Source organism: Heterodontus francisci, chromosome 26 (assembly GCF_036365525.1).
Source record: "Heterodontus francisci isolate sHetFra1 chromosome 26, sHetFra1.hap1, whole genome shotgun sequence".
NCBI classification, from domain to species: domain Eukaryota; kingdom Metazoa; phylum Chordata; class Chondrichthyes; order Heterodontiformes; family Heterodontidae; genus Heterodontus; species Heterodontus francisci.
The window spans coordinates 27,878,386-27,944,948 of record NC_090396.1 but is presented as its reverse complement, the minus strand read 5'-3'; the positions used below and the strand labels follow the sequence as shown (position 1 = coordinate 27,944,948).

Sequence of the window (66,563 nt, the reverse complement as noted above, 5' to 3'; positions counted from 1 at the left end):
CTTTCTTAAGTTTAAAAAAGAAAAGTTGAAATTTATTAAACTTAAACTCTAAATCGGTTGATGCCTCCGGATACACAATGTGCCCACGCTAGCATGCATACGCGATACAATACATGCAAATACAGACAGAAAAGAGCAGAAGAAAAATAAAGTGGAAATGTTTGAGACAATATCTGAAGAGTTATTGTTACAGTTCTTTGAGCTCACTGTAGAGTCCTTGATTGTAGGTAGATCTTGCTTTTCATTGGGGCCCAGTATTCTTCTTAAACTTTTTTCGCTGTAGGAGACTTTTCTCTCTTGGGGTTCATGTGTCTTCAGTGGATTCGGAGGCTTGTGAGAAAGAGATGGGAGCAAACAGACTTTCTCAGTTCAAACTGTTTGTACCATTCAGAAAAACCCAGGTTGCCAAGCAAGTTAGTCATGTGACTGACAGGTCTGACCACGTCTTGGATTGTATCACCTTAGCAGTCTCTGGAATGCTCCTGATACACAGAATACCTGGTGATCAAGGTCCATTGTGGGTTGAATGTGTCTGGGAATGGTCCTTTGTCTTTCCAATCACTGTCTGTTAATATGCAAATGTCTTTTCCAGCCAAGGCTGATCTGTTTAACAAGTCCTTTCTTCACTCCAGTAACAGTTTAAAATCAATGTTCATGCCCAAATTAATGTGCCTCACTCTTGACAGGTGGGGGCCTAGCATGACACTATGGCTTATCAAATTCATCATCAAATTTTACAAATTTCACGATCACAGCACTTTAAAAATCATGAATTTCATGATTTAACATTTTTAAATCGTAGATTTCACAGGTTCGCAACAAACCATGAAAATGATCTCTTTAAAATAAAAGACAAGGGACATTTCTGGTTTCAAATGGCACTTATTGTATACTCAAAAACTATTGCAAAAAGCTGACTATAAATAGGTCACATTCTGTACTCACTGAAGTCGGTGGTTGAATGTGAGCATGGAACAAGCTGAAATGGTCCCTTTCTTCATTCTCTTTCACTGCACTGTGAACATCTTTCCATGTTTAGACACAGCTTGCTCCACGTTCACCGAGTTTGTTGGAATTGTCAGACAGCGCCATGCTAGTCTTGCAAGGTGAGAGATTTTTCATTCCACAAGTTCCAAAACTGCAGCACAGGAAAAGTACAATCTGCTTCTTTTGCAATTTTTTTATTAAGCAGGCACCTCCAGCCTACAGTTCTTGTCAAAGCCAAGAATCGCATCAAACTAGTTTAAATCTGTCATCAACACGTGCATTTTTGCAGGGTCAAAGATACGCACAGTTTTCAGCAACTCCGCAGAAGGTTGTTGAAACCTCTGAGCTGCTTTGTCTTCACCGCTTGACTCTTCCCTGTCGCAGTAATATTGATTGATCTTCTTTGCCATGCAAAAAAACACCGATTGTGCACAGGCATTTAATTCAGTGTCATTAGAGTGTTGTTCATTTGACTGTGCTTCAGCACAGTACAATACATGCATTACTTTATTGTAAGCTTTGTGGAATTTGACGTGTCAAGATTTAAACCAAGTGATTAAGTCCATCAGTCGTGTAGCATTCTTGGTAACAAACTGAACCTCCTCATTAAGCTGAGCATCATTTAGAAGGGTTACAACATCTGTTGAAACCTGTGTTTTTGGTGTTAGTGTGAGCTCTTCTGGACAACATCTGAGTAGTATTTCAAGTGAGCTGCATGATACTGCACTGCCCGAAACCAAGAATTCCAAAGTATAATTACTGGCTCTGGCGGAAGGGCAGTGTTTTATTCTGCAACTTCAGCCATTTCAACCACATTTGCAATGTCTTGCCTGCATTGAAGCTTGTGGAAAGTGCAGTGTTTGAAGATCTTTTTAATGTAGCTGCCCTGTTGTCAAATTCAGCAAACTTGCTTTTCCACAGCTTACTGACAAGAGAAATTGGGCAGTATTTTAAGAGATCGCCACCGAAGTAAGCGGCAGACATAAAAAAATTTGGCCCGCCTGCACAGGCGCTGCGTTATGGAGCCGCTGCGATTTCAAACACAGCGGCTCATTTGCATGGTCGCGGCACTCGCCCCCCGCGATGACATGGAGGGGGCAGGCGAGCCACCACAGGCAACAGCATCCAGCGCCGATGCGCAGGCACCATTTTTAAAGGGCTTACAGCCCTCAATGCACATTTAAAATTTAAAGGGACAGGTAAGTTTAAGTTTCCGAAAACTAAATAAAATAAACATACCATGCACTCGCCCACCCCCCAAATGGTAAATCACAACATTCCTGCCTTTTTCCCTCCTGGAATACAGATATTTCAAATTTGGCCTTCCCCTCCCCACTAAATCTTTGCCCTTTACCCCTTCCCATCACCCTCCCCCCCAACCAATCGGCAGTGTTTTAACCCCACTCCCCTTCCCTCACAGAGAAAAAAATAACTCCTGCCCCCTCCCCACAGGTATTGCGCCATGTTTCTCCTAAACGGGGATTTGAAGGCGTGGAATTGTCAGCCTCCCGAATGAAGATCAGTATGGCGATTAAGGAAGCGACGGGACCCTCATTAAATCAGGTGTGTAAATTAGTTTACATATTTAGATGGGCGTCCTGTTGCTGAGTGGCGGGATGGCCGCCACGAGGCCTTGCTGCAGTGGCCTAGGTCGGCACGGGGCCTGTCCCTGTTAGGGTCGGTGGGGGGGCCTCCGCCGCACTAATCTTCATTGCCCCTCCCCGCCAACGTTTCTGATGGCGGAGGGGCTTTAAAATCCAGCCCATGATGTCGGATTTTATAGCCTCCCTTGAGGCAAGAAATGAGGTGGGGGGAGGCATGGAGTATCGTGACAAGGGCGGGGGGTGGCGGGGCAGAGGGTCGTCACCTCCCTGCAGCCTAGTGATCTTCCCTTGGGCGGGATAGGCCAATGACAGCCTTGCCGTCCAGAGGCTAGTTGAGGCCCGTAAGTGGTCTATTAATGGCCAATTAAGGGCCTGGTCCCGCCGCTGCTGGGATCTTACCAGGGGCGGTGGGGGTCCTCTGCCGTGTGGGGAAGACACTGTGGAATATGAGGCGCTCTCCCTGCGGACTTGATGGTGGGGGGGGGGCCTCCTCCATGGGGAATTTGTAGCCCACAGAGGACAACCACCAGGAACAACTTTACCCCCGAGACCCCCGTCCCCCGACTTCGCGACCTCCCCCCCCACCCCCCCTTACGGGGGCCTTCTGGTCTGGCCCTGGCAACCCCACCTCACCTGCCTCTTGTCGTGGGTTCCAGCACTGTGCTTAGGTCCGCTCCCAATGGCGCTGCCGGTACTGCTGAGCTGCCGGCCCTCTCAGTGGCCGGCAGCTCATTGAGGTGGGATCCCTGTCTTCAAAGGGATGGGAATCCTCACTCAAGAATCTTTAATTGAAAAACATGGTAGGTTTGCTCCAGGGGGCCACGAAAATGTAGAGGCGGGGTTCACCCCACCTTTTTGGCCCAGCGCTGGGAGCTGCGCCTCCAGCACAAAATCCAGCCCTACATTTGCATTACATGTAATATGGACAGCATTAGGCATTTTACCTTGGAGCACAGATTTGTCAGATTTTGTCATGTAAGCTGCATTGTCACTAATGAAAGCAGATACTTTGTTGAAATCTGCTTTTGAAACGGTTTTGATTATCACTTGGGAAACTGTGTGTAATTAGCAGCTGCTTAGTGGATGCAGTCTGCAAGTACTGTTGTTAACTTTCCTGACTGTACATCTTTGGCCTTACCAGACAGAAAATCAAACAAAACATGCAGCACATAGTTGTCTTGCCCATTGCATCAATGGACTCATCACAAATAATTGCTAAACATAGGAAGATAGGGACAGGAGTAGGCCATTCAGCCCCTTGAGCCTGTCCCGCCATTCAATGAGATCATGGCTGATCCGCGGCCTAACTCCATATACCTGCCTTTGGCCCGTATCCCTTAATATCGTTGCTTAACAAAAATCTATCTATCTCAGATTTAAAATTAACAACTGTTCTAGCTTCAACTGCTGTTTGTGGGAGAGTTCCAAACCTCAACCACCCTTTGCGTGAAGAAATGTTTCCTAACATCCCTCCTGAACAGTCTGGTCCTAATTTTTAGACTATGCCCCCAAGTTTTAGAATCTCCAACCAGTGGAAATAGTTTATCTTTATCTAGCCTGTCTTTTCCTGTTAATATCTTGAAGACTTCGCTCAGATCACCCCTTAACCTTCTAAATTCTAGCAAAAACAGGCCTAATTTATGTAATCTCTCCTCGTAACTTAACCCCTGTAGTCCAGGTATCATTCTTGTAAACATACATTGCACTCTCTCCAAGGCCAATATATCCTTCCTAAGGTGTGGTGCCCAGAACTGCTCACAGTACTCTAAGTGGGGTCTAACCAGGGTTTTGTACAGCTGTAGCATAACCTCTGTGTCTTTATGCTCCAAACCTCTAGATATAAAGGCTAGCATTCCATCAGCCTTTTTGATTATTTTCTGCACTTGCTCGTGGCATTTTAAAGATCTATGCACCTGAACCCTCTTTGGACATCCACTGTACTTAACCTCTTCCCATTTAGAAAGTACCCTGCTCTATCCTTTTTTGGTCCAAAATGGGTAATCTCTCACTTGCCCGCATTGAAATCCATCTGCCACAGTTTTGCCCACTCACCTAGTCTGTCAATATCTCTTTGCAATTTTATGCTATCATTTAGACTGTCTACAATGCTGCCTAACTTTGTATCATCAGCAAATTTGGATATATGACTTACTATGCCATCATCCAAGTTGTTAATGAATAATGTGACTAATTGAGGCCCCAACACATATCCCTGTGGGACACCACTAGTCACATCCTGCCAATTGGAGTACTTACCCATTATCCCCACTCTCTGTCGCCTACCACTCAACCAACTTCCTAACCATGTCAATAATTTGCCCTCAACTCCATGGGCTTCTACCTTAGTTAACAGTCTCTTATGTGGGACTTTATCAAATGCCATCTGGAAGTCCATATAAATGACATCTGTAGACATTCCCCTGTCCACTACCTTAGTCACCTCTTCAAAAAATTCAATGAGATTTGTCAGGCATGACCTTTCCGTCATGAATCCATGCTGGCTGTCCCTGATTAACTGAAAATTTTCTAGGTGTTCAGTCACCCAATCCTTGATTATAGACTCCAGCAACTTGCCCACCACAGATGTCAGGCTAACTGGTCTGTAATTTCCTTGGTTCCCCCTTTCATCCTTCTTAAAAAGTGGAGTGACATGTGCAACTTCCCAATCCAGAGGGACCACTCCTGAATCTAGGGAACTCTGAAAGACTATAGTTAGGGCATCTACAATGTGATCCCCTACTTCCTTTAACACCCTCGGATGGAAACCGTCAAGTCCTGGGGATTTCTCACTCTTTAGTTCCATTAATTTCCTTGTTACTGATGTTTTACTTACGTTAATTGTATTAACTCCCTGTCCCCTATCGGCTATTAATTTTTTCGGGACTTCCGGCAAGTTATCCTCCTTTTCAACTGTAAATACTGAGGCAAAGTAATTGTTCAACATGTCTGCCATTTCCTCATTATCAATGACAATATCTCCATTTTCAGCTTTTAGTGGGCCTACATTGCTCTTGACCACCCGCTTTCCCTTTATGTAACTATAAAATTTCTTCTTATTGATTTTGATGTCCCTTGCAAGTTTCCTTTCATAATCTCTTTTAGTAGCTCTTATAAGCTGCTTTTTGACCCTTTGCTGGTCTTTGTATCAATCCCATTTGGCCAGATCTGTGCTGCGTTTTGCACTTTTGTAAGCCCTTTCTTTTTGTTTTATGCTATCCCTAATCTCTTTAGTTGTCCATGGCTGTTTTTTCTGTGAAGTGGAGCTTTTTCCTCTCAGGGGTATATACTAGCTCTGTATTTTGTTAAATGTTTCTTTAAATATTCTCCACTGTTCTTCAGTCGTTTGACCCATTAACAGATCTACCCAGTTTACCGTGGACAGTCTCTGTCTCATCCCGGTAAAGTCAGCCTTACCCAAGTCTAAAATTCTAGTAGCTGATTCTTGCTTTTCATTTTCAAACGCTACCTTGAATTCGATCATGTTGTGATCACTATTTGATAAATGTTCACGCACAGTTAGGCTACTAATTAAATTTGACTCATTACTCACAACTAAATCTAATATTGCCTGTCCCCTTGTTACATCTAGGACATATTGCTGTAGGAAACTATCCAGGACACATTCCAGAAATTCACTACCTTTCTGACAGGTGCTAGTCTGCCTCTCCCAATCTAAGTGTAAGTTAATATCCCCCATCAATACTACTCTGCCTTTGTTACACACTTGCCTAATTTGTGCATTTATACAATCTAACACCTCAGAACTGCTACCAGGGGGTCTATACACAACACCTATTACAGTTTTAGATCCTGTTCTGTTCCTCAATTCCACCCATAAGGTCTCCACTGGATGCTTTCCCCTCATTATATCCTCCCTTACCAATGAGGTGATATTATTTCTAATCAGTAAGGCTACTCCACCCCCTCTGCCATTTTTCCTGTCCCTCCTGTAAACTTTATAACCAGATATATTTAGTTTCCAGTCCCGACCATCCTGCAGCCACGACTTCACAATGGCCACCACATTATAATCTTCCATTTGAATTTGCGCCTGCAGCTCATCTAGTTAATTCCTTACACTCCATGCATTTGTATATAGAACTCTTATTTGGGCTATACCCCCTAACCTGTTCCTCAGCACTGATGCTTTATTCGCCTGTTTATTATTTCTCTCTTCCGGTTTAGCCAGTATACTTCTTACAGTTTGGTAACAATCAGCCTCACCACTAACCTGCACTCCTACCTTCTCCTTTAACTTCCTGTTTTTCCATGCAACTGAACCCTCCCCCCACTATTTAGTTTAAAGCCTTATCTACAGCCCTAGTCATGCGATTCGCCAGGACTCTGGTCTCAGCATGATTCAGGTGGAGCCCGTCCCATCGGAACAGCTCCCTCCTTCCCCAGTACTAGTGTCAATGTCCCACGAATTTGAACCCATTTCTCCCACACCAATCTTTGAGCCAATCATTCAGCTCTTTAATGTTATTGACCCTTTGCCAATTTGCTCGTGGCTCAGGTAGTAGTCCGGAGATTATTACCTTTTTGGTTCTGCTTTTTAATTTAGCCCCTAGCTGCTCATATTCCCTCAGCAGAACCTCTAACCTCGTTCTACCTACATCGTTGGTACCTACATGGACCACGACAACTGGATCTTTCCCCTCCCACTCCAAAAGACTCACATCTGTTAATCTGAGATTTCATCTCCTCACAATGCGTAGCAAAAACCTTCTGTAGGTAGTCCTATCATAATTTATTTGCACTTGGCAAGCAACTACCATTTTACACATTATGTTGAATGAATACCTACAGCTTTGGGTGATCAAGTTTTTCCAATGGTATTGTTGGCACGTACAAAAACATCCACAAGTTCCATTGCAACCAACTGACGATTTTCTGAGTTGTCTGTCAACTTCTTAGAAAGAGATCAAATTGTTGCTTATTTTTCTGCATGTTCATTTTCCAACAGTGCAGTGCCGGATGCTCTCTTTCTGCTGCAATGGCTTCCGACTCTAAGTGGCACTGAACCACTGCCCACCCATGTGTGATCCAACGAAACATTGCAGTTTGTACAAAATGGTATTCCACCATCGGCTTCCAAATTCTTTCACTTGATGTGATGCAGTTGTGGTTGTGGCCATTTTTGATTTGTTTATTCTGGCATTCTCACTTGTCTGCTAATACTTGAGACTACTACTCTCAACACTGCATGGAAACCCTCCTTCATCTACCAATCAGCGAGGTGAGCATTGTGTCAATCACAAAACTGCGCAAAGTTCACAACATGCCCAGCAATCAGCAAGATGAGCCTTGTGTCAAAGAATAAAATGCGCAAAGTTCACAAAATAGCCGGTTTCACGGTGTACCCGAGATTTCATGGTCCATGATGCATTTTTGATGGCTGTGAATTTGGTAGGGCCCTAGTTCTAACCAGTGCTGTGCCTGCCCTGGGAGTGTTTACTGAGACAATGTGTACCCAAAATAGAAATCATTCCTCTCCTCATTTTCATGCATGCAAAATACATAAAAATTGGATCAAAAATAAATAAATATCCAAACAAAAAATCCTTGCTGTGTGCCAGGATATTCCCCATCCTGTATGTGTAGTATCATTTTTAATATCTGCTCCTCAGCTGAAATGTCATACACTTAATAATGACCACTTGGCAGAATGGTAGTGACAGTAATATAGCAGTAATATAACGGAAAAAAGGTAATATGACAGTAATAATGGGAATATAACAATAATGCCATTGAAATAACAGTAATGCAATGAAAGTTGTTCGATGGTTGATGACAATGTCAGTTTTTGAGCAGGGCTGAGCATCCCTTTAAACACCGAGGATTTTATTAAGTTGTTGTGTAGGTGGATGAAAGCTGTTTATTTAGTATTTGACTTCCTTGAGCATCAATCAGAATTCTCATTCCAAGCCTCAGCCAAACCAATCAACTTGTATTCACATCCTAAAATACACAACCATGAAAACTGAGCTCACCCACCCCAGCTGGCTTGCTTTCAAAGCAGATGTGGTTTTATGGGAAACATTCTAGTCAGCAGCATTCTACAGACTGCATACAAGAGACAACAGATTCATTGAATCACTAGATAAGTGCTGGACAATTATCATCAACAAGTGACTCTCTGACCCCTCAGCTCTGAGTCAATGTTAAACCCTTCAAGGCAGTGCTGGTTTTGATTGTCAGTCTTCACCACAATCTACTGAAATGTTCGGAAAACCCACAAGGAAATCTATTTGCTCAGTGTAAAACTGCCTTCAATCGTCAGTGTTAAGAGGTGGTGGTATGAAGGTGCATCAGCAATATGACATTCAATATACACGCAAAAACAAGAAATGCTGGATTCACTCAGCAGGTCTGGCAGCATCTGTGGAAAGAGAAGCAGAGTTAACGTTTTGGGTCAGTGACCCTTCTTCAATATATAGTGACATTCAATATAACTGGAAGCTGGGTTATGTAGATCTAATGGAACTGTTCAAAATGATACAAAGATTCAAGAGAGTTGTTATGATCAGGTATGCACTGCCTGAAAAGGTGGTGGAAGCTGATTCAATGGTAAATTTCAAAAGGAAATTGGAGAAATACTTGAAGGGGAAACAATTGCAGGGCTATGAGGGAAGAGCAGGGGGGTGGAATTAATTGAAGAGCTCTTTCAAAGAGCCGACACAGGTATGATGCTCCTTTTCTATAAGATTTTATGATTGCTTTTCTGACTCTACAGCTGTTGTGATCATTCCACTGTTGCCCTTTCTGACTCCATTCTTTAGAATGACCTTCAGGCTGCTGCTGGCAAAGTCAGCAACCCAACAAATGGCATCTTCAAATCTACAAGCTGCCTGTGGAAGCAACACAGGTGCCGGCAACTCATGCAAAAAATTTTAACAATGCCTGAGGCCATCTTTAAGGCCAGCAATAGGCCCCCAGCTTGGGCCATGCTGCCTGAATGGAAGCACCAGCAGCGGCGCTGGCGCATAAAACAGGGAGTGGGTGAACAGCGTGGACGTTATCAGAGGCACCAGCGGCATACCTTCCACATTGTATTTCCAAAAAAAAAGCATGGAATAATGTCCCGTGACAGCAGGTACGTGAGTATTAAGATTTTTTTTTCTCTAAACTAGGGCAATGGTTTAAACTAGGACCGGGAAACTATAAATTACTGAAATAAATTTATAGTGTCATGCAGGCCCCCACCTGCCAAGAATGAGGCATATTAATTTTGTCATATGAACATTGATTTTATACTTGCTGAGAAGAAAAGGCCTGTTACAAGGGCTGCCAGACACTTAGCTGGAAAAAAAGGGAATAGGGATAACCCTGGGAATTATAGACCAGTCAGTCTTACGTCGGTAGTGGGCAAATTATTGGAGAGGATTCTGAGAGACAGGATTTATGATTATTTGGAAAAGCATGGTTTGATTAGAGACATGCTGACGCATGGCTTTGTGAGGGGCAGGTCATGCCTCACAAGCCTTATTGAATTCTTTGAAGATGTGACAAAACACATTGATGAAGGAAGAGCAGTGGACATGGTGTATATGGATTTTAGCAAGGCGTTTGATAAGGTTCCCCATGGTAGGCTCATTCAGAAAGTAAGGAGGCATGGGATTCAGGGAAAGTTGACTGTCTGGATACAAAATTGGCTGGCCCATAGGAGTCAGAGGGTGGTAGTAGATGGAAAGTATTCAGCATGGAGCTCGGTGACCAGTGGTGTTCCACAAGGATCTGTTCTGGGACCTCTGCTCTTTGTGATTTTTATAAATGACTTGTATGAGGAAGTGGAAGGCTGGGTTAGCAAGTTTGCCGATGACACGAAGGTTGCTGGAGTTGTGGATAGTGTGGAAGGCTGTTGTAGGTTGCAACGGGACATTGACAGGATGCAGAGCTGGGCTGAGAAGTGGCAGATGGAGTTCAACCTGGAAAAGTGTGAAGTGATTCATTTTGGAAGGTCGAATTTGAATGCGGAATACAGGCTTAAAGACAGGATTCTTGGTAGTGTGGAGGAACAGAGGGATCTTGGGGTCCATGTCCATAGTTGATAGGGTTGTTAATAAGGCGTATGGTGTGTTGGCTTTCATTAACGGGGGATTGAGTTTAAGAGCCGCGAGGTTATGCTGCAGCTCTATAAGGCCCTGGTTCGACCACACTTGGAATATTGTGTTCAGTTCTGGTCGCCTCATTATAGGAAGGATGTGGAAGCTTGAGAGAGGGTGCAGAGGAGATTTACCAGGATGCTGCCTGGACTGGAGGGCATGTCCTACGAAGAAAAATTGAGGGAGCTAGGGCTTTTCTCATTGGAGCGAAGAAGGATGAGAGGTGACTTGATAGAGGGGTACAAGATGATGAAAGGCATAGATAGAGTGGATAGTCAGAGACTTTTTCCCAGGGTGGAAAGGGCTATCACCAGGGGGCATAATTTTAAGGTGATTGGAGGAAGGTTTCGGGGAGATGTCAGAGGTAGGTTCTTTACACAGAGAGTGGTGGGTGCGTGGAATGCGCTGCCAGCGGTGGTAGTAGAAGCAGATACATTAGGGGCATTTAAGCGACTCTTGGATAGGTACATGGATGATAGTAGAATGAAGGGTAGGTAGTTAGTTTGATCTTAGAGTAGGTTAAAGGTTCGGCACAACATCGTGGGCCGAAGGGCCTGTACTGTGCTGTACTGTTCTATGTTCTATGTTCTATAACAGACAGTGCTTGTGGAGACAAAATGATTATTCCCTGACACATTCAACCCACAATGGATTTTGATCACCAGACATTGAATGTTTAAGGATGAGCATTCCAGAGACTGCTATGGTGATACAATCCACAAAAGCCAGGACTGGTTAAACCAGCTGGTCACATGACTAACTGGCTGGTCCAGGGATTTTTGAACTAGCCACAGAGTTTTTAAACTCAAAGACTGTTTGCTCCTGGAGTGAGAAGCCCTCTCCTGTCTGCTCCCATCTCTTTCTCACAAGCCTCTGGACCCACTGAGAACACATGAACTTCAAGAGAGAAAAGTCTCTTACATCAAACAAGGTTTAAGAAGAATACTGGGCCCCAATGAAAAGCAAGACCTACCTATAATCAAGGACTTTACAGCGAGCTCAAACAACAATAACCAAAACCATCTTCAGATATTGCTTCAAACTTTTCTACTTTATTTCTTCTGCTCTTTTCTGTCTCTATCTGCATGTGTGTATCGCATATGCATGCCAGCGTGGGCGCATTGCGTATCCATAGGCGTTAACCGAATTACAGTTTAAGTTTAATAAAGTTCAATCTTTTTTCTTTAAACCTATGAAAACGCATTTGGCTAGTTTCTTTGTCTCATAATTGGAAGTTAATGAACAAGGATTCACTAAGGGGGAGCTAAAAAAACTGTGTGTTTAAAATTAAGCCCTGTTACGGTAAGACCAGGTGAAGCCTGAAAGGGAATCCTAGATCCCTTTCTCACCGGGTCGTAACAATAGTGTAACTAGTTAAACTAATTAATATAACTACAAATAATAATTGGGTAAAAACTTTAACTAATTAAATAAATAAAGTAAAGCAAGTCTAAGGTTTGGTCGAGCAGGCTGTGTTTCTGGACTGCAGAATGTGGGAGTTTGTGATTGGTGAGTCTCTCCCGAGCAAACACCTCTGCAGGAGATGTCTCCATCTCAAATCTCTCCAGCTCATTGGGCTAGATTGTGAGTTGGAGACACTTTGTCACTGAAGGGAGGAGGAGGAATTTTTGGACAGTTTTATCAATAATACGGTGACACCCCAGAGAAAAACACAGGTTCAGGAAAGCAAGGGTGTTACTGTTAGGGAGCTGGGTAGCAGGGATTTAGGAGAAGTTGAGAAGGAGGTCCCACAGACACTGGCCTGTCCAACAGTATTCACTACCTGTGAGGACAAGGAGAAAGACCACAGAGAGGACAGCCACAATGCAGACCAAGGCACCAAGGCTCAGAAGGCTGTCCAAGGTCGGGGCAGGGGGGGAGAGTAGACTAGAAATTTTGCAATAATGGGGGACTGTATAATTAGGGGGATAGATAGGGGGATAGACTCTGCAGCCACGAACAAGAATTCCAAAGGGCGAGTTGCGTACCCAGTGCCAGGATAATGGATATCACATGGCGGTGGAAAGGGAGAGGGTAAATCCAGTTGTTGTGGTCCATGTTGGAACAAACCACATAGGTAAGAACAGGGAGGAGGTCCTGCTGAAAGAGTATCAGGAGTTAGGCTCTAAATTAAAAATCAGGACATCGAGGATAATAATTGGATTATTGTCCGAGTCACATGCAAATTGGCATAGGAACAGACAGATCAGATGAATTAACACATTTCTAAAGGACTGGTGTGGAAAAGAGGGTTTCTTTCCATGGGACAGTGGCACAAGTTCTGGGACAAGAAGGAGCTGTATCGTTGGGACGGGATGGGATCTATGTCCTAGCGGAAAGGGCAAGTAGGGAGGTGGCAAAGGCCTTAAATGAGTAAAATGGGGGGGCGGAATCTATAAGAAATGTAAGCAGCCTAAATGTAATCAAAGCAAGAAAAGAGAGCAGAGGAAAGAATAAAGTAAGGGAGGACATCAATGGCAAGGGAATAAATTTAAAGTTATTGAACAGGAGTCTAAAAAGATGGTTAGAGAGGAATTCCTATTAACAATGAGTTGGACTGTACAGCAGTGCACAGTCCATAATAAAGCAGGGGAGATGGAGGCAATCATGCATTGGGAGGAACCAGACAGTGTCGGGATTACTGAGACATGTCTACAGAGAAATCAGGATTGGGAATTAAACATTGCAGGGTATAACATATTTGGAAAAAAAAGAGAGGGAAAAAGGGAAGGTGGAATAGCTGTACATATTAGGGATAACATAATGGCAGTAGAAAAAAGAGACACAGTTAATAGCAAGACAGAAATAGAATTTTTATGAACAGGTATAAAAGATAATAAAGGATCAATCACACTAATAGGTGTCCTGTATAGAATAATAGAGGGAGGGAGATGGAGAATGAAATATGCAGCCAAATTAGGGAATTAAGTAAAAAATATAGAGTAATAATCATAGCGATTTTAACTACCCTGATATTAATTGGACAGAAGAGATAGGTAAAGGGGATAAGGGAATGGAGTTCCTACAATGCGTGCAGGACTCCTCTCTAACCCAATATGTATAAAGCCCAGTAAAGGGAATATTTGTTATTAGATCTAGTAATGGGGAATAAACCAGAGAAAGTAAGAAAAGTTAAAGGTAGGGGAACATTATATTATACTTTTATGTTAATAAAAGAGAACATAACTATGTTGAAGACCAGGTTAATAGATTGGAGAAAAGCTGATTTTGAGGGGCTAAGAGTAGAACATGGGGAAATAAAATGGGCAATTATTGGCAAGCAGCAATCTGGAACAACAATGGGAAGCATTTAAAATGATGTTCAACAGAGTGTAGGAAAAATATATTCCACTAAAAGGAAAAAACAAAATAAACACTAATGAGACACCATTAATGAATAAAGACATAAGGGAACCATTGAGGATTAGGAAAGAGGCATGCATTAAGTACATAGACAGCAGACGAGGGCATGATGAGAGAATACAAAAAGATTAGGAGAGAAGTAAAAAAAACAATTAGGAAGGCAATGAGGAATTATGAAAATAAATTATCAAGGGACACAAAACAAAATAGTAAAATATTTTAAAGGAAAATCAGTTTAAAAAAAAGGAAGACTGGGATGGGAATAGGGCCATTAAGGGATAGACAGGATAATAGCACAGGTAACAATGATGACAGAAATATTAAATAAATATTTTGCTTCGGCATTTACCACGGAGATAGAACAGGCAGACATGACATTAAATAGTGAGATGAGTAATGAGAGTGCATTTAAAGTAATAAAAAGGGGATGTAAAATAAACTAATCAGACTCAAAGAGGATAAAACCGTGGTCTGGTTGGACTGCATCCATGCATTCCAAAAGAATCTAGAGAGGAGATAGCACAGATATTACTACACACATTTAATAATTCATTAGAAAAAGCTGTAGTGCCAGAGGACTGGCAGGTAGCAACTGTATTACTTGTGTAGAAGAAGGGCCATCGAAAATATCAAGGAAATTACAGACCAGTCAGCTGAACATGGTGGTAGGAAAAATAATGGAATCCCTACTAAAGGAGAGAATAGGAGATCATCGAGACACAAAAATATAATAATGAATAATCAGCATGGATTTCAAAAGGAAAAATCTTGATTTACCAACGTCTTTGAATTTTTTGAGGAGGTGACAGAGTACACAATGATAATGCAGTAGATGTTGTCATGCAGGCCCCCACCTGCCAAGAATGGGGCACAGATATTTCGCCACATGTACATTAAAAATTAAAATTGTTCCTGGGAAGAAAAGAAGGCCTATTACAAGGAATTGCCAAGCCCCTGACTGGAAAGACATTTGCATAGATTAGATTAGATTAGAGATACAGCACTGAAACAGGCCCTTCGGCCCACCGAGTCTGTGCCGACCATCAACCACCCATTTATACTAATCCTACACTAATCCCATATTCCTATCAAACATCCCCACCTGTCCCTGTATTTCCCTACCACCTACCTATACTAGTGACAATTTATAATGGCCAATTTACCTACCAACCTGCAAGTCTTTTGGCTTGTGGGAGGAAACCGGAGCACCCGGAGAAAACCCACGCAGACACAGGGAGAACTTGCAAACTCCACACAGGCAGTACCCAGAATCGAACCCGGGTCCCTGGAGCTGTGAGGCTGCGGTGCTAACCACTGCGCCACTGTGCCGCCCTAACAGACAGTGCTTGGAAAGGACAAAGGGACCACTCCATGCTCCAATTTAATCCACAATGGACTTTTGATTACTAGACATTGAAGGTAGAGAGGCTCGCAATCCAGGTTAACTGCTAAAATGGCCAAATACACAAACAGACGTGGTCAGACCAGCTTAGTCACATGAGTAACTGGCTGTTGTTTTGTTTGAATTTGAACTTGCCACTGAGAGTTTGAACTCAGGAAGCTGTAATACTGCAGGAGTTGCCACATGTGCCAGGTTGATGCGAAACCCCACTGTACAGTGAAATCTGCACCCCTAAGTCCTGTACCAGTGTTAGGAGGACCCTCCAGTTGAAGGCTGGTGAACTGTAAGGGACTCCCGCTGAGTACAAAAGAGGACAGGCAGGCAAAAGTTTAGAAAGAGAAGGGGAAAAAGTGACCAAGAGGGCAGGTTAAAGGAATCCCGGATGAAAACCCATACTGCCTGTTCATCCAACCCCGCAAAATGTGAAAAGTTCGACCCTACATCCTCCGATGTAAATGCAGACTCGAGAAGCACCCCACCAGAGTTGCTAATAGCATTTACAGGAACCTGCAGAGACAAAAAGAGACCTCTAGGGGGCACAGAAACCATGAGGATGATGCCTCACCTAGTTGAGGTGCCACAGGAGAGTGCAATCAAGTCTGCACAAATACCTGCAGGCAGGAGTGTCCCAGAGAACAAAGGGGAGAGTAAAAAAGAATCCTCCCCCACAGTCAGAGAAAAAGGGGACCACCCATCCCTTGAAGTCAAAAGTCTTTGCATGACTCAGAGTGTTCAGGATAGACCCATCCACTACTGACTCTCCTGGGGAAAAAAACATTACCTCAACAGGAACAAAACCTTAGGCAGTTATGGCTATGGACGAACTGAAGAAAAGCTTCCCCAAAGAACCACAAGGCTACTGGGATGCCAACAAAAGGGGGAAATTAAACAGCACTGGCAACCAGAAAAGACAATTTTAATAAGCTTCAAGATTGATGAATGAATGGAAATGGATGAGAAAAATGCATGGTTTTTCTTTCTGTGTCTTATATTTCTCTCAAACCTTGTAATGAAATGCGCCTTTTTTTCCAAATCTGTCATGCAGGCCCCCACCTGCCAAGAATGGGCATAGATATTTCGCCACATGGACATTAAATTTTAAAATTGTTGCTGGAAAGAAAAGAAGGCCTATTACAAAGGGTTGCCAAGCCCCTGACTGGAAAGACATTTGCATAATAACAGACAGTGCTTGAAAAGGACAAAGAGACTACTCCCTGCTCCAATTTAATCCACAATCGACTTTTGATTACCAGATGTTGAAGGTGGAGAGGCTAGCATTCCAGGCTAACTGCTAAGATGGCCGAATACACAAACAGACGTTGTCAGACCAGTTTAGTCACAAGACTAACTGGCTGTTTTTTTTTAAATTTGAACTTGCCACAGAGTGTTTGAACTCAGGAAGCTGTTTACTCCTGGACTGAAAAGATCTCTCTCCTATCTGGTCTCATGTCGCTCTCACCTGCTTCGTAAACCACTGAAGACATATGGACCCCAAGAGAGAAAAGTCTCCGACAATGTGGAGGTTTAAGAAGAATACTGGGCCCAAACGAAAAGCAAGAACTACCTACAAAAAGACTACAGTGAACTTGAAGCACAGTAACAAGAAACTCTTCTGATATTGCCTCAAACCTCTCTACTTTATTTTGTCTTCTGCTCTTTTCTGTCTCTATTTGCATCTGCATATTGCAAATGCATGCTAGCGTGGGGCACAATGTGTATTCGTAGGCATTAACCAAATTAGAGTTTAAGTTTTGATAAACTTCACTTTTTTTCTTTAAACCTGAGAAAACCTGGTTGTGCTCATTTCTTTGCCTTGTAAGTGGAACGTGGTGAACAAGGATTCACCAAGGGGGAGCTCGAAACACAGTGTGTTTAAAACTAAATCCTGTGACAATAGGACCAGGTGAAGGCTCAAAGGGACCCCTTTCTCACCTGGTCGTAACATAAAATTTGGGTGCTAGCGTCTGGAATTTTATCCATAGACAAATGAGAGAAATTGGAAGTCGGAAGCCAAATTGTTCTCAATCAAAAAAAAAGGAGCAAGATTAATACAGATTTTTTTGTGGTTGTGTGTGATTGAATACTAACATGTCTGCAACTGAAGCGTGTAGCTATCCAAGCCAGGGTGAAGTAACTTTGGATAAGTTAAAAGCACTGTCTATGGAGGAGTTGAGAAAAATGGCTGAGCAGTGTGGGATCACTGTACATGGCAAGGCTAGGAAGTATGAACTCCGAAGGCTAGTGGCCAACCATTTTTCCCTTGAATCTGAAGATGCAGAAGCAGTGTTAGAAGTAGACCCAGACAGGCTACTGCTGGCAAAGTTACAATTGGAACAAAGGAAACTTGAATCGGAGGAAAGGGAGAGAGGCAGGAGAGGGAGAAAGAAAGAGCCTTCCAGAAGGAACGGGAAGGGAAAGAGAGAGCCTTCTAAAAGGAATGCGAAGAAAATGAAAGGCAAGACAGAGAGAAAGAAAGACAGGAGAAGGAACGAGAGAGAGAGAGAGAGAGAGAGAAAGAATCTGAAGAGAGAGAGCTGAAGCAGCTTGAGTTAACTAGGGGGCCCAGTAACTAAACAGTAACCCCAGTGAAAGCATGGCCAATATGGAGGAGCATAATTAAGGGCTGGGTACAAAATTGCTAGAACTCGCTCAATTAATTCCAAAGTTCAATGAGGAAGATGTAGAAGTGTTTTTGTGTTTTTTGAGAAACTGGCAAGGCAGCTAAAATGGCCAGCTGAGACCTGGTCCCTTTTAATACAAAGCAAACTAACTGGAAAATTCCATGAGGTTTATTCCCTGTTTTCAGATGCAAGTTCATCAAATTATGAACTGATCAAAAATACTATCCTCAAGGCATATGAATTAGTACTCGAAGCTTAATGCCAAAAGTTTAGAACCCTAAAAAAGCAAGTTAATCAAACTTATCTGGAGTTTGAAAGAAGTAAGCAGCTGGCTTTTAACCAGTGTCTGAAGGCTCTTAAAATACTGCTCAGCTATGAGACTCTCAGAGAAGTAATTCTGTTAGAGGATTTAAAAACTCTCTTCCATTCTCAATAAAGACCCATGTCGACGAGCATTGGGTTCAGGGAGCCCGGCAAGCGGCCATTCTGGCCGATGAGTTTGCCTTAATTTATAAATAGGTTTTCCAGGGGAAAACCTTTCCTAATCACCTCCACAAATCCGAAAAGGACAAAGGTTGGGAAGGTGATATCCCCCAGGCAGTCCTGGAAGAGAAAGGAAAGCAGGAAGCACAGGGGGCTCTCCTCCAGCCAAAAAGGAAGGTGTTGTGAGCAAGAGTGAGACCTGGAGACCTGTGTGCTTCCATTGTAATAAGGCAGGGCATTTAAAAGCTGACTGCTGGAAACTAAAAGGGAAACTGTAAGGGATTCCCACTGAGTACAAAAGAGGACAGGCAGGCACATGGCTGGCAAAAGTTTAGAAAGAGAAGGGGAAAAAGTGACCAAGAGGGCAGGTTAAAGGAATCCCAGATGAAAACCCATACTGCCTGTTCATCCAACCCCGCAAAATGTGAAAAGTTCGACCCTACATCCTCCTATGTAAGTGCAGACTCTAGAAGCACCCCACCAGAGTTGCTAATAGCATTTACAGGAACCTGCAGAGACAAAAAGAGACCTTTAGGGGGCACAGAAACCATGAGGGTGATGCCTCACCTAGTCAAGGTGCCACAGGAGAGTGCAGTCAAGTCTGCACAAATACCTGCAGGCAGGAGTGTCCCAGAGAACAAAGGGGAGAGTAAAAAAGAATCCTTCCCCACAGTCAGAGAAAAAGGGGACCACCCATCCCTTGAAGTCAAAAGTCTTTGCATGACTCAGAGAGTTCAGGATAGACCTATCCACTACTGACTCTCCTGGGGAAAAAACATTACCTCAACAGGAACAAAACCTTAGGCAGTTATGGCTATGGACGAACTGAAGAAAAGCTTCCCCAAAGAACCACAAGGCTACTGGGATGCCAACAAAAGGGGGAAATTAAACACACTGGCAACCAGAAAAGACAATTTTAATAAGCTTCAAGATTGATGAATGAATGGAAATGGATGAGAGAAATGCATGGTTTTTCTTCCTGTATCTTATATTTCTCTCAAACCTTGTAATGAAATGCGCCTTTTTTTCCAAATCTGTCATGCAGGCCCCCACCTGCCAAGAATGGGCATAGATATTTCGCCACATGGACATTAAATTTTAAAATTGTTGCTGGAAAGAAAAGAAGGCCTATTACAAAGGGTTGCCAAGCCCCTGACTGGAAAGACATTTGCATAATAACAGACAGTGCTTGAAAAGGACAAAGGGACCAGTCCCTGCTCCAATTTAATCCACAATCGACTTTTGATTACCAGACGTTGAAGGTGGAGAGGCTAGCATTCCAGGCTAACTGCTAAGATGGCCGAATACGCAAATAGACGTTGTCAGACCAGTTTAGTCACAAGACTAACTGGCTGTTTTTTTTTAATTTGAACTTGCCACAGAGTATTTGAACTGAGGAAGCTGTTTACTCCTGGACTGAAAAGATCTCTCTCCTATCTGCTCTCATCTCGCTCTCACCAGCTTCGTACACCATTGAAGACATATGGACCCCAAGAGAGAAAAGTCTCCGACAATGTGGAGGTTTACGAATACTGGGCCCAAACGAAAAGCAAGAACTACCTACAAAAGGACTACAGTGAGCTCGAAGCACAGTATCAAGAAACTCTTCTGATATTGCCTCAAACCTCTCTACTTTATTTTGTTTTCTGCTCTTTTCTGCCTCTATTTGCATGTGTGTAACGCATATGCATGCTAGCGTAGGGTGCGATGTGTATCTATCGACATTAGCGAATTAAAGCTTAAGTTCTAATAAATGTGACTTTTCTTCTTTAAACCTGAGAAAACCTGGTTGTGCTCATTTCCTTGCCTTATAATTGGAAAGTGGTGAACAAGGATTCACCAAGGGGGAGCTCAAAACACAGTGTGTTTAAAATTAAATCCTGTTACAATAGGACTAGGTGAAGGCTCAAAGGGTTCCCTAGACCCCTTTCTCACCTGGTCGTAACAATGTAATTTACCTAGATTTTCATAAGGTGCTCCATAATAGACCAGTGAATAAGGTCTGAAAATGTGGAGTCCAGGGTACAATTGGCAGAATGGATTGGTAGCTGGCTTTAAGACAGAAGACATAGAGTGGGAGTAAAGGGTAGTTATTCAGAGTGACGGAGGGTGGGTTGTGATGTTCCAAAAGGATCACTGCTGTGTCCACTGCTGTTCACAATTTACATCAACAATTTGGACTTTGGAATCAAAACACAATTTTTAAATTTGCAGACGGCACTCGATTGGCAGGGATAGTCAACACTGAGGAGATCTGCAAAAAATTACAGGAGGACATTAATAAACTTGCAAAATGGGCAAATGCAGTTCAACACAGATAAATGTGAGGTAGTACATTTTGGTGGGAAGAATTAGGGATGTCACTTATTGGAAGGTGCATGTCTAGAGGGGGTAGAGGAACAGAGAGATCAGAGGGACCAATGTGGTTGACTCTTAACTGCCCTCTGAGATGGCCTAGCAAGCCACTCAGTTGTAGGCAGCTCAAGGGAAATTACGGATGGGCTGTAAATGCTAACTTTGCAGCCACGCTCACATCCCAAGAATGAATAAGAAAAATCTGTGTACAAATACACCAATCACTAAAAGTTGTGCCACAGGTTAGCAAGGCCATAGCAAAAACAAACCAAGCACTAAGGTTTATTTCTAGAGGGATAGAATTGAATGCATGAATTGAATGGAGGAACCTAGGCCAGTTAGCCTAACATCTGTCATTAGGAAAATGCTTGAATCCATTATTAAGGAAGTATTAGCAGGACATTTAGAAAATCTTAATGAAATCAGGCAGGGTAAATATGGTTTATGAAAAGGAAATCGTGCTTGACAAATTTATTAGAGTTCTTTGAGGATGTAACAAGCAGGGTGGCTAAAGGGGAACCAGCAGATGTAGTGGATTTGAATTTCCAAAAGGCATTCGATAAGGTCCATATAAAAGGTTACTACACAAGATGAGAGCTCATGGTATTGGGGGTAATAGATTAGTATGGATAGAGGATTGGCTAACTAACTGGAAATAGAGAGTCAGGATAAATGGGGCATTTTCAGGTTGGCAAACTGTAACTAGTGGGGCGCCACAGGGATCAGTGCTCAACTATTATCAATGACTTGGATGAAGGGTTTGAGTGTATTGTAGCTAAGTTTGCGGATGATACAAAGATAGGTAGGAAAGAAAGTTGTGAGGAGAACACAAAGTAGGATGAATATATTTAGCCTGCCGCCGGTTCCGGAAATGGACACCATTCCTGGTTGTCACGGGGGCAGCCAACCCACTGCAGTGGGTGGCCATTTTGAATAAGTGAGGCGCGGAGTCTTCCCAATCATGAGGCGGGACGGAAGACGACACTCTGGAGCAGGTGCTAGCACCATATTTGAAACCTTGCCAGCCCTGCTTGCATTGCTTCCTTACATTCATTTTCTGCTAACTGCTCAAAACTGTGACCTGTTTTGCATTGACTCTGGACCTCCCAACCTGCCCCCCAAGGCTGACCCCACAGGATGGCCAAGCCAAGACACAGGGTAGCCCCACAGTTTAGTGTTACCTCCCTCCAGATTCTGTTCTTGGCTGGAAGGGAAACGTGTGAGGTCCTATTCTCCATCGATGGCAAGAAGAATTCCTCCCGCCTGACCAAACAAGCCTGTGTGGAGATAACTGAGGAGGCCAGTACCCTGGAACTAGGTAGAGTGCTGCAAGAGGGTCAATGGCTTCCTGCGTTCTGCCAAGATGAATACTCCAGACATACCTCATTTTTAGTGATTGCAAATGGCTGCACAGGCGGAAGCGGGACGTGGGGAGGGTGGCACTAAAACGTCAATGGTAGAGGGGGTTAGGCATTACCTCATCCTGACAGATGCATGGCTACATCTTAACCACAGGCCACTTTCTTTCACAGATCAGCCCCCCTTAACTTCCCTGAGAGCAGATGACAGCATGAACTATATGTGAAAGTCCAGTAGGGGACAAGGGCTGACACTAGCAGAACTGTCATGTTGATCTCTCTGTGAATATGATGATTTCTATCTTTCCTATTGCAGCACAAGATGACCCAAAACAGGAGGGAGGCAGCCCGAACAGACAGAGGCATACTAGATCTCCGGCCTCTCACCACAACCGAGGAAAAGGCCATAGAATTGGTAGAGACACAGTGTGGCTGCGCCATTTGCGATGGAGAGAGTGGCATCTCCGCGCAGAAGAGTAAGGATTGGCATCCATCGACATACAGATCACTTGTGGAGACCCACATCACAAATGGTTGGCATGCCAAGATCTGCACAGCGTAACCCAGACATTTTTGTTCTCTCATGCAGGTCAGTGTCCACGGGAGACTCAACCAGAAGGGGGACAACAGTCTACCTCTGAGGAGGATCAACACTCCAAGGATGCACCATCCCATGACTCTCCTGCATCTTCCACCAGGGAAGATACTTTCACCTCAGTGAGTTTCTGTTCAGCTATAGAATCAGAGTCACAAGCTGGTGAGAGCACCACACAAGCACCAGAGCTGCTGGCTGAGGCTGAGACAGTCAGCGGACTATGGGTGGCCAGGCCCAGGCTGATGATGAGCCTCTGGTGTCGACAGCAGAGGTCATGCTGGAGTTGCTGAGCGAGGTAAGGCAACCCTAGAGGAGATGTTGCAGGCCATGCACAGCCATAAGTGGATGTTGGAAGAGTCCATCCATGCCATGACTGCTGCCATGTCTCAGGCATGTGAGTGCATGGCTTCCTTCATTGAGAGGTGGCGACACTCATAGAGAGCCAGATCCCACAGATGCATGCAGTGCACACCATTGCCTTGGCCATGAGCTTGATGCAGCAGTGGGAAGGTGAGAGAAGGGCAAGGCACCTTTCTCCGGCTCCTTGTCCTTCTCTGGTGAGCAGGGAGGTTAATGTGAGCCTTGAAAGGGAGGAGGAGAGGGAGACCTCCACAGCTGGGGGCTCCCCTCAGGGCGCTCCATGTATTGACAGCAGCTCCTCAGCTATTCTGCCAGTGAACCCAGCTCCAGCAGCCGTGACGCTAAAGGCGAGTCCTGCACCTGTGCAGGAAATCCTCAGGCAGCCGGGGCCTTCCAGGCCTCAGGCAACCAGAGGATGGCGCCGAAGTCATCACAGGCCAAGGAGCAGCCTGATCAGTAGCCTCCATCCCAGCTGCTAGCGCAGGGTTCATGCCTCATAGATGCACTCACAAACAATTAAAGAAAAACACCTGGACACACTGGGGTTTCACGGGTGGTTGATATCGGACATGTGATGCTTCATGTAAAGTTCTTTTGTTCGAGCCATTAACCTTCATTGTGTAAAAGTGATATTCTATCATGCCATAATTAAGAGTTGCTGACCTCCCCCTGAGTGGAATGCCAATGTAAGCACAGCTCTCATTTATATATGATCTCCCATGGGCATTAGCATGTGATTCAGCTGGGCACGAGGTACAGAACACAAATGGTAAGAAAGTGACAGACTACATGCATTGTCTTTATTGGTTTATCTGTGAGTGGACATCAGGGTGGCTGGAAGTGGGTAATTATGAGATTGTCTCTTGCCTCCTTGACACATTGTTCAATCTGCCTGGCCTCTGGTGCAAGGACTTCAACATCTATTGCTGGTTGCTCCTCTCCCTTCTCCGCTTCTTCCTCATCGGTGAAGGAGTGTCGCTCTTGCATCTCATCGTGATGAAAGGCCTCCCCACTCCAAGCTGCTAGATTGTGCAGAGCACAGCAGCACACCGCGATACACAAGATCGTTGCTGGGGCATACTGCAGGGCTCCAGCAGATCAATTGAGGCAACGGAATCTCATCTTCAGCATCCCACTGGCCTGCTCGATGGTTGCTCAGGTGGAGCCATCGCAAGTGTTGTACGAACAGAACTGATAAAGGGGAGTCGATGGACTTTGTATACTTGGATTTTCAGAAGGCTTTTGATAACGCCCGCCACAGTAGGTTAGTTAGCAAAATTAAAGCATGTGGGATATGATTACCGGCATGGATTAAGGATTGATTAACAGGCAGAAAACAGACAGTAGGAATAAATGGGTCATTCTTGCGTTGGCAGGCTGTGACTAATGGGGTACCACAAGAACTTGGGCCCCAGCTGTTCACAATATATATCAATGATTTGAATGTGGGGACCAAACGTAATACTTCCAAGTTCACAGATGACACAAAACTAGGTGGGAATGTGTGTTGTGAGGAAGATATAAAGTGGCTTCAAGGGGATTTGGACAGACTTAGTGAGTGGGCAAGAACGTGGCAGATGGAATATAATGTGGAAAAATGTGTGGTTATCCATTTTGGTAAGAGGAATAGATGTGTGGAGTATTTCTTAAATGGTAAGAGATTAGAAAGTGTAGATGTACCAAGAGACCTGGGTGTCCTCGTCAATAAGTTACTGAAAGCTAACATGCAGGTCCAGCAACCAATTAGGAAGGCTAATGATATGTTAGCCTTTATCGCAAGATACAGGAGTAGTGAAGTCTTGCTTCAATTGTATAGAACCTTGGTTAGATGTCACCTGGAGTATTGTGTGCAGTTTTGGTCCCCTTACCTTAGGAAGGATATTATTGCCATAGAGGGAGTGCAGCGAAGGTTCACCAGACGTGTTCCCGGGATGGTGGGACTGTCCTATGAAGAGAGATTGGGGAAACTGGGCCTGTATTCTCTAGGGTTTCGAAGAATGAGAGGTGATCTCATTGAAAGCTACAAAATACTTAAAGGGATGGACAGGTAGATGCAGGTAAGATGTTTCCCATGGTTGGGGAGTCTAAAACCAGGGGTCGCAATTTCAAGCTAAGGTGGAAGCTGCTTAGGACAGAGTTGAGGAAAAATTTCTTTACTCAGAGGGTTGTTAATCTTTGGAATTCTCTACCCCAGAGGGCTGTGGAAGCTCAGTCATTGAGTTTGTTTAAAGTAGAGATTGACAAATTTCTAAATACCAATGACATAAAGCGATATAGGGATAGTGTAGGAAAAGGCATTGAAGTGGATGATCAGCCATGATCGTATTGAATGGTGGAGCAGGCTCAAAAGGCTGAATGGCCTACTTCTGTGTTCCTATGTACCGCTGCTCCGCAGCATTACAAGGGTTCCTCACAGGTGTGAGTAGCCAAGTCTTCAAAGCATAGCCCTTGTCCCTGAGAATCCATCCCTGAAGTCAAATGGGGGGACCTGAAAAGCTGTGGCGTTTGAGACTGTCAAAGTGTGTAGGCATAGTGGCTGCTTCCTGGGAAGCAGACTCACACCTGCAGGAAACACCTTCGGTGGTCGCAGGCCATTTGAACATTGATGGAATGAAAGCCCTTCCTGCTGATGAAGGGACTGGCTGCTCTGTGGGAGCCTTGATGGCAACATGTGTGCAATCTATCACATCTTGCACCTGGGGAAATCCAGTGATGGCCCCGAATTCGATGGCCCTCTCGGCCTGACTGTCATAGTCAGTCCAGTTGTACACAGAGTTGCAGGCCGTCTTGCATAGGGCATTGGCACCTCCTGACTGCAGCATTGGGTTGCTGCCTGTGGGACCCCACACATGTCCCCAGTGAATCCTTGGAAGTTAAAAGGTCAGTGCCACTGTGATCTTCAAGGCCACAGGCATAGGGTGACCCCCAAATCGCATAGATCACAACTCATCCTGTAGTAGGGCACATAAGGCGGTGACAGCCTCCCTGGAGAGGCGTAGTCTTCGCTGACAATGCCGTTCGGACATTTGGAGGTAGCTGATTCGGGTGCAATACTCTGTCTGGCGCAGATCAGCCTTCTTGGCATGGCCGGCTGCTGTTGCTCTCGTTATGGAGCTTCACGGGCATGTGCGGCTGTCTCTTGGCCCTCCTTCCATTGGGGGTGTTGCATCACGCCATGGGATTCAAAAAGACAGGGTGTATGAGACCCATGCCAGGTGACCAGTGGGCACCCAGAGCACTGTCGATGCAGAGATGACCCTGCCCTGGCAACTGAGCTTTTGCTACTTCTCCCGGCAGAATCACGGATGGCCCTCAGTGCCCACCCTTGCTGATGGCCACCCTCTCATTCAGCAGTATTGGCATCTACACATCTCACCCAACAGTTTGTTCACTAGACACAGCCACCCAAAGCCAAGCCCGCAGCTTGTACAGCCCCCAAGCCCCATTGCAGAGCACACAGCACTACAGTCCAAAAATGGCCTCCACATCCCCGTCTTCCTCCATGCATTGCTGGTAATGGCTACCTCCCCATTAAGCGCTCACCTCAATGCCACCAGCTTTTAATGGCTGTGAACCCGAAGACACGAGTGCCACCTGCGTCCACTTAATCCCAAGCGCCCCCATTTAATTGTGATGAATTAAATGCAAATGTATTAAAATTAACTGCTCAGCAGTTTAAAGTACAGAGAGAATGTTTCCATGGGAGGCACAATATAAGATAGTCACCAAGAAATCCAATAGGAAATTCAGAAGAAATTCTTTACTTAAAGAATGATGAGAATGTGGAACTTGCTACCACCAGGAGTGGTTGAAGTGAATAGTATAGATGCATTTAGGGGGAGGCTCAACAAGCATATGAGGGAGAAGGGAATAGAGAATTATGATGATAGATTTAGATGAGGAAAGATGGAAGGAGGCTCAAGTGGAGCATAAACACTGGCAGGAACTGACTAGGCCAAATGCCATATATCCTATGTAATCCTATGTAGATGAATTTCCAGCCAGTAATTTCCATGCTATAATAAAGATATGGCAAATTCTTGATTGACAATGATTTCAAGTGCACCATTCTAATAGTTTCTCCTTTTTATAGTCACACCAAACTTTTGTTGACCATGTAATTTCATTGGAGTTTTTCTGTGCAGCATTTTTGTTCCTAGAATGATTATCAAGTCAACTAACAAACATAAGATGACAAAGAAAGGTTTTTCAGAGTTGCAATTTTATTTCTACGGACAGCACTACATTTATAAAACTCTGATACAAAGAAATACACATTTTGTGGATTTCTTCTTTGGATCATTTCAAATTGTCATCTACTCTTCGGCAGAGGCCTAATAGGTAAAAAGAAAATGCAAATGGTTAAGTCAATATCATGAAATGATTGCCTTTAAAATATTATTTATATTATGATTAACCACATAAACTTTTGCCAGCAATTTTAGTTATTGTCAATGCTTCTTCAGCACTATTATTTATTCCATTTCAAAAGCAGTTACATCTACTGTACCTTGACATTTATATCACGGCTTTTACTTCTAAGTTTGTTGACTTGAGACTCTGCAATGTCAGCACGTTCCTCGGCTTCCTCCAGCTCATGCTGCACCTTCCTGAACTTGGACAGATGAACATTGGCCTGCTCCTCCTAAAGGGAATACAGTAGAAGAAATTATCAGATTGCAGGCCAGCACACTGACCATAGGAGAATGTAAACTGTCACTAGGACAGTAAAGTGCAAATTGTTCAGACAGTTTATGACTTTAGCCAAAAGTCATTATGTATTTGGAGGGGCAACTATCAGTTGCAATACTGTGATCTACACCTTTTAATCTTTGTAGTCCAACTATTCACAAACTACACCAGCTTATTATTATTTCTTGGAGAAGGTCAGACAGTGGACTAGTTTAACACATTGTTGCTTTGTGTCTGGGACCTGAATTTGGATCTAGCCTAGATTGGATGAAGGTCTCTGCTCACTGATAGCGCATTGGGAAGTGCAAGGTGTTTAAGTATTATGCTTTATATTTGGAACTTCAGTTTATATGCAATTGGAGAAGGACAGCATGTTCACTTTTCCCATATTGTCCCTTATTAGTATATGCAAAGAACCCAATGCCTGTTTTTGGGACCAACATTTTTCAGGCATCCTCGGAGGGGCAGGAGGTTGGCTCTGAAAATGGGCTACACTCCGTCTGTTTTATAAAGTGTAATTTTTACCCAAAATGTCTTCAGATTAGATGGAGACAACATAGGTAACTTAATGAAATGAGAGAGAAAATAGGTGAGTCTTTCATAAATAAAAGCTGCGTCTGAAGTCTGGATGCTACAAAATACAATCCTGATATTTAAACAGGGAGTGAGACATGAATCTGCGAACATCTATACTGGGAAAACTGCTTGAGGACATCACGCAGGATGATACCAATACTGCCTTGAAGAACAGTAGGTCAGACCCCATGAGAGTCCAGATTTCTTTGAAAATGTTGTGAATATACCCAGTGGATATAATATATTTTGATTTTATGAAGGGATTTTAGGAACCATGTGTGAATCTTTTAAAACAGCCAATTCCCCTGGAAAATAACAAATTCACTAGGTAGATTGAAATTCCTGGACAGTAGAGAGTAGTAGATGAAAATCATGGAAGAGCTGTCAATTATGACTCGGAATTCTGAACGCCATACTCAAGGGTTCTGAAATGTGACTCAAAGCACTTGAGTATAATGAAGTTATTGTAATCTTTTATAGGAGTGTGTGTTTGATAGTATTAAAAAAGGATGTAGTACCATATTAGATTGCAGCAAACTAAGAAGGACTACGAGGAGTACAAAGACAGGTTTAGAATACATGTATGTACACGCACGAAGTGTGGTGAATAAAGTTGGTGAGCTACAAGCACAAAGAGCCGTGCGGGAATATGATGTAATGGTAATAACAGAAACGTGGCTTAAAATGGTAAGGACAGGGCACTTAACATTTGAGGATACAAAGTGTTCAGAAAAGATCGGGAAGGAAAAATGGTGGGAGAGTGGCAGTACTAGGGAAGACCTTCTGGTATTGGAAAGAGAGATGTCCTTGAAGGGGCAAGGACAGAATCCATTTGGTTAGAGTTAAGAAGCAAGAAAAGTATGGTCACGCTATTGGGGGCATTCTATGGGTCTCCAAATAGTGAGAGAGAGAGAGGAGCAAATCGGCTGGGAAATGACGAGATGTGCAAGAACTATAGAGTGCGATACTCAGGGACTTTAATTACCTAAATATCGGTTGGCGATTGTTGGAATAAAGTTTAAGGAGGGGGAGGAATTTCTGAAATGTGTTCAGGAGAACTTCCTTGACCAAAATGTTCTCTGTCAAACTTGGAAGGAGCCATTGCTGGATCTGGTGCTGGAGAATGAAGTGGACCAAGTGTCTGTGGGGGAACATTTGGGTAAGAGTGATCGTCATATCATCAGGTTTAGATTAGTAATGGAGAAGAGCAACGAACAAACTAAAGTAAAACTTGTAAATTGGAAGAGGGTTAACTTCAATGGGATGAAAGGGGATCTGGGCAGGGTAAAATGGAATCAAAGAATGACAGGAAAAAAACTAATGGAACAATGGGTGATCTTAAAGAGGAGATATTTCAGGTACAGGCTAGGTACATTCAAACAAGGGGGAAAGGTATGGGAACCAAAGCCAGGACTCCTTGGTTGATGAGGGAGATAGAGAATATGATGAAACAAAAAAAAGTGTGTATGATGCATGTCAAGTGACTTCTTCAAGTGAGAACGAGGCCAAATACAATAGCTTGAGGAGAAACAAAGAGGAAAATAAGACTGGCAAAGAGAGAATACGAAAATAGAATGGCAGTTCACATAAAAAGGACCCAAAAATCCTCTACTGGCATGTAAATAGTAAGTGGGTAGTAGGAGGCAGGATGGGGCCTATTAGGACAAAGAGGGTGACATATGCTTAGAGGAGCAGGGCAAGGCTAGAGCAGTTCCGAAGAAGGGTCACTGACCCGAAACGTTAACTCTGCTTCTCTTTCCACAGATGCTGCCAGACCTGCTGAGTGAATCCAGCATTTCTTGTTTTTGTTTCAGATTTCCAGCATCTGCAGTATTTTGCTTTTATATAAGGCTAGAATACTAATGAGTACCTTGTATTGGTGTTTACTAAGGAAGAGGATGCTGATAAAATATGTAGAAGCGGAGATGATAGAGTTAATGGATGGGGTAAAATTTGATAGGCAGGATGTACTGGAAAGGCTGGCTATGCTAAGAGTGGATAAGTTGCCTGGTCCGGATGGACCAGGTTGCTAAAGCAAGTGGAGATGGAGATAGTGGAAGAGCCTTGCCATAATCTACCAAACTTCCTTAGAAACGGATGAGGTGCCAGAGGATTGGAAAGTGGCAAATGTGATACACTTATTCTGGAAAGCATGTAAGGATATTCCCTACTAACTAAAGACTGGTCAGTTTAACATCAGTGGTGAGTAAGGCTTTAGAAACAATTAGAAAGAATTAACAGTCACTTGGAGAGGTTTGACTTAATTAAGGATAACCAGCATGAATTTGTGAAAGGCACATTGCATTTGACTAATCCAGTTGAATTTTTTGATGAAGTAACAGAGAAGGTTGATGAGGGGAATGTGGTAAATGTTGTCTATATGTATTTTAAGCAAAGTACCACATAAAAGGCAGGTAACAAAATTGAGGATCATGAAACCAAACCTAAAGGTGTGGCAAACAATAAGGATGAATCCAAGTGACTGCAACAGGATATAGATAGGCTCACAGAATGGGCAGACAAGTGACAGATGGAATTAAATACAGAGAAGTGTGAGATGATGCATTTTGGCAGAAGGGATGGGGGGAAGCAATCTATACTTAAGGGCACAGTTCTAAAGGACCTGGGGGTTCATGTGCATAGATCTTTGAAGGTGGAAGAAAATATTGAGAGTAGTTAGCAAAGCATTTGGGATCTAGGGTTTCATACATAGAGGTATTGAGTACAAAAACAGGGAAGTTATGCTGAATCTTTATAAAGCTCTGGTTAGGCCATAACTAGAGTATTGTGCCCAGTTGTAGTCACCACATTTTAGGAAGGAAGTGGAGGGTCTTTAAGAAGGTGCAGAGGAGTTTTACCAGAATGGTTGCAGGGTTGAGAGAGTTTAGTTACAAGGTTAGGTTGGAGAAGCTGGGGTTGTTCTCCTTGGAGCAAAAGCGATTGAGGAGAGATTTGATAGATGCGTACAAGATTATGACAGTTTTAGATAGCGTAGGCAAAGAAAAGCTGTTCGCATTAGCTGATGGTACAAGGACTTACGGGACACAGATTTAAGGTTTTGGGGCAAGAAATACAGGGTGTTGTGAGGAAGAACCTTTTTACACAGCGAGTGGTACGACCCGGAAATCACTGCCTACGATGGTGGTGGAAGCAGAGACAATCAATGATTCCAAAAGGAAACTGGATGGCCACTTGAGGGAGATAAACTTTCAGGGCTGTGGGGTTAGAGCAGGGGAATGGGGCTGACTGGATTGTTCTACAGCGAGCCGGTATAGACTTGATGGGCTAAATTGGCCTCCTTCTGTGCTGTTATGACTCTAAGATGGTAAACCCATTATTATAATCCTATGTACACTTTCTGGGCACTTTGGGCTAAAAATTGGTCTACACCTGCTTTGAGTGCAGGGGTCGCAATTTGCACTCTGTCTGCGCCCAGTCCCATTGAGGCAGGCAGCATGCAAACTTCATGCTGTCTTCTCATTTGCCTGATTGTATGTGTTGCCGAGTACAACCCATGGTGCTGGCTGGCTCAACAGGAGGACCTAGAAGCATGCATGGATAGCACATGTTCAGTTAGTCTCCAGCTTGTAAAGGCAGACTATCCCTCTTAAAGGGGAACTGCACTCATTATAAGGAAACTGCTGCTGAGTGCTGGTACTGCAATTGCTTCAATTGCAAACAACAAAAATGAAGCACCAGGGTAAAGAGAGAATGGCCAGCTTCATGGACTTGGCACTGATGGCCTTAGTCATGGAGGTAGACAGAAGGAGAAGGCCATCTTTCTGCAGGGGACCAGGAAGCCATCAAGGAATGGCCCCCGAAAGGAATGGGAGCAGGCAGCAAGGGAAATCAATGCAATGAGTCTGGCACCAGGGACCTAGCAGCAGTGCCGGAAAAAGTTCAATGACCTCATATGGATAGTCAGGGTCAGTGAATGTATGTTCAAAGGACATCTCCTATCTGCCACACCTCCAACCTCTCATGCGGCCCAGTGCATCACGCCCCGATCACTCACCCAGCAACAGTTTTTAGGACTCAGGGCTCTCACCTAAATGCACATACTCCACCTCAATCTTACACTTTCCAATGATGCCAACCCACAATCACCTCACGTTGAGTCTACATAATTCCAGCTATTCAGCCATGGCAGCCACATTGTGTAACACTGTGTTTGGGCAATCATTAACATTCTTTCATCTCTCTTGCAGGACATCGTGGCATGAAATAGGAGGGAGAAAACAGAAGCCTGCATCCCTTGAACCTTATGAAGCAAATAGTGCTCTACAACATCGTTCCGGCTGTGATAGAACCCATTGTATTTGCCCTTGCCAAGAATATTCAGGATGATGGTAGGTTACTGCTTTATGATCCTGCTCAACTCCCAGGTCACCCTCATCCCGCTATCTGGCATTAACTGCAAGCTGCAGATGGTGTGACCATGGACCTCTTGCTTTCTACCTCATCCCCCTTTCCTCAAACCTACCCTTCTGATTTTCTGCTTTCAGATACCCAAGAGCTGCCACCTTCCCAGTCACAGCAGCCTCAGGAGGAAGAGAGAGAGAGCATTAGCACTACCACGGTGGGGCATGAAGTTGCTGCCCTCTCTCAGGATAACAGCATTTCTACTCCCACCACTGCCACTCTGCCAGCCAGTCCAAACTGCTTCTGCCCATGCTGAGGTGGCGCAGTTTGAAGCCGGGGTCTCAAGGCTTAGAGTTGCTCAAGTTTGTCCTGTAAAGCCATCTGCAGTCTCCCCCAATGAAAGTCAGCAAGCCATGCTGCAGACACTGGGGTGGCACTGCATAGCAGTACTATGACGGACAAAAAAGCACCCGCAAGACGGGCACTTAAGAGAACATACAAGAATAAACAATTCATGTTCGTTTGCATAAGTGGATTTGCTTTTGGATATAGAAGTTATGATAAGGTTATTGTTGGTAGTTGTTATTGCAGGATCTTGGCCAAGAGAACACTGTGATGTGGCATTCCAGAATGGATGGTAAGGTCGGGAATGGTGGTGAATTAAAGTTTTCCTATGAATTGGAATCTGAGCAGATACTATCAGACTACCAGCCAGAAGCGAAGAGGTCACAGATGCATCTTCCCTACCTCCTCCTCCTCTTCCTCCTCCTGAGATAGCTTCCAGAAGCCTTGTGGCAATGGCTGCAGCCTCATGATGATGATGTTGTGGAGGATGCAGCAGACCACCACGAACTTGGAGACACACTCTAATGTGTACTGAAGGTCTCTGCCTGATTGGACCAGGCAGCAGAAGCATTGCATTAGCACATCGATGGTTTGCTCCATGATTCGGGCAGCACAGTGGTTAGCACTGCAGCCTCACAGCTCTAACGACCTGGGTTCCGTTCTGGGTACTGCCTGTGCGGAGTTTGCAACTTCTCCCTGTGTCTGCGTGGGTTTCCACCGGGTGCTCCAGTTTCCTCCCACAGCCAAAGACTTGCAGGTTGATAGGTAAATTGGCCATTGTAAATTGCCCCTAGTGTAGGTAGGTGGTAGGAGAATGGTGGGGATGTGGTAGAGAATATGGGGTTAATGTAGGATTAATATAAATGGGTGGTTGTTGGTCGGCACAGACTCGGTGGGCCGAAGGGCCTGTTTCAGTGCTGTATCTCTAAATAAATAAAAAATAGATATTCCTGGTGGCTCCGTGGTTTTCATTATACACTTGCTGTTCTCATATGATTACTGGCAGAGTGGTTGGCGGGAGGTGGGGGGGTATCGGTTAGGTGTATAGCGGGTATACCTTGGCTCCAAGCAGTCACCCTTTGTTTCTTCTTGGAGCCCCAAAAAAGGCAGCAACGACAGACTGCCTCATGATGAAGATATTGTGGTTGCTGCCAAGATTGTGGTTATTCACTGACATTATGGTCTGTGCATGGTTGCATACTCTGCTCCATTTTTCAGTCATGTTACAGGCCAAAACATTGTATGTTTTCAAAAAGGAGTTAGATATAGCTCTTGAGTCTAAAGGGATCAAAGGGTATGGGGCGAAAGCCGGAACAGGCTACTGAGTTGGATGATCAGCCATGATCATAATGAATGGCAGAGCAGGCTCGAAGGGCCAAATGGCCTACTCCTGCTCTTATTTTCTATGTTTCTACAGACCCAGAGGCACTGCAACCATAACCCCCATATTTCCCACAGATTTGAGTGAGCAAATTCTCTGCCCTCCCTAATTGGATGCATCAACTCACCAACAGACCTCCAAAAACAAGTCACAGTACTTCCTCAAACTTCTCCACAGCAGAAGTAAGTCAAAAACACCTCACCTGCAAGTTGAATGACCTGATCCATTAATTAACATTAGTGGGAGCTTTTCGTGCAGCTGACTGCATGTTCAGTTGTGACTGATTAGCACAGGCGTTCACCGGATCTGTGTGGTCCAAGTTTGAAATACTTGTGTGAAATTAGCTGGAATGGCTGATTTGCATCACGATCCGACTATTCCCGATGCTACTGGTGCACGCATGGCTCTCATGCATTGTCCCGCTTCCCAGCATGGGGCATCATGCGGGCAGTATTGGAAGTGGCTGGCACTTTATGCCTTCGGAGCAATGGTGTCTAATTTTGTGGCCATAACGTCCAGAAATTTTTGATACATTTGGGAGTTCAGTTACTAGTAACAGCAATGATTCTGTACTTTAGGTCTGTGGTCTGAACCTAAGTTAGCAGTGGAAGCTTACAAAGCTGAGTATGTTCTCATTGAGTAGGGTAGGATACCGAATACAGAAACCAAATGACCTTATATGTTTTCTGTGTAAACAAGTTGTTGGTGTTCCTAATTTTCTTTTAGTATATGCTTCATGAATATTTGATGTTCTTTATACTGCAGGAAAAAATCTCAAATACTTAAAATTGGAAGTTTAGTTTTATAACATACTTTTCTTAAAATATTTTTAAAGAATAAATGCCATCTCTGTCTTTAGTTACTTACAGATTCCTCGCATTGCCTCTTGTAGGCCTTAACCTTCATCTGCAGCTTGTCAACTAAGTCCTGCAGTCTGAGGACATTTTTTCTGTCTTCTTCGGACTGTAAATAATGAAAAAGAGGCAACATTTATGCTGTTATTTTGTAAAAAAAGTTCCCACAATGGTGTTCGCTGATGATTGCACAATGTTCAGCACCATTCGTGACTCCTCAGACACTGAAGCCGTCTGTGTAGAAATGCAGTAAGACTTGGACAATATCCAGGCTTGGGCTGATAAGTGGCAAGTAACATTTGTGCCACACAAGTGCCAGGCAATGACCATCTCCAACAAGAGAGAATCTCACCATCTCCCCTTGACATTCAATGGCATTACGATCGCTGAATCCCCCACTATCAACATCCTAAGGGCTACCATTGACCAGAAACTGAACTGGAGTAGCCATATAAATACCGTGGCTACAAGAGCAGGTCAGAGGCTAGGAATCCTGCAGTGAGTAACTCACCTCCTGACTCCCCAAAGCCTGTCCACCATCAAAAAGGCACAAGTCAGGAGTGTGATGGAATACTCTCCACTTGCCTGGATGGGTGCAGCTCCAACAACATTCAAGAAGCTTGACACCATCCAGGACAAAGCAGCCCACTTGATTGGCACCCCATCCACAGACATTCACTCCCTCCATCACCGACACACAGTGACAGCAGTGTGTACCATCAACATGATGCACTGCAGCAATGCACCAAGGCTCCTTAGACAGCACCTTCCAAACCCACGACCTCTACCACCTCGAAGGACAAGGGCAGCATGCATGGGAACACCACCACCTGCAAGTTCCCCTCCTCGCCACACACCATCCTGACTCGGAACTATATCGCCATTCCTTCACTGTCGCTGGGTCAAAATCCTGGAACTCCCTTCCTAACAACACTGTGGGTGTACCTACCCCACATGGACTGCAGCAGTTCAAGAAGGCAGCTCACCACCACCTTCTCAAGGGCAATTAGGGATTGGCAATAAATGGCCAGCGATGCCCACATCCCATGAATGAATTTTTAAAAATGGTGTGCCATTCCAAATAATGAACTTATAAATACCTGATAAGTCAGTTCCTTGACCCTTCTTTCATATTTGCGAACACCTTTGACAGCATCAGCACTTCGTTTCTGCTCAACTTCCAGTTCATTTTCCAGCTCACGCACCTAAACCAGTCACCAAATTGCGTTACTTGTTTTGCATCCAAGCAAATTTCATATTGCCTTTTAAATTATTATAACTCAAAAGGGGTGATTTTCCCCAGATACTTTGGGTGCTAAAGAGTCTCTGAGGTGGCCAAAATGGGTCAGAAGTTGCAATGCCCGATAAGCCCACGTTTAGTACAAGACGCCATCCTGGTCAAGGAGTTGAAGTGTACCACGCGACAAGAACGCTGCCCATAGGATTGTTTTGCAGCTGATTAACAGGCAACTTAAATGGCAGTGTTCATTAAAAAGGCTGCACTGCATTTTGGTGGCTAGCATGTGAATTAACTGCCCCTCCTAATAGTGACCAGGAGTAAATAGGTGAGAATTTCGAGCGCTACTTAAAGGCATGCTCAGTTTTCACTTTTCACTTGTTGCTGTAGGTTTGAAAAGGACTTTTGAAAAACATTGGGAGACTTTCTGGGACCGTTCTCTAACACATTTATTCTGGGAATTCTCTGAGTACTTCACCTAGAAAGTGCAAGTGCTGTGCTGCTCTACTTTATTGAACATCTTATAAGAGCCACCAGGAGAAAGGGAATGCTTGGTCATGGGGACTTTCCCAGAAGTCCCCCTTGGTCTTCAGGAGGAATGGGAGGAAGAGATGAGTTAGGCAGAGCAGCACCAGTTGCTAGAGGAGAAAGGGGGACAAGAGGGCGAGGTGATTTCCCTCCCCTCTATAGGTATAGCACATCACTCTGGACCTCCTCCACCAGGAACTCCAGTGCCACATTTGATAACCTTTGTGCCCTCTCCCTTGGTCTGTTAGCCATCACAAAACCTGCCGCTGTGCATCAGCCAGCCCACTCCACACCTTCAGTGGAAGTGGATGCATGGAGCCTACATATGTTGTGCCATGAAAATTTCTTCTTATCAATGCATGAGTATTAAACCTGCACATGTCTGTTTTACCACCTCCAAGCAAGGTCAAATCATGGTAATCAGCAATTAGGCCCCAAATTGGGTGGTACAATCAGTCATTCAAACAGGCATGTCTGTTTCGCACAGCACCCACTTGGCGCCTGTTTTCAGCCTTTTACCATAATAACCCTCTTTTATTGTTGCTAAAGCTTCAACATATTCACAAACTTTAGCATGCAGCATACAATAGTACAATCATGTCACTTACCCTGGCTTCCAGTTTCTGGAGCTGTTTCTTTCCTCCTTTCATTGCCAGCTGCTCAGCCTCATCCAGGCGATGCTGCAAGTCCTTCACAGTCTGCTCCAGGTTCTTCTTCATTCGTTCAAGATGAGCACTGGTATCCTGTTCCTTCTTCAGCTCTTCAGCCATCATGGCAGCCTTATAACCGTGAGGTAATTAGGCAAATCATTATTCAAGCTCAAGTTTGAAATAACATTAACAAAGTAACTGAAGTGAGACAATCGGTGTTTGTAAAAATAAGCATAAATAGTTAAGATAACTTCTGACTTACATCTGTGATAGCCTTCTTTGCTTTATCTTCAGCATTCCTTGACTCCTGAATTGTTTCTTCCATTTCAGTTTGAAGATGATTCAGATCAGCATCCAGCTTCTTCTTGGTGTTGATGAGACTTGTGTTCTGCAGGAAAAGTCAATTTGTAAGAACTTATTTTGTAGGATGTGTAAACTGTAAAAAAAAATGCTGCTGCCTCAATATTAACTCCATGGTGGGCAAATGGGAACCTGATTTAAAAGTTATTGTTGCTGCTCGGGTTTCACAGAGGTTGCAAGTTCAGCAGTGAAAGGGAGCTGCATGGTGGCTTCACAGTGCCACTCTCAGCACTTTGTGGGACAGAAGGATCAGGATTGTTCCCCAAACCCATCAAGGAAGCCTTCAATCTCCCCCAGGCCCTGTCGCCAGCCTCTCCCAAGCCCTCATGATCGCAGGCCTCTCCCGCTAGTCCTGATTGTCAACATCCCTCTGGCCCAGGTTACTGGCCTGAGCATGCTCCCGATCATGGGCCTCTCCTCACCATTGTCACAGCTGACCTCAAGGGCTCCTGCCAGCCGGCCAGGCTGTTCTGTTGGCTGGCTGCTGGCCATGAAACATAGTTATAAAATGTCAATGAGATTCTGCCATTCAGTTCGACAGGACCTCTGCCTACCCAAGTTTGCCGAGTTATTTGCCTATTTTTGTTCTCACCCACACCCCCCCTAGCCTCCCTGTAGATATGGCCTGCATGTCTATTTTGTCCACATTGACATTAGTGTATGGACAAACCTGAGTGTGCAGCAGCTGTACCCTCTCAGTGACATCAATCAGCTCTTGTTCAGCAATTTTGCGAGCTCTGTCTGTCTGTTCCAGTGCTGCTCTTATTTCTTCAATCTCAGCCTGCTGCAGGCCGCTTCTGCGCTCAACCATGGCCAATTGCTCCTTCAAGTCTTCCTGGCCTCTGCAAGCATCATCCAGCTGTAACTGGGTATCCTATTTAGAACGTAGATATGTTTTATGACGAGATGTTAGAGTAAACAGTAATATTCATGTAATAGCAGAAATTAGAATAATAAGCTTTTTTAATAAAATCTTAAAGAGTTTTAATAATCTAAAACTGTTGAAAAATTATAATCCCTGTACTTTTCCAACAAGTTAGGTCGTAGGAAAATACCATTATATTTACATAATTGACAGATGACAAAACAATATTTAGGGCTAGTTTAAAATTAACTATAAATCAAAGGCAAATGCACTATTGAACAGACCTTTAATTGACCCTGCAGGTTTCTCAGATGTTTCTGAGCTTCTGCAGCCTGACGGTTTGCATGTCCCAGCTGAATCTCCATTTCATTTAGATCGCTTTCCATTTTCTTTTTAATTCTTAAAGCATCATTTCTGCTCCTGATTTCAGACTCCAAGGCACTTTGCATTGTGTCTATAACTCTCAGGTGGTTCCTCTTCAGCTGATCAATCTCCTCATCTTTCTCTGCAATTTTCCTGTCAACTTCAGATTTTATTTGGTTCATTTCTAGCTGAATACGGAGGATCTTGCTCTCTTCATGTTCCAGAGAGGCCTGCATAGGACATCATACAAGAAGTTTTTTTTTTGCTGTGCTCTTCTTCTACTTTCAGCCTTTGACCTTTACTAATTTTGAAGCATCAGCTTCATGCTTTTGGAAGGCTTCCTGATTAGCCCCAGTTTGATGACCCATCCCTTTAAGCAACTGCAATGAATAACATTCTGCAACCATTGATTTCCCTTCCATGCAGAAGCGGACTCCCAGTGAACAGTGATGTAATTGTTGAGAGATCACCTTGAATATTAAATTAATCCCTGGAAGATGAAACAAATTCAGAGTGGTATTGGACCAGAAGATGGAAATTCCACCTTGCCCCAATTTCAGTGGGAATCCAGATAATATCATACAGAAATATGATATTAGAGATGAGGCGAGGCAGTTAATTTTCTTGTAAGGTCCTATTATAAAGTCAAATCTCTGGGGATAGGTTGTCTACCAATATCCATTATAAGCCCACTGACTCCCACAGCTACCTCGACTACACTTCTTCACACCCTACCTCCTGTAAGGACTCCATTCCATTCTCCCAGTTTCTCCGTCTCCGACGCATCTGCTCTGATGATGCTACCTTCCATGACGGTGCTTCTGATATGACCTCCTTTTTCCTCAACCGAGGATTTCCCCCCACTGTGGTTGACAGGGCCCTCAACCGTGTCCGACCCATTCCCCGCACCTCTACCCTCACCCCTTCCCCTCCCTCCCAGAACCGTGACAGGGTTGCCCTTGTCCTCACTTTTCATCCCACCAGCCTCCATATCCAAAGGATCATCCTCCGCCATTTTCGCCACCTCCAGCGTGATGCCACTACCAGTCGCATCTTCCCCTCCCTTCCCCTGTCAGCATTCCGAAGGGATCGTTCCCTCCGCGACACCCTGGTCCACTCCTCCATTACCCCCACCACCTCGTCCCCGTCCCAGGGCACCTTCCCTTGCAATCGCAGGAGGTGTAATACCTGCCCATTTACCTCCTCTCTCCTCACTATCCCAGGCCCCAAACACTCCTTTCAGGTGAAGCAGCGATTTACTTGTACTTCTTTCAATGTAGTATACTGTATTCGCTGCTCACAGTGTGGTCTCCTCTACATTGGGGAGACCAAGCGCAGACTGGGTGACCGCTTTGCGGAACATCTCCGCTCAGTCCGCAAGCAGGACCCTGAGCTTCCGGTTGCTTGCCATTTCAACACTCCCCCCTGCTCTCATGCTCACATCTCTGTCCTGGGATTGCTGCAGTGTTCCAGTGAACATCAACGCAAGCTCGAGGAACAGCATCTCATCTACCGATTAGGCACACTACAGCCTGCCGGACTGAACATTGAGTTCAATAATTTCAGAGCATGACAGCCCCCCACTTTACTTTCATTTTTAGTCATTTTTAGTTATTTTTTCTTCCTTTTTTTTGCATTCCTTTTTACATTTTTTGCATTTATTTCATTTCATCTTAGTTTGTTCAGTTTGCTTACCCACTGTTTTTTTCAGGTTGTTTTTCTTCAGGTTTGCACTTGCTGATGTTCTATATTCAGTGTATTCACACCTAATCTGTACTAATGCTTTGTCTTTCAACACACCATTAACATATTGTTTGCCTTTGCTCCGTGACCTTTTGGTCAGCTATGTGGCCTGGTCCAATCTGCACCTTCTCCTTTGTTATCTCTTGCCCAACCCCCACCTCACTTGTTTATAATCTGTGACGTTTCTAATATTTGTCAGTTCCGAAGAAGGGTCACTGACCCGAAACGTTAACTCTGCTTCTCTTTCCACAGATGCTGCCAGACCTGCTGAGTGAATCCAGCATTTCTTGTTTTTGTGCCTATTATAAAGTCAGTGGGCTGAATTTTACCAGCCCTTCAACGCTGTGGGTCGGGGCAGGGGGCCCGTAAAATTCTGCAGGGAGAGGCCTGCCTCAACCCCCGACATCGAGAAGGGCCCACCACATATTACTGGTGGCGGAGGGACCTCGGTGCGGCTCCCCCCCGCCCCCCTCCCCGCCGCCTAGCGGTGGGCCTCTCATCTAAATATTCAAATTAAAAGAAATTAGATTTAAGTGAACCTACCTGCTGGCTGTAGCCGTCCCACGCCGACTTTATGGCCGCCGAACGCAGCTTGTGCGCCTTTGGAACTCTGTATGGAGTTCTGAGGCGAGAACCTTGTGGGGAGGGGGGAGGAATAACATTTTCAGGGCGGGAAGGGTGGGGGAGCGGGGAAACAATTTTTATTGGTGGTGGGGATGGTGGGAAGGGGTTGAAGTGCAAAAGTTAGAAGGTTGTGGGGGGAAGTTTGGGTAGGGAATACGGTAGGTTTTGTAAATATCGGGCAGTGAAATGACCATTGGGGGATTTGGGGAAGGGCTTCCATCTCCGAATTATTTATTCAAAACATATTAAGTATAATACATCTTTAAAAATTTAAATCTCTGCTAAGGGCTTAAAGCCCTTTAAAAATGGCACCGGCGCATACACAGCGGCACCAGACGCCATTGCCTACGTCATCGGGGGCAGCCACTCCACCCCCTCTATTTAAGTCAGTCCCTGCACGTGATAAAATCCAGCCCAGCATTTGTGCAAAAATGCCAGCATCCAATCAGTATCTGGTCATTTGTTCCATTATTGTTTTTTGCAATGCTATTGGCACAGAGTGACTGCAGCATGTGCTTAGTGAATGAGGTGCTCCAAAATGTGATTCATTTTGTTTTAACACTGAGACATTTTAATAATATAAGCAGTTATTAACAAATATGAACATATTATGACTGTAAGCAGCCAGAAAGTACTTAAAGCTTCATAATCATCCACTTCTTCCACTACAGAGTTGCAGATCAAATGTTAGCTTCCTAATGTCAATACGTAAAAAATGTAACTTTTGAGTTTTAAAAGCTTATCATTTTGTAGTGCAAAAATAATCATCCATTTGCCTGGCTCAAAACTGTACTAACCAGTCAAAAACAACAATATATAATTCCAGTGATGTATCTGTTGTTCCAAGGTAAAGAAAACAATGTTTTGGAAATATCATCCAAAAATTACTCTTGTTGGATACTATTTAGACCATTTAGTGTGTTCTTTTTGAACTGATGTCTTTAAGGTCTTTCAATCGCTTTTTGAAGTTGTCCAATGCACTACATAATTGTTAAAACTCTGTTAGTCCATTTGGCAAATACTAATGTTCTAAATTTCAATTTCTAATGTGTACTGCTAAAATAATTATTAGCTTTACCTCTGCCTCCTCCAGAGCCGACTGAATTTCACTCTTTTCCTGCTCAGCTGTCTTCTTTGCCTTTTCTAGCTCATGGAGGGCCTTACTGCTTTCAGCCAGATGCTCAGTCAGATCAGAGATCTCCTCTGTTTTACAAAAATAATTGCAGATTATCGTATTTTGTGGTGATGAAACTAAGATTACAAAAGCAGTATAAAAATGCAATTACACTACTGATGTGAGACTGATTCCTGAAGAGTGCAAAGCGCAGGGGGCAAGAATGGAATTTTACTATAGGTTTTAACTCCAAGGTAAACACATATCAATTTAATAATATCAACATTCTTAATTATTTAAATGATAAGAAAGGTTTAAGACTTACGCTGCAGATTCTTGTTCTCTCGTTTAAGAGTTTCAAGTTGATCCAGAGATTCTTCATATGCATTCTTCATCTTGAAGATCTCAGTACTCAAACTGCGGGATTCCTTCTGAGCTGCTTCCAGTTCAGCCTGGCTTTCTTCAAATTTCTGTTTCCAGTCTGCCAGGATCTTTAGTGTGCAAATGTAAAAGTTACAAATGAGGATGCAGTTATACCTCAATACCGATGTGAAATGATAGCTGGAGAGTATGGAGTACAGACTGCAAGACTGGAACTACACTTCGGGCTGTAACTCATATTCTGCCTGTCAGGACAGAACTTCATGTGTGCATGTTTAATTAGATGGACAAAGGTCTGCTTCTCAACGACTATATTTTGTTAGGGCAGAGCAGGGGACAGCATTTGCCTTCTTATGATATTAAAAAGGTTCAGTACTAAATTTTAAAATACCTAGGAGATACAATGCACAGTTTGAGTACATTTTAAACTTGTTTTCAAACATTGGAAGAGAAGTAGGCTTTTCAGCCCCTTGAGCTTCTGCCACCATTTCATAAGATCATGGCTGATCTGTACCTCAACTTCATTTACCCAATTTTTCTCCATATCCCTTGATAACTTTACACAACAAAAATCCGCACATTGTATTCTTTAAAATAACAATTGACCCAGAACCACAGGCCAGAATTTTACGGTAGGCGGACGGGAGCCGGCCACTGACTGAAAAGTCGGTTGTGCACACGTTTCCGCCTCATCTGGGGATCTGACCTGTATTTTGCAGGTCCCTGGGCTTCAACTGGTGTGAGGAGGGACTTCCAACCACTTGAGGTAGGAAGTCCCGTCTAATAGAGCTGCCGGCCAATCAGCGGGCTGGCAGCTCTTAGTCCCAGCAGCGCCACCGGGAGCAGTGGCCACTGCTGGGACTGCAGCCCAGCATGAAGTCAAGATGCCTGGGAGCCGGGAGGGAAGGTAAGTTTTGGTTGCCTCGCCGGGTGTAATCAGTCGGGCCCCGGTGAGGCAAGGGTATTTGATTGGGGGAAGGGGGGGCATGTTGGATGTTGGGGGTGGTTGGGGTAGCGAGGGCAGCCCTCCATCGGGCACAGGGTGCCCGATCATGAGGGCCACCCTGGGCTCTCGGAAGCCGCCTGCTTTCGTTAGGTGGCTTCTCCCGGCTCCAGGATGTCCACTTGCCACGCGTAAAATCCTTGTGGAGGCGGGCAAAGGCCCTTACATGGCCATTAAGTGGCCATGTAAGGGCCTTGATTGGTTTGGGGCGGGCGGGCATTTTCTTTTATGCTGCCGCCCTGTGTAAAGTGGCGGCAGAGGCGGGAGCTAGTCTGGAAGGTCTCCCGGTGTCTCCCACTCCATTTTATGTCACCCAATCTCCTCCACCATCCCGCTCGTCGGGGTGGCATAAAATTCTGGCCACAGTCTTTTTGAGGAGGGAAAACTGCAAAACTTAAATGTTGTTCGATAGGTTCCTGGAGGGTCTCATACATTTGGCTTTAATGCATTCAAGAATTGGTTCTCATCCTAAAATACTGCCACTCTTGTGTCCATCCACAGCTGAAATTAATATCAATATTACTTAATATCAATGTGAAATTGCTATTATAACTGTCTTTAAAATGTCAAAGAAAGGGAAACAATGCCACAACATACTCTTACCTTGTCAAAGTTCCTCTGTTTCTTGTCAAGAGCAGCTGCTGCTGAATTTGCCCTCTCCACATCTATCATGAGATCTTCCACTTCATTTTGCAATCTTTGTTTTGTCTTTTCCAATGAAGCACACTTGGAGTTAACAGCCTCAATGTGCTCCTCTGCATCCTGCAGACGCTGAGCAAGTTTTTTCCTGAAAAGTACAAATCCAAAGATGTTGGAAGAAAATTGTCTCAAAGAACATGTTGTATGAAACCAAATTCTCATTTCAATATAACATACTTGGCCTCCTCCAGTTCCTCTGTGCGCTGGATTGCATCAGTTTCGTATTTTGTTCTCCACTGAGCGACTTCACTGTTGGCCTTGGACATGCCACGCTGGAGTTCGGCCTTTGCCTCCTGCTCCTCTTCATATTGCTCACGGAGCAAATCACAGTCATGGCGGGCGGATTGCAGAGCATGTGCCAAGGCACTTTTAGCCTGAAATAATTGCCAAGTTGGATGATGAAATCGTGTTAATATGCCTGTGATTAGTTGGCGTTACTGAACCTTGATACTTTGCATATGATCGCGATGTTTAGAAATATTGCCACTTCCAAAGGTAGCATCTTAGGTCAATTACTAGATGACAATGTCACAAAATGTGATATTTTATAATGTTGCAATTTGAAGAATTTAAATTGTTACAAAAAATGAATTCAAAAACCACATGGAAATTGATTTACCATGTTGTAAAGATTTTGTTTCAAAGCTGATAAGGACAATTTACTTAAATTATTCTGGTACCTTTGTTTCTTCCTCCAGCAGTCGCTTGAGCTCCTCTATCTGTTGAGTATACCCTTGTTTACCTCTTGTTAGTTGAGATACAAAGGATTCTTTCTCCTCTACTTGGCGATTCAGTTCACCTGTAAATCAGAAGAGATTACAAGCAAAACGTTCCAAAATTGTTAAGTGTATATTAATCATATTTAATTGTATGCAGGTGGTGGGCATTAATTGAGGATTCACTTGAACCCCTATCAATAGGCACAGACTATAACTGTGGTTGTTGCATTAGGAGGCGTATGCTTGTAATATGTAACTCTGTAAATAAATGCAAAAGTATGGAAAAATTGGCTCCAAGTTCTGTTCTTTCTGAAATAGAACAAAAATGATGAGTATTTTCTAGACTTTGGAATTGTAACTAGTTAGGGAACTGATAAATACCATTTTCTGTTGCAAGGCGTGCTTTTTGAGTTGATAAATCGTTGATCAAGCGTTGATGCTCATCATGTTTGGTTTTCAGTTCGCTGACCTGGTCCTCAAGAGATCTGGCCACCTTCTCAAGGTTTGCCTAAAACCAATATACAGAATTCTCAAAAATGTGAAATCAAATGATGATCAATTATTAAACAATTGTTAAACCACAGTGGCGCAGTGGTTAGCACCGCAGCCTCACAGCTCCAGCGACCCGGGTTCAATTCTGGGTACTGCCTGTGTGGAGTTTGCAAGTTCTCCCTGTGTCTGCGTGGGTTTTCTCCGGGTGCTCCGGTTTCCTCCCACAAGCCAAAAGACTTGCAGGTTGGTAGGTAAATTGGCCATTATAAATTGCCATTCGTATAGGTAGGTAGTAGGGAAATGTAAGGACAGGTGGGGATGTGGTAGAATATGGGATTAGTGTAAGATTAGTGTAAATGGGTGGTTGATGGTCGGCACAGACTCGGTGGGCCAAAGGGCCTGTTTCAGTGCTGTATCTCTAAAAACTAAAAAAAACCTAAAAAAACATAATTATATGAAGGAGTAGAGTTTAGCAACATTCAGAACCATACCTTGGCTTTAGATACAGATTCCATATTGCTAGCAAGGTCATCAATTTCCATTTTCAGCTCACTCTTTTCCTTCTCAAGCTTCTGTTTCACACGTTGCAGGTTGTCAATTTGTTCTCCAAGTTCTGCTACACTATCAGCCTGCTTCTTACGAAGAGCAGCAGCCGTGGCTTCATGCTGTAGGGTAGATTCCTCTAGATCGCGGCGCATTTTCTGAAATTCTGCTTCACGTTTTTTATTCATTTCAATCTGTGCTGCAGTTGCACCTCCAGCTTCTTCCAGTCGCTCACTGATTTCTTCAAGTTCCCGAGCAAGATCAGCTCTCTGTTTCTCAGTCTTAGCACGGGAGGTGCGTTCAGCTTCTATTTCTTCTTCAAGTTCTTCAATACGAGCCTTAAAATAAATATGCGTTGATTATAATCCCAGAACAAGTAACATCAGGTCATGCACAAAACCTTTAGAAAGGAAACATCAATAATTTCACTGGACATATAAATCACCTGTAATTCCTTAATCTTTTTCTGCAGTTGGGAAGCCAAAGCCTGCTCATCTTCAACTTTGCTTTGAAGCTGGCTGATTTCAAATTCCTTCCTTTAATAATGAGTGAAAGATTAAGTTAAGTCGCTCAATTACCAAATTCCTGTCTTACTTAAGTACTGTTGTCACTGACATGCTGAGGCTAGGGAATATTTAAAATGCAGCCTTAATTCCTGAATTAATACCGTGTTACTTTCTATGAGGACTACTCTTGTTTAAACAATTACATTAGTTCAATCAGAGAAGTTTCACAATCTCACATGCTCAATTTAATAATATTAGCATCTTCTGACTGAAGAGTCAATGTCTCCAATAATAAGTTCCATATTCTTATCAACAGGACAGGTAATATAAAAATTAAAGCAAAGGGATGTGAACAAAGGATAAGATAGATACTGACTTTTTTAGCTTCTCATCCAGTTGCTGCTTATCATTTTCCAAATCCATCAAGGTTTCTTGCGACAGCTTCAAGTCACCTTCAAGCTTCCTCTTAGCACGTTCGAGATCCATGCGAAGTTTCTTCTCCTGCTCTAGAGAACCTTCAAGCTTTAAAGGTAAAAAATATATTTTATCAGAATTTAGTTCAAACAATGAAAGTATCGTTAAACCCATTTGACCAAGTAATGTTTAAAAACACCTACGTCATCAACTTGTTGTTCCAGCTTAGTCTTTGTTTTGGTTAGAGTGTTGACTTTGTCTTCCTCAGCCTGAAGGTCATCCAAAGTCTGTTGATGAGCCTCTTGGAGGGCTTTCTTTTCCTTTGTTATTTTAGCGATGTTTTCATCGAGACCAGCCATCTCTTCAGTGAGGTTTTTAACCTATGTTCAGGAAAAACAAAATATTTAGAAAAATTTCATGAAGTATCATCAACAGGTATTATATCCTTTCCATGAATGGTATATCTATTATAAATAAAATTCACCTATTCATACCTTGTTTTCAGTGGCATGTTTTTCTTTTTCAACTTTGGCCAAAGTAAGCTCCAAATCATCAATATCTTTCTTCAGCTCAGAACACTCATCTTCCAGTTTTCTCTTCTTAGCTGTGAGTTCAGCATTTATCTCCTCTTCATCTTCCAATCTTTCATTAGCTTCCTTCAATTTAGCCTCCAATTGAATTTTATTTTTAATGAGTCCCTCACATCTTTCTTCTGCATCTGCCAGAGTTTCACTTTCCTGCAGGAAAATGATACAGTGAATTATACCAGGCTATGGTTTTTACAATTTATCTGGAGAATTTACTATATTCAAAGTGCAAATGTTTATACCGCTTGGACTTGAAGTGCAAGGTCGTTCTTTTCCTGTACAATAGCCACCATTTTCTCTTCTAATTCCTTCCTTCGTGCTTCAGATTTGGCAAGTGCCTCCTTAGTTTTCTCAAACTCATCCTTCATATTCGCCATTTCCTTTTCAGTTTCAGCACTCTTCAGGAGAGGTTTTATCTTGAAATACAATTGCATCCATGGCCAGTGTTTGACATTTGTGAAGGAACGGATGTTGTACTGTAGAGTGTACAGTGCTTCCCTAAAGGATACAGATCGGGGAACACAGTTCATACCAATCCTCTTATAGCTTTTGTGTAAGAGTTAAATAGTATATTATTTATAAAATATTTTTACTGGCAGATTTATTTTTGGATGTTCAAAGTGATGATACTTACCTCCGTTCCATCATTCTCTTAAATTCAACCCTCATTAGGTATCCACGGCACATAGCCTGGGTGCGGGTAATCAGTTCTGCCAACTTCTCATCTCTCATCTCTTCAAGTGTACCCAAGAGACCAGCCTTGAAGAACACCTTAAATAAATTAAGTAAGTGTTCACCTTTTATGTTCAACACACAAAATGTAATACATTTTAAAAATATATTTCAATTTGTTTTTTCAGTGTTGAATTGATACGAGGAAGTTTGTGTGGCATTTGCATTTTTGCAATTGATTTGTTCTCATCCTAATGGAGCAGTTTGTAGTGGATCTGGAATAGCTTCATACATCCATAATAACACGGGAGCAACAAGGCAACTTTGGTGCTTCTCAACTTAAACTCAAAGCTGAATTTATAGTTTAATCAGCCTATTATTTCACAGTGAGAAACTTAGATTTTAAATATAGTTACCTTAGTGTGTCCAAATTTGTACTGTGTGTGATCTACATCAATGGATCCCAATAATTTCTCAGAAGCCTTCTTGCTATCAATGAACTGACCTTCAGGAACAGCACTTGCATTAAGAATTCTGTATCTGTTGTATTAGAGGTAGAAGCATGTTATTGTTTTACTCATTAAAACTGCATATACTTTGTAATTTCATAGCATAAAAAAATTGAAATGTATAGTTTGAGATTCATTACCGTTGCTTGAAGTCACCGTAGATGATTCTGCTTGGAAATCCCTTTCTGCAGATTCTGATACCTTCAAGCACACCATTGCACCTCAGCTGGTGTATGACAAGGAAGTTATCCATAGCACCTGTTGGAAACAACATAATTATTAAAATACATCACACCAAACAATTTTCACATGACCTATTAAGTTAACAACAGAAGACTGTATCCATTATTGATTTCACTTGTGATTTATTTCCTCAGAAATGTAGTGTATAGAGAGGGAATCACACTTGCCTGGTGTTTTTGTCTCATTGGGGATTATACAACGCACAAAATGTGGATGCGTAGTTCTCAGGTTAGCCATCAACTTGCCTAGGTTTTCCTGTGAGGTGAACAAGAAAATAATAGTGATCTCCAGTTTTTCCCATGGCATTTGCAACAATAATACAAGCCTGTTCTACTCATTAATCATATTTGACACACTGAATTGAGGGCCGAGATTTTTATGGGCCGCCCCCACCCCCCCCCCCCCCCCGAGGTGGGGTCGGAGGCGGGTAGGGGCACGGACAATCATGATGGGTGGCGGAGCAGGGAGGCGGGTGGAGGGCTCGTCTTCTCCCCATCAGTCAACAATCTTTCCAGGAGCAGGATAGGCCAACGATGACCTTCTTGCCCAGAGGCCAAATGAGGTCTGCAAGTGGCCTATTGAGGCCCAATTAAGGGCCTCTTCCCGTCACCACTGGAATCTTACCAGCAGCGGGGTGAGGGGGCCGGGGGTTCGGTGTGCTGCACCACACGGGGAGGATGCCTTGTAAAACGAGGTGCCCGCCCTGTGGGCTTGTGTGGAGGGGGTCCCTCTTTCATGGGAAATTTGAGGTCCATGGAGGACCCCACTGGAAACAATTTTACCCCCCGGCATCACCCCTCCCCTAAAACTGAATGACAGCCCCCCATCCCTCCCCCCACCCCATTTCACGGGGGCCTTCCGGACTGGCCCTGGTGCCCCACCTCTTCTGGCGTTCCGCTGTTGGGCCTGGGTCCAAGACTTGTGCAGTATCGGCAGTGCCCACTGCTCCCAGTGGCACTGCTGATACTGTTGAGCTGCTGACCCTCTGATTGACGGCAGCTCTTGGAGGTGGGATCCCCGTCCCTTTCAAGTCTTTAAAGGGATGGGATCCCACCTCTGAAAACTTTGACTCAAAAAGAATGAAGGATCGCTCCAGTGGAGTACGAAAAGTCAGAAGCAGTGTTCCCCTTGCCTTTTCAGCCCAGCACCAGGAGCCCCGCCTCCAGCACAAAATCCAGTCCAATGTTGTGCAAGCTCTTTCAAATTTATTAAAACTTAGTTCACTACAGATTGATAAAATCTACATGTAAGAGAAATTCATACCCTAAACAGAGCAGATACCGTCTGGAAGGAAGAGCCCTTCTTTTTGCCACCTTTCTTGCCAGTGGTTTCAGCTACAAAAAAGCAACAAATTTGTTTGTTCTAAACTGTTTAGGAAAGAGAAGAATACAATGTTAACAAAAAGGAATATTAACATTTAAGTGTAATAGAATTTTACCTTCAGCGGATGCAGCATAGAGATGAGCCAGAAGTTTTATTGATGATTTCTGGAATAGTCCAATTACAGTTTCATTCAGGGGGTCCTTGTTCTTATCCAGCCAGCCAGAAATGTTGTAGTCCACAGTGCCAGCATAATGGACCAGTGAAAAGTGAGCTTCAGCCTTTCCTTTGGCAGGCTTGGGTTTCTGGAAGTTATTTGACTTGCCAAGATGCTGATCATACAGTTTATTCTTGAAAGTAGTGTCTGACGCCTTGGGGAACATGCACTCCTCTTCCAGGATTGAGAAGATACCCATGGGCTGAGGTTACCACACATATATTAATATCAAGATATTCTTGATTCTTGCAATTGATAAAGCGATACACATTAACAAAGTGCATTGTTTCACCTACCTTTTCAATGAGTTCAATGCAAGCAGCCAGATCCATACCAAAGTCAATGAATTCCCATTCAATTCCTTCCTTCTTGTACTCTTCTTGTTCCAGAACAAACATGTGGTGGTTGAAGAACTGCTGCAGTTTCTCATTAGTGAAGTTGATACATAACTGTTCCAAGCTGTTGAACTGAACATGTAGAGCAATTTAAGTGTTATTTAATCATTGGCTTTCAGTGCTGTTAATTTTAAATAAGTTATTTTGTGCTATTTATGTTTCTGATTCTTACATCAAAAATTTCGAACCCAGCAATATCCAGCACACCAATGAAAAACTGTCTGGCTTGTTTTGTGTCCAATTGCTGATTGATACGGACAACCATCCACAAGAACATTTTCTCAAAAATTGATTTGGCAAGGGCACCAACTGAGTTGTAGACCTGAAAGAACACAATATACACTTTAACGTCAAGCTGCAGCCTAAATTGAATGTATGAAAGGTTCACACACACATTATTTCACTAACATTCTTGGAAATTATACCTGCTGAACAGTCTGACCTTTGGTCACAAATTCATTGCCAACCTTCACTCTTGGATAGCATAAAGCCTTTAGCAAATCTGCAGAATTGAGGCCAGTCAGGTAAGCAACTTTGTCGGCATCTAAGAAAATATAAAGGGGAATTTAATATATTTGTGTATAGGGTCTAATTTTATATTTGGAATACTGTTGCACAATAAACATTGAGAAATAATGTTTTCTTTTTTAATTAAGATGTCTGACATATATCTTAACCTTTAGATCAACACCCACACTTTTTCAATACAGTATTCAGGCCAATAATGCTGTACAGCATGGCAAAAGCAGAGTTTTGTTCCTGTGTCAGTGAAAGTTACAGTGTCACTTTTTAAATTATTGGACTTTAGATTGACAGGGTAAAATAAAGACAGGACTTGCATATGTTTATACCACAGAATGTCACAAACACTTTACAACCAAAGGGTTATTTTTTAAATGCAGCCAGTTACGTTTCTTGCTAGGCAGGGTAATTGTGATTTAAAATTTGCTTTCAGTTAGGTCTATCCTGAGAAAAATTTCTTCTGCTATTTTTCAGAGCTCAGCCGAATTATGAGCTGTCCTGATTCATCCATAGTTTCCAATGGAACCTATTGGTTTTCTTTCTGGTTGCCAAAGTATGTATGCAGAAACCAATGAGATCAATGGCTGTGGGCAATAGCCAAAAGTGTTGGGAGAAAACCCAAGCCATAATATTGAGCTTTCCTGTAACATTGGGCTGAATTTTGTAAGCTCCCCGACATCGGGGGTCATGGAGGGGGCCCAGAAAATCCTTCTGGGAGAGGCCCCACCTCATTTTACTGGCAGTGGCAAGGCCTCGTGGTGGCCTCCCGCTGCACAGCGACAGAGACTTTATTTAAATATGTTAATGACATTAAAATGAATAAATAATGACTTGTAGCGACGGCCGTCCCACGTCGATATTCCGGCCTGTTGCTGGAACTCACATGCCTTCAGATCACCGTTCGGCGATCCGAGGCGTGACACTGGTGGGGAGAGGCGAGGAGTGAATTTTTCAGGGCCGGGGGGCTGGGGAGGATGGGGTGGGTGGGGGAGGCGGTGATGCAAAAGCAATGCGATTGGTTGCGGGATGGTGGGAAGGGGTTTAGGATCAAAGTGAATAAAGTTTGGGGGAAAGGTCGTGAGTGAAAATTTACTTTTTTGGGGGTGATTGGACAAATAATAAATAGTTTATTCATAGGGAGGGGGTGGGAGAGGGGAAGTGTGAGTATGATTTTATTTTTATCTTTTCCCAAACCTGTCCCTTTAAAAATTAAAATGACCTGTCAGGGCTTGAAACCCTTTATAAATGGTGCAGGACACCGTTGCTGGGGACAAAGCACCCACCCCCTCTATGTCATCGGGGGCAGGTGGTCCGCTGCTCTGTGTTAATGAGACAGTGCGCAAAATATCACAGCAGATCCGCGTGCACGTCTCACATATGCGCCGCACACTTTTTGAAGCTCGCCTTTTATCCCATTATCTCTCTCTCTAATATGTGTGTACATTTATATTATATATATATCTAAATATATGCTGGTTTGAAGTAACAGGTAGAATACCAAAGCAAAGTTTCAAAGACTTCAGCTTGCAGGAACAGCTAATTTCCAGCATGTACAAATGAGATAACTGGTTAAAGGGACAGTGTTCTCAATCTTTGCAATCTAATTGGCCTAAGAGACCGTAATACTATGCCATAGGCTTACAGACATTAGACCAATAAAGGAGATGCAGGCAATCCCTTCCAGATTGAATAATGGCCTGGATTTTGCAGTGATAATGGCAACAAAACTGTCAGTGTTCACCATCATTACTCCACCAAAACTGACAGCAACTTCGGGAGTCTGCACATACACAGAATAAGTGGAAATCAAGAAGTTGCTGTCTGTCATTCTAGACATCCCCAGAGTGTGTGCTGTTGAAGGACCCCAAACTGCAATCAAGGGAAATTAATTGAACTGATGAGAACATCCCCTCTTACACTGTTAGTCTCGCTGTAAATCTGTTGAAAAAGTATACCTTGTTGGATGAGATGTAACTGGGTTTTAACGGAATACTAAGTTCATAATTACTGCTAAACAGCCACATTGGCCCTGAATGAGTAATTTTATACTTGTTGAATGTCAGATTGCTCCATTCGGATAAGAACTTCCACATTTTTCATAAAAGTATGCAATTTGTAAAGCTTGATTATATTGATATCTTAGCTTCTGTCTTAATCCAATCAATTGTTTATTTCACTCTCTGAAAATTTAAATTAAAAGTGAAGGATAAAGTGTTTTTAACTTCCTGGTTTGTGGTCTGGGAGAATACTTCAATGTAATTGGCTGCTTACCCTACTAACATCACTGTTACTGCAGGCCTGACAATCCCGTTGATTTGGCGCCAAATCTAATCTACCATCTTGAAGTGGGAGGCCCTTGCCACAGAGATCACAAGATTTTTGTGGACAGCTGTCAGCAGTGCAAAATTGGCCTATTAATTCCATAAATAATAGTTCCAAAATGTTACAACAACTTCAATGCTGTTTAGACTGTAAATTGAAATAAGCTATGTATTTCATTGATTGAAATATTATTTTGAATATATATATGGTAGTAAATAGTGCAGTGAAGTTAGAGGTATGAAACTGTGACCTTCTGTGCCATCGGGCTCAGCCTGCTCCTCACGCTGTTTTTGCTTGAATTTCATGTTACCAAAGTGCATGACTGCACCAGTGAATTTGTAGATGCCCCATTTCTCATCACTGCCGAAGCCCAGGATATCGATAGCGGTCTTTAAATCAAACAAGAGATTTAGAATCCAACAAAATGACTCATATATTGAAACAGTTTCACTTACTTAGTTGTGTTATTTAAATTTACTTGATAAAGTCGATTTGCCGTTTGCAAGACATCAAAACATTCGAATTTCTGACAGCGCGGATAAACATTGCTTGATTACTGTCCTTACTTATTCATATTCCATATCATCGTCATTCAAGACCTGTACGTTTTTTCATAGCAAAATGAGTTATTGGTGCTGACTACCTAAATTTTTACATGCCGTACGAGGCAGGAGTCGGGATAAGAAAATACAAATAAAGATGTACAGCTGATACTCACATCAGTCGCCACCAATTCTTCTGTATCGTCAATACTCTTAACACTAATCTCACCCTGGCTGACGAATGGATAATCATAGGGGTTGGTGGTAATGAGACAAGCCTCTGCAGAAAGCAAAATTAACGTTTTGTCTCAAGACTTGTGATGAACCAAATGAAAGTTTCCGATCATCGGAATTTTACAGTTAGGTTTCCCCTCTTCCGTTCAGCCCACGTGTCAAATTCAGTTTTAATTCAACATTGGTCTGATATTCGCTATACAAATATACCACTGAAAGCATTACAGACGGGAGATACATATATAAAATGTAAATCGAATAAAGTTGAAAGGAAAGTATGAAAATAATATCATTAAATTATAATAGGTGATGCTCTGATTTTGTTTAAATTGATCTATTTATAGGCTCAGATTCAGGGTGTATTGCAAACACTAACGTGTTAGAACTAGTCGTTCCCGTGTTAGCAGGGAAAACCATCAAGGAAGCAACATTCCAAAACGTTTGTCCTTACCAACAATTTCTGGTTTGTGGTTGGTCATCATCTGGTAGAAAATGTGATAACTCCTTTCAGCTTTCAGCTGGAATGTTACTCTGGATTTTTCTAGTAAATCTAGAGAGACATGTGCACATACATTTGTAGATTTACTGAAGAACCAGTCTACACATCAACAAATTGATTTAGGGTTGATATTTGCAAATCAAGTTCATCGGCACTTACAGGTTTCAATATCTGCAGAAGCCAGTTTCCCAGTGGTGCCGAAGTGAATTCTGATGAATTTACCCTTAAAATGTAAAGGTTATTCAAATCAAAGATTGGAAACATGATTTCACAACTCGCGCACAATATGGTGTTATTGAAATATGCTGATTATTACAAGAGTAAAATAATGCGGATGCTGGAAATTTGAAATAAAAACAGAAAATGCTAGATGCTGAGTATTTTCCGCATTTTCTTTTTTAATCCTGATTGTTACACTGGATTGTTAAACAGTTTTGCGCACACTATGGGCTGCAAAATATGCAACTGCAGCAAATGTTCAAAACACTCACGAAGCGAGATGAATTGTCATTTCTCACTGTCTTGGCATTACCAAAGGCTTCCAACAATGGGTTAGCTTGGATGATTTGATCCTCCAGGGACCCCTGCAAGAAATAATTTTTGATTACGAGGAGTTGAAGCATTTACCAAGTGAAGAAATGAATTACAGTTAAACAACAAAGTTGCCACATTTTACAGTATCAGTTTTATTTAACCTTCATCTTCCCAGATTGTTGAGCTTCCTTCTTCTTGGCTGCGTCCCCAGAGGTTCCAACTGATGCAAAGTACTGGATGACACGTTTCGTGTTCACAGTCTTTCCGGCACCGGATTCTCCGCTGGAAGGAGCGAGAGTGGAAAATGAAGAAATGGAGTCAATTCCAATTCCACTACTTAACGACCAATCTTTGTGGGAATATATTAAACCAGCAACACTTACGTGATCAAGATGGACTGATTTTCACGATCTGTAAATAAGATCAATGTTGAGAGTGCAGATAACAGAATGTTGCATAAATTTGTTCCGTCCTTCTCGTTTTAACGAGAATCAAAAATAATTCACTGCTGAGCAAACAAAAAAAAAATCAAAAGCCTACATACATACTTACCAGTTTGCATGAACTGATAGGCGTTGTCAGAGATGGAGAAGATATGGGGAGGAGCTTCTTGTCGCTTCTTGCCTCTGTAACCAGTCACTACCTCGGGGTTGTACACTGGCAACCACTTGTAGGGGTTCACAGTGACACAAAATAGCCCAGAGTAGGTCTAAAGTCGGGAAAAGCAATTAACCAAATTGAATGTCTTCAATTATCGCTTTCATTTTGTCATCTGAAGCTATTGTACTCACATAAATCATCCAGGCTGCGTAACGCTCTTTGAGGTTATACAGCACAGATGCTTCATTCAAGTGGGTCAACATGGCCATGTCCTCGATTTTATCGAATTTTGGCGGATTCATTGGGAGAACTTGGTCTTCTTTGACAGTCACTGTCTGAAAAATAATCAGCAGACCTACCGTGTTATTTAAAGAAATGTAGTTTTCGTGAAGACAGTCAGGCTTTTCAGGATGATTTACTTATTTTAAATTTTCAACTGACCTTCTTGTTCTCTGTCTCCACTGTGGCTTTGCCACCCTCCTTGCTCTTGACTGTCCCTTTAACGTACAATTCTTTATCGTCAGGGACATAGCAGGCAGATTTAGCATCGAATGGTCGATTCTGAGCTTCCAGTCTTTCCTTATCAGACTTCCGCAAAAACGGCGCCGCCACTCCAAACACTGCCATTTCCGCATCCCCCATGGCTTCGGTTTATTGCTAGAGTGTACATGCATATTTGTATAGATAATGTAATACCGAATAAAGTCAGCATATTTTAGTGCATTACTTCTTGACACGAGTAAATAATTCCTCTTATTTGAAAGAAATGTATCAAATGTGAGCTTAATCTAATTAGCTACTGTTCGATTTATTTCTGAATTGTGATAAGGTATTGTTTTATTTGATTTTGTTCCATGTCACAGTAATTAATGAAGTTGAATTCATTTTGTAGCATGTTAACAGTTGTTGCATTTAATGGCGAGATCTACTAAAACCATTTTTACTACGATAAATAATTATTTATTATTTAGTGTAAGCTTTTCAGCTCCTTCAAATTGATTTTTTTGTGATTTGATTGACACCAGATTGCAAAATACAGTTTAAACGTTTAAGCCTGTATAAAGAGCCTTGATGAACTATATATTATCTTCAGCGTAGCTGTTGCTCATATGAAACATATTATTACTATTTTCCTAGTAATGCGTTTCTAAAAAGAATAAAAATATCTTTGGTCTGCTGCTCCCATATGACTACCAAAAGGCCGAACGTGGCTTTAAGCGTTCCAACCAGAACAACTGAATACTGCTTAATTTAATAGTTCTATCTTTTTAATGTCATGTTCATTTGCCTGGCATGTTAAGAATAGCAATGTGATTTAAACATCGTTCAGTGGAACGTTACTGAGATAGGCACATTACATTTCAATTACACTAAATAATATTTCTGTGTTTAGTGCTTTTGAAATTGTAGGAAATGTTGATCGTCCAGCCACTGTTGCATAGAATGTGTACGGTACTTATATGTCATTGAGCTGCTCCATGATGCTTGCTTATCGTTGCTGAACCAGCTGCCTGTAGTGCGATATTGAATAACAACCAATGCGGTGTAAGTAAAGTCAATTGACATGTACATTGTACTTGAAGTTCTTCGTCTGAAAGACTTACGATCAAACTCAATTTGAAACAGTGGCATTAAACTTTTCTGATTAGTTTTCTATTCAAGAAATGTAGTTTACATTTGGTTGTCTTAACATTTGTTACCTTTATCAGTCCCAGGTAAGAAAAAATCCTCCACAACAATCCTAGCAAAACAAAACATAATAGATAAATTAATTTTACTTTGGAGCTGATTTTTATGTACCAATTACATTTATGTTCTCAGGCCCTTATTTTCTGGATTTGTTTCTTCTATCAAAAATATTTGACATTAATCGATGAGGTCCGGTATCGCTCAGCTTCACTGAAAAAAACAATACCCTAATTAAGGTAAAGAAAGTCAGGGAGAAACTTACCCTGATGGTTGGGCACCAGCAGCTTTTCATATTTCCTGGACAACTTATATATGTGTTTTTTTTTTGTCAGCACAGCAAGTCCCGTTCCTATATTTAGCATACAAAAGCCTGATGATTGCATTAACTGGTATTCAAATATCAGGATATAATTAGAGAAGCAACATCAGTAATTTGGTTTGGAATTTTTCAGCATTCATCCAGTCATCGTCATGTGTATCCATATAAGTTGAGCATGTAAAGCTGATATATGACAAGTCCTGTTTTTAAAATCTTCATCCACTGGATCTCTAAAATAGGCTTGTGCTGAACAGGTGGAACTTTCGTGGTAAGCACAGGCTGCATATATCATTAGGAAATTCATTTGCCAAAAGATACCTTGCTGTTTATAAATTCACTCATTCCTTTGTTGCTAATATAGAATTTGGAAGTATGGCCACAACACCTTGCATACAACAGTTTGCTGGGATTTATTTTTTAATTAAAATGCAAACTTGCGGAGATGTATATTTTTTCTGGCATCTTTCTTACAAGCCCTTGCAAACATTAGGCCAGAAATTGCTAGCAATATAATGGCTGATCAACATTGCTCACCATTATTAGTTCACATAAAATCCAGCAATTCTGAGGCAAAGACATACGTCATGATTTCCAATGTGCCGCAAATTGCTGGATGATTTGCCTCTGACATTAACCTCAACAAAGCTAAAAAAAAAAAATTGTGACCTTGCCATAAGCTTCCCTTTGAAATGAATTGGGAATTAAGGAGAAAAGTCTTTACCCAGAAAATGGTTAGAATGTGGTACTTGCTATGCTGATAGGGTAGATGAAGTAAGTTAGGAGGAGGTTGTGTGGAGCGTAAATACTGGCATAGGTTTTGATCATCCAAAATTCCCAAGATTCTAGGACAGTCCCATGGATTGGAAAGTAACAAATGTAACACCACTGTTCAAGAAAGGAGGGAAAGAGAAAACAGAATTATAGGCTAGTTAACCCACTATCAAAAGGGAAAATGCTAGAATTCATAATTAAGGACATGATAGCAGGACATCACAATATGAATAGACAGAGTCAGAATGGTTTTATGAAAGGGATATCGTGTTTGACAAATCTATTGGCAGTTTTTGAGGCTGCAACTAACAGCGTAGATCAGGTGGAACTAGTGGATGTAGTATATTTGGAATTTTCTCAGGCATTCAATAAGGTGCCCCACAAGAGGTTTTTACACAATATTAGGGTTCATGGGATTGGGGGTAATTTATTAACATGGATTGAGGATTGGTTCACAGACAGAAATCAGAGAGTAGGAATAAACGAGTCATTTTCAGGAAGGTAGGGTGTAACTAGTGAAGTGCCGTAACGATCAGTGCTTGGGCCTCAGCTATTTATAATTTACATCAATGACTTAGATGAGCAGACGAAGTGTAGTATATATTCAAGCTCACTAACAATATAAAGCTAGGTGGCAAAGTAAACTGTGAGAAGGACGTAAAGGGATATAAATTGAAAATTTGGACTAGGCCCAATATCGTGCGCCTGCGTCATTCCTGTTGAGGCAGTCAGCATGCAAACTTCGAACTCCTGGTCTCCTAAGTGTGGCATGGAGGATGCACAGTAGCCTGCCCCTCTTAAAGATGAGCTGCACTCATCTTAATAGACTCTGGAAGGCTGCTGGGAGGAAGAGGACATCAATTGGAGCAACAGGCCAGAGAGAAGGCTCCCAGGTTTTCTGAGGTAGCACTGGAGGCATTAGTAATGGAGATGGAAGGGAGACAGAGCTCATTATCCCCCAGGAGGCCAGGAGGTCCTCAAGGCACACCCTGAGAAGGGAATGGGAGAAGGTGGCCAGGTAGATCAATCCTGGAACCTAGTCCTCAGGACCTAACTGCAGTAAAGGAAAAAGTTCAATGACCTCATATGAGTGGTCAAGGTCAGTGAATACATCATTAAATGACATCTGCTACCCACCGCACCATCAACCCTCATGCTACTCAATGCACCATAGCCGCATCACTCAGCCATCAGCTATCAGGACTTATGCCTAACATTCAGATACTCCACCTCCTCCTCATGGCATGCACATCACCCAAACACATTGTAGAACTCAGATTCTACCCTTTCTCTTGCAGAAAAATGTGGCCCACAACTGCAGGTAGCAGCATGGAACCAGTGGGGGACAGGTATGCCTGCATCTCAGGTGAGGATTTCGATGGGGCAGTGTACAGGAGAACGCTTGGTGCATTCATTGGTTGGTATGCCACAGGGCCTGTTGTCACTGTCAAGGAGCGTGGAGGAGTCCAGCTCCAATTTGACACAGGGCTTCGTGAAGAGCTTGGACCCCTTCCTTTCTGGCGTAGAAGCACTGGCCAACTCCATGACTGCACTTGTGGACTCATCCATGATGCAGCATCTGGTGGCCAATGTCTCAGCTTCCATTGCAGCACAGGCAGAAACCACCCAACATCTCAGTGTGCAGTGGAAACTCAGACTGAAGTCATGAGATCCATGCTTGTTGCCATGCAAGCCCAACTTGGTGCCTTGCTGTCACCATGGCTGCAGATACTAGTATCTAAGAGGCATGCAGGCTCCCACAGCAGTCCAGCAATCTGTCCTCCAATAAATTACTAGGATTGCTGAGGCATCACCTTGGGGGACTGCCAGTGCCTCAGTGATGGACAAACCTAGTGTCCTCCCTCAGGAGGACAGCATTTGTACACCCACCACTGGCAGTCCACCAGTGCCCTCGAAGGTCCAGAGCTGCTCAAAGTTGTCTGGCAAAGCCATCTGCAGTCTCCCCAGTAAAGGTCAGCAGCCTTCCACCAGCCTTGCTGCAGCCACTGGGTTAGCACTGCGCAGCAGCACTATGACAGGCAAAAAAAACCCAGTGACTAAAGGAATGCATTAGGGAGATATTTCAGTTCTGTATATTATTGGAAGTGTTGTTGAATAAAGTTGTTATAGAAGTTTTTTTGTTTGCGTCTTTTATTTCAGGATTTTGGCCAAGAGGATGCTTTGATGGTATCTAAAAGAGATTGAAAGGTGGGGAATTGTGGAGCAACTGTGATGCGGGATGACATCTCAGGGGAACTAGAGATTGAGTATCTGCTCATGGACAGTCAGTCCATAACAAGGGTCCCCAGATGCATCCTCCCTTTATCTTCTGCCTCCTCCTCCTGAAGTGGCCTCCAAAGGCATGGTGGCTATGGCTGTGCCCTTATGATAGCAAGGTTATGGAGGATGCATCAGATCACCACAAACTTGGACACCCATTCTGGTCAGTCCTGGAGGGCTCCCCCAAGCTCTCCCAGGGTGCAGAACTGTTATTTCAGTATGCAGATGTTTCACTCTATGACATTTCTGATTGCTGCATGTTAGCGGGAATGAATCTAGAAGAATCACTTGACACTCAGGTCTGCTCCAATGTCAAACAGTTTATTTAGTTACGCCAGTGGGGAGCAGGTCACTGGGCTGTCCAAATGCCTCTCCACCGAACAAAGGAAAATCATCAATACTTATACATTTTCAAACAGTTATTCAGCCCATCCCGGCTGGACATGGTCCAATCATAATGATTACAGATTATATACATTGATTATTAAAGACCAATAGAAGCGGTTATCAGGCGTGAAAGGGGCTGCATGACCAACCCACAGACAGATAGGGGATTGCTCATGATGTTTTCCATTCCTTTCTAATCCCCATCCTTGGTTCTCATGTATGCACACCACCTTATCTTAACCTTGTTACAGGCTGGTATCTTTGTCAGCATTCCACAAGGACATCTGCTCTCCATTGAATAAGTCTTTGTTTGAATTTATGTTACTCAGCTCCTGTGTGGAATGTGGTCAAGTTGGCTAAGCCCCATGATGCCTTGCAACCTCTTCATTGTTCACTAAGATTATATGTTACTAGTTACTCAAATAACATTTAAACAGTATGATATTTACTGCAGGTGCCTCTGTGCTTGGGAATACCCTTCAACAATCCCCCCTTTCGGTAGGAGACGAGGCCTAGTCTCCTTAACCGACACTACTCGTTACCCCCCTTTTCTTTTAAACTGCCCGGTATTCCCTGCCTCAAACGTGCTGGCCAGTCACGTGATTTCAGGAATTCCGGTCGTATTATATCAAATTAATGTGGTCCAAATGGCTTATTACCCTAGATAGGCAAATTGTCTCCCTTGCTTTTCCTCTAGTTATGACTCTCCTTCGCCGCACATATCGTCTGCATGATCGGCAGGCCAGTATGCCCCATGCTATGGCCAGGATCAACTGTATCCCTACCAGTACGTGTGATACTATCCGAATCCAGGGTTGGATGTTCACATTCATCCCCCAGTGCCAAATCTTCTTCCACCAACTCTGGTTCTGCAATTCTGTATCAGTATCTTTCTCCAGATTTTTGATTTTTGTCTGTAGTTGGTGGTGAAGCTTAACGGATTGACCCACCCTGAGCCTTAATTCCCTTAATACTTCGGCTAAGTGTGGGATGGGGGCCTGTTCTGGCTCCTTATAATCCTGTAGGTGGTCATGATCGGTGACGTTAATGATTTCGATATCTCTGCGCTGAACCTGAATGATTCGAGCTTGTCCTATAGTGACGGGTCATAAAGGCGTAAAGCAAAAATTTGGATGTGGGATAGGACATTGTAGGTCATTGTAACGGTAGGAACTTTCTGTAATGGAGATGCAATATTTTTCTTTACCTCCGTAGCCTGTTCTGGCGAATATATGGGGGCAGGTATGATTTCTATGATACAACCATTGGTTCAACTGAACCCACATTCATCCAATTCTCCCTGCCCCACTGGGTGAGGACGTACTGTAATGTCCCCCCTTTGCTTGCATCCCGTGAGGGAGGTTTCATATAGTGTATTGTTTCTGAGTATGGCAGAGGTTTCAGTTAAATAGTAGCAGAGGGAGGTATTACCTCGTACGACCCCAATATTTTCCAGCTGGTAATGGGGAAATGGCCCTGAGTCCCGTGTGACTATTGGGATCATCAGGACTATTCCCACTCCCGTAGCTTTGCCCATTTCGCAATCTGGGATCACTGAGTATACTCTGGTGAGTCCTTTCAGAGTACAATTGTCCAGTGTCCCTTTTCTCTCGGCTAGCCGAGCCAGATGTGGGCTGTCTATCCAATCGGGCACCTCCCCCCTTTGGATCTGATTGAGGTTGTGTCGTGTCTATCCCACCATCCACAAGCCATAAGCGTGACAGAGTTGTCCCTGCCTTAGCTTTCCGGCATCTTCCTTTTCTCTATCGATGAGGTGATTGATGGTTTTGGCATGGGCTTCTAATATCGTAATTCCATCTAATTGTATTCCCATGCCCTCCTCTCCCAGATTGGCCTGATTCTCCTGATTTTTCTCTGCACTCTCTAAGAGTTCCTTAAGTTGTTCCACCTTTTCATTTAGACCTTGTACGTCCAGTGAGTTTACTGCAGTCGTACCGGTATTGAATCCGGTAGCAACATTGTTAACTATTCCCTTTTTTGTTCTATAAAGCTGATCCTGACCTCGAAATCTAGTGGCACCCATGGCATCGGCAGCCTGCTTCATTACAACCTTACTTAATACACTGTACATATTTCTCGCCTGTTCTGTACAATATTCCAGCATCTGTATTCCCAAGATATTGATCAGGACAGGCACAATCTCATGTTTAACATTGTCATATAATATTTCGCCTTCGTTAAAAAGTACAATTCCATTCTCTGGTCCTTTAGTGATTGTGGGGCATGGCAATTTCTCGGGTTGGGTGGTGGTTAATATGCATGGTGTCGGAGGAGGAGGAAAACATCACCCACCTCCTCATAATACCCGCATAATCCTACCCCATTTCTATAGGTAGTCATAGGCTGAGGTCCGACAGGTGGTGCGCACAATATTCCGAATGCGCACCTATCAGGTTTTTTTTTGTTTCACTTTGTCGGCTGCAGCTGACTCTTGTTGCGTCAGTGGAGCACTGTATGCATACTTTATTTTTTCCCAAGTGGACTTGTAACCATGCATTAAAACAAGCTTTATCTCTACTACAGTCCTTGGCTGCTGGGATACATATACCATGAGTGAAATTATACAAGACACCGTAGCTCATGTAGTTACGTTCCTCCTGTGTTTGTTGTAGCTCCAGTGGTGCATCAGCATTCTCTTGTGCTTGTAGTGCCCACTGTGGTTTCATCGCTTTGGGTGTTTTAATCTGGGGATTTAAACAAAATGACCTGGTCGTCACCAGGTGTTAGTTCCTGGTCTACTCGTTTCCTCACCTGGGTGGGCCGAAAATGTTCTATTGTTTAAGGGTTAATAGCTGTGTCATTTTATAATTGTACCATCTCGATCTCGTCTAGTTCGTGTCTGTGCTGCCATTGGATTTGCATCTGAGCATGCTGCACTCATGCCTGAGTGATGATCCATTTGAATACCACCCAGACTCCGGTTAACATCATCATCGCTCCCAATCCCCCGAACATTCCATTCTCGAACGTCTTTATATACCTTCAGTTGGGACCAGTGTTTCCATCAGCCCTTCCCTTTATCATTACTTTGTCTCCCACAACAGGCACCTTTGTCTGTTCCTCTTTCATGTCTGTTTCTGTAGAATCTCCTGCCTCAGCTCATGCAGTTGTCTGCACAGCTCCTTCACAAATCTTTTAACCCTTTCTCTCGCGGGTCCTACTTCCTCACTACCTGCTACGACATACATTGACAGTCTCATCACCCTTCCTGTCATTAGTTCAGTTGCTCTACATGTAACAAATCACATCTGCACACTTACACTGGTATTCCAATGTCATGCCTCATATTCTGAACTCTCAGGTGATCTTATCAAAAGATCAAAAATGATCAGACTTTCAAATGTAGCTCTCTTAAAAACTCATATATCCAAGAGAAAACTATCAATTGCCAGTCTTATCTACTTATCTACTTGACTTTCACTGGAAAATTCTAGGCTTCTTGGAAATTTCACACTATATTAATTTAGCTGTTTGAATTCTAATTTCACAATTGTTTATCCCCAGAATTCCTTTATTAGCTCTTGCATCAGCCAGATCTGATTGCCAATTTTCATTAATTATAATTCTATTTCATTTTGAGCCCTGAAGAACCTTTACAATTAATATTCATAATTCCTTAAAACAGAAATCAAACATTTCCGTTTGATTCCAGGCATTTTTAACCTTAGATGACATTTTAATTCCTTAAATAACTTGCCAAATCAAACTGTTTTTTCGACATCTCAGATTATTCCAAATTCAAATAACAGTAAATTTCCCTTTGAATGCTTTAAATAACCAGTCATATCAATTTAATTTTGTTTATCGATTCCAATTTCTTATGCCCAGACTTGGTGATATTGCATTTTTTTTACATTAAAGACAGAATTGCTTGCAACTATTTCTCCTTCTCAAGCACTTTGTCTCATTGATAAAGATAGCTGCAGCAAGGTTAATTTCTTTGCTTGTCTCCAAGGGGGCGGAGCAAAGCATTCTCAGCTGCGTCGCTTTACGTAACCCTTTTTTCCTTATCGAAAAGAACTAAACTCCATTTTAAACTTTTTTTTGGTATCCTTAGGATTTTAAAACAACAAAATCTTTAGTAACATTATCAACTTCAAAGGAAACCATCTCCATCAGGAAAGACAGCATTTTAGATTAAACTCCAATTGTTTCCAAACATTTAGCATCTTTTGTAAGAGATTTCTAGTCCAAGGATTTTATACGACCAAGATGA

General features: G+C 43.0%; 1 protein-coding gene across 1 annotated transcript; it reads right to left on the bottom strand.

Annotated features, from left to right (window-relative positions):
• Window positions 1–27,549: 27,549 nt before the first annotated feature.
• Window positions 27,550–57,522, bottom strand: LOC137384496 (myosin-4). Its single transcript, XM_068058634.1, has 39 exons — window positions 57,322–57,522; window positions 57,072–57,215; window positions 56,833–56,989; window positions 56,664–56,691; window positions 56,442–56,562; window positions 56,238–56,330; window positions 55,906–55,969; window positions 55,699–55,797; window positions 55,190–55,293; window positions 54,722–54,860; window positions 52,053–52,171; window positions 51,800–51,949; window positions 51,529–51,699; window positions 51,134–51,434; window positions 50,959–51,029; window positions 49,863–49,950; window positions 49,593–49,710; window positions 49,360–49,483; window positions 48,906–49,042; window positions 48,514–48,769; window positions 48,179–48,421; window positions 47,888–48,064; window positions 47,647–47,792; window positions 47,210–47,300; window positions 46,713–47,102; window positions 46,111–46,237; window positions 45,691–45,809; window positions 45,188–45,384; window positions 44,915–45,098; window positions 43,253–43,418; window positions 42,892–43,016; window positions 39,368–39,676; window positions 38,889–39,092; window positions 38,121–38,246; window positions 37,817–37,987; window positions 36,544–36,648; window positions 35,457–35,552; window positions 27,744–27,878; window positions 27,550–27,567 (listed from the first exon to the last, which is right to left on the bottom strand). Exons 1-39 carry the CDS (start codon window positions 57,520–57,522, stop codon window positions 27,550–27,552), a joined length of 5,814 nt encoding a protein of 1,937 aa, XP_067914735.1.
• Window positions 57,523–66,563: the final 9,041 nt, after the last annotated feature.

What these genes read in the sequence shown, in the direction of transcription:
- LOC137384496 (XM_068058634.1), bottom strand. Translation starts at nt 57,522, where the DNA reads ATGGGGGATGCGGAAATGGCAGTGTTTGGAGTGGCGGCGCCGTTTTTG. An exon ending in TGAGCCCGATGGCACAGAAG is followed by an intron (nt 52,172 to 54,721) that starts GTCACAGTTTCA and finishes ATATTTTCTTAG; the next exon opens with ATGCCGACAAAGTTGCTTAC. An exon ending in AAGAGAATGATGGAACGGAG is followed by an intron (nt 48,770 to 48,905) that starts GTAAGTATCATC and finishes TGTATCCTTTAG; the next exon opens with GGAAGCACTGTACACTCTAC.